The sequence below is a fragment of the Ranitomeya imitator genome, chromosome 4 (genome assembly GCF_032444005.1).
Source record: "Ranitomeya imitator isolate aRanImi1 chromosome 4, aRanImi1.pri, whole genome shotgun sequence".
NCBI lineage: Eukaryota > Metazoa > Chordata > Amphibia > Anura > Dendrobatidae > Ranitomeya > Ranitomeya imitator.
In genome coordinates, this window is record NC_091285.1 from 670,225,420 (window position 1) to 670,280,607 (window position 55,188).

The 55,188-nt window shown below is 47.0% G+C and overlaps 2 protein-coding genes across 7 annotated transcripts; one reads left to right on the forward strand and one right to left on the reverse strand.

Moving 5' to 3' along the window:
* Nucleotides 1-14,539: 14,539 nt before the first annotated feature.
* NACC1 (nucleus accumbens associated 1) lies at nt 14,540-28,605 on the forward strand. 6 transcript variants are annotated; one of them, XM_069767258.1, is made up of 8 exons: nt 14,540-14,869; nt 15,229-15,420; nt 19,099-19,199; nt 22,315-23,214; nt 23,424-23,621; nt 24,663-24,768; nt 24,865-24,962; nt 25,092-26,187. In XM_069767258.1, the coding sequence occupies exons 4-8, from the start codon at nt 22,359-22,361 to the stop codon at nt 25,367-25,369; spliced, it is 1,536 nt and encodes a 511-aa protein (XP_069623359.1). In that variant the 5' UTR covers nt 14,540-14,869; nt 15,229-15,420; nt 19,099-19,199; nt 22,315-22,358; the 3' UTR covers nt 25,370-26,187. The 6 variants fall into 6 exon arrangements, with proteins under 6 accessions (XP_069623359.1, XP_069623358.1, XP_069623357.1 ...); XM_069767257.1 differs by lacking the exon at nt 19,099-19,199 and having other exon boundaries at nt 14,542-14,889; XM_069767256.1 differs by lacking the exon at nt 19,099-19,199 and having other exon boundaries at nt 14,542-14,869.
* Nucleotides 28,606-30,843: 2,238 nt separating this feature from the next.
* STX10 (syntaxin 10) lies at nt 30,844-35,775 on the reverse strand. The gene is made up of 9 exons (XM_069767262.1): nt 35,578-35,775; nt 35,306-35,440; nt 34,931-35,101; nt 34,744-34,837; nt 33,061-33,123; nt 32,874-32,981; nt 32,188-32,294; nt 32,015-32,109; nt 30,844-31,172 (listed from the first exon to the last, which is right to left on the reverse strand). Exons 2-9 carry the CDS (start codon nt 35,338-35,340, stop codon nt 31,090-31,092), a joined length of 756 nt encoding a protein of 251 aa, XP_069623363.1. The 5' UTR covers nt 35,341-35,440; nt 35,578-35,775; the 3' UTR covers nt 30,844-31,089.
* Nucleotides 35,776-55,188: the final 19,413 nt, after the last annotated feature.

The window sequence follows — 55,188 nt, forward strand, 5'->3', positions numbered from 1 at the left end:
GAACAAATTGTACAACAACTTTTGGGGTCCAATTTCTTCTCTTACCCTTGGGAAAATAAAAAATTGGGGGCGAAAAGATCATTTTGTGAAAAAAGATGATTTTTTATTTTTACGGTTCTGCATTATAAACTTCTGTGAAGCACTTGGTGGGTCAAAGTGCTCACCACACATCTAGATAAGTTCCTTAGGGTGTCTACTTTCCAAAATGGTGTCACTTGTGGGGGGTTTCAATGTTTAGGCACATCAGGGGCTCTCCGGAGTCCCATCTCAATTTCAGTCAATTTTGCATTGAAAAGTCAAATGTGCATGACAGCACAGCAAACACGGCTTCTGATCAGCGGTGAAATCATCCCCGCTGGTCAGAGAGCCGCGGTTCCCATGCTGTCAGATGATGAGCCCGTAGCTGTGATCAGAGGTATAAAGTTTACCTCCGGTCATTGGTGTCAGCTGATGGGACTACAGCTCCCATCATCCGACACCTGCTGCCACTAATAACAGCGAGAGTAGGAGTGGCTGATGGGAGTATTCATCATCCGGCGCTCTATATAGTAAGAAAAAACCCTGTTTGGGTTCCCTGTATTTTCTATAACCAGCTAGGCAAAACTCACAGCTGGGGGCTGCAACCCTCAGCAAGGCTGGATACCACGCCATATTTTTTAATTATTTAAAAAACAAAAAAGCAGAGTCCCCCCATTTTTGACAACCAGCTTTGCTAAAGCAGGCATTCTCAGGCTGGTAAGGGGCCATGGATATTAAACACCAGCCTAAAAATAGCAGGCCGCAGCTGCCAGGAAAAGGCACATCTACTTGATGCGCCAATTCTGGCGCTTTGCCTGGCTCTTCCCACTTGTCCTGTAGCGGTGGAAAGTGGGGTTCATATTTGTGGGGTTGATGTCACTAGACAATACAAAGGTGACATCAAGCCCACAGCTTAGTAATAGAAAGGCGTCTATAAGACACATAACCATTACTAATCCTATAGTTACATGGTAAATAAAGACACAGCCAGAATAAAGTCTTTTATTTCAAATAAAATAATTCCACCGAAGCTGTTGTATTCTGTAATAAAATAAAAAAACAATATTCCTCACCTGTCCATCGTTCTGTCCCATGTCGTAATACATGTCTGGGGGATAGTTTTCAACCTGGATGGTGCCAAGATATGACTGTTCAGGCTGAGCACCACTGGTGAATGAGCTTCGGTGACTAGCGGTGACATCATCAAGGTTACCTCCGGTCACTGAGACTGCGTTCCCAGTCAGGCTGAACTGCGGTGACCTCGGTGAGTTCCCTGCTTGCATCGTGAGAAAGTCTCAAGGTGCAAAGGCGAGTTCACCGCAGTTCAAATTCACTGCAGTGAAATTTTCCCGGGGAACTTTCCTCTGCACCATGAGACTTTCCCACAATGCAAGCAGGGAACTCACCGAGGTCACCGCAGTTCAGCCTGACTGGGAACGCAGCCTCAGAGACCTAATTAGATGTGCCTTTTCTGGGTGGCTGCGAGCTGCTATTTATAGGCTTGGGGGGGCAATATCCATGGCCCCATACCAGCCTGTGACTACCAGCCCCCAGCTGTTTGCTTTAGCAATGCTGGTTGCTAAATGTGGGGATCTCACCATTTTTTAAATGTATATAATTAAAAAATATGGCGTAGGCACACCTCTATTATTGATAACCAGCCTTGTTGAAGCTGATAGCTGAGGGTTGAGTTTTGCCTGGCTGATTATCAAAAATATAGTGGAACCAACTTTTTTTTATTATTTATTTACTGCGTGGGCGCTGGCTGATGAATACTCCCATCCGCTGCTCCCACTCACTGTTATTAGCCACAGCAGGTGTCGGATGCTGGAAGCTGTGTTGGGGGAGGATCTGAAGTGACCCTTCACGGTTGACCAAGTGATTTCCAAATTAATCCACAGGGAATTGCCGGCAACTGAGAATGACCAGACAGAGATGTATCTCTGTTTGGGAGGATCAAAGGTAGATCTCTAACCCCCGTTTATTATGTCACCTCTTTTATGATTTTAGCAAGTTATACCTAAACCAATAGTATAAAATCACACTTGCAGCACTTAACTTATAAAATTGCAGGAAAACCGGAAACTACATATATGGCTGTGTCTACAAGGCATAGGAAAAAAACATAACAGCTTGTGCGTCAAGGTCTCGCAGAACAATACACCCCTAGTCTCATATCTTGTCCAGGCTGGAACATCTGGCCCCACACCAACTATGAACTTTTACCTAATTAAGTAACAGAATTTAACTTGTAAACAACAAGATGAAGTCAAAAAGCACAAAATGAAGCCCTTTAGTTTTGATCTTGGTTTAACCCTTCACAATCCCCCCTAGATAAATTTTGTTAGCTATTGTCCAGCATCAGAGGTACTATTCCAAGCTATAAGCTCGAGGGGTACTGGTCTTCACATGACTGGTGCCATGTTACCAGCCATGACTGTTGCGGCTTACCCGTCCCCCCTGTATGCTAGAATTTACGATTAACAATTTTTGATGATGGTGGTGGGGATCTTTTGAAGGTAGCCATGCGCTTGGCTTCAACATCTTTGTCACGGATCCCTTCTCCGTGGTGTCACTTATTTATCACGTGCCTTCTCTCACACGTGACTTGGGGTTGTGCCTGCAAGGGTTAATCTATCTCCCCACTCTCAGTCCAGCATTCAACCTCTGTCCTATGCTGTAATGGGAGCATAAATCACACACCGACCCAGGCCACACACCCGCTCATACACGCTGCCACCACTCATCGAATACACGAGCGATGAGTCCCGGAACTAACAATACTAATAAAAATATGTCTATCACTCATAAGGCTCACACACCTTAGGCTATGGATTCTTTTAGAACATTCAAGGTTCAACTTGTTAAAGTTTTATACTTTAATAACAAAAGGTTCAATGCTTACAATAAGAAAAAGGTATAAAAATATGATAATAAAAAGACATACAACTTATGCAAAACAGTGTCAAAATAAACAGGAGAAACTTACAGAAATTATCTAACTGGTAGTTGCTTTCTGCTCTCTGAGGGTAGGAAGAATGTAGATTGGATCACACCAGCTTCTCAGGCTGCCCCCATCATGTGAACACAATTTTCTGTCTGCAGCCTAAATTTATAACTTTGGTCTGAGGTCAGGTTTCTAGACCGGCCCCCCAGGTTAATATAATTGCGGTCTGGTTGATTGGGCACGGCCGCTCTACTAATGAATATATATTATTTTTCTCTGGAGACACTTGTGAGATGGTTCCCAGGAATAGCTAACCCTCAGACCGCATTTAGCATCTCCCCTCCAAGCACTAGTGGGTGTCAAGTGTTCTTTTCTTCTTGGCCTTAGCTAGACCTCCTGGTGAGATATGGAGACACAATTTCTACTAGTCCCAAGGAAGTACCTATTAACACCTAGGTGTGACTTGCCTTCAGGACAGATGTTAAATTATCACTAGTCACACATATAACCCTAGACACATGTTACTACACACATATAGATATATATACACATATTTCACCACAATCTTCATCAGGTAACTTCGTGAAATCGGTGTAGAGAAGAGCAGGGGTGACAACGCTTTTGGTATCATCATTAGTTGTCCCAGTGCAGAATTTCCTAATGCATACAGAAATACACCGAAGAACAAATTTTAGTATTACATTCATAACAAGGATAAAGGCAGCGATGTGTAACAAACTTTGCAAAATTCCAGCAATCCAGCCCCCAATTCCTTTGAACCAATTGACTGGATTGAGAAAGGAGAAGGTGTCTGCCCACCAACTGTCCTTATTACGGTCATTGTCTTTATCATATTGATCTCTGAGTCTTTGAATGTCCTCTAACTTTATAGTGCTATTAGGATTTATATAATGACAGCAAGCGGGTCCAATAACCTGACACATACCACCCTGTGCTGCTAAGTAATCCAGTACTATAGTTTGTTGATTAGTGACTATGATAAGTTGGTTTTGGACAGCAACAGTAGTATTAAGTATATCCAATATATCCCAAATTTGATCATCTAGTCTGTGGCCCTAACCAATTTATCCCACATTTGTGTAATCATAGGGTAAATGAAATTATTCAAGGACGTTGGGGAATTTAGGCTGTCCCATGCGGTTACCAATGTTATTATAGAAAACGCAAAAAAAACAGAACATTATGTCCCCTTATTTGCTACTAGTCTGTTTGACCAGCGTGCAGTGCGATACGTGGATCCATGTCGGCCTTCCTTCCAGCTTTACTGACGTAGGAGTGATAAGGAGGACCTGATAGGAACCGTCATACAAGGGTTCTAGTCCGTGTTTTCTGACATAGCCTTTTCACGACCACAAAATCACCAGGTTTCAAGTTGTGAGCAGTATCGGTTTCTGCTGAATCTGGAAGGGAAAAAGAAACTAAAACATGGGTGTTAGCAAGATTTTTACTAAGCTGAATAACATATTGAACAGCACGGTCAGTTTCTTTTGATAACAGCTGAGGCTCGAAATTTGCAACTGGGGGCCTAGCACCAAACAATATCTCATATGGGGACAGGCCATGTTTTGCAATAGAGGTAGTACGAATGTGGTACAGTACAATGGGTAGGAGCTCTGGCCATGGAGCCGTAGTCTCCTGCATCATTTTGGTCAATTGTCCCTTCAGTGTGCCGTTCAACCTTTCAACTTTCCCACTGGATTGTGGATGGTATGGAGTATGGAGGGCTACCGTGGATCCAAGCATTGTCAGAACCTCCTGATACACATGAGAAGAAAAGGCCGGGCCTTGGTCACTTTCAACGACTTCTGGAATACCATATCTGCATATAACTTCTATCACCAGTTTCTTTGCTGTGGTTTTTGCAGTCACGTTGGTAACGGAGAATGCTTCCGGCCAACTGGAGAACATGTCGACAACCACCAGACAATATTCATACCTTCCAGACTTAGGCAACATGATGTGGTCCACGTGAAGCCATTGGAAAGGATAGTCAGGCGTAGCAAGATGCTTCGGGGGTACACATTGAAGTTGACCGGGATTGCAGGTCTGACAGATGTTACATGCACGGTTGAGGACTGTAGAAATACCTGGAGCCCAGTAGAATTTTTGTACCAGGGCAAGGGCCTGTTTTTTTCCTCGATGTGTGGGCCCATGTGCCCACGTGGCAATAGCAGGGTACATCCGCTTAGGGAGACACACAAGTTGGTCCTTTTTCCTGAGACCATTGTCCATACGTGCTCCATCAGCTTTCCACTGCTTCACCTCTTCCTTTGGGGACATTCTCTGCATCGTCATTAAGCGTTCTCGTGGGGTCCGGCAGAACACCTCAGTCTAGCGTAGATCATCAGGTTCCTGTAGAGTCAGTGTTTCTTGTACTTGTTTACGCTGAGAGCGTGTGGTCACCATAGCTGGTATGGTCTGTACAACGGGTAGGAGAGCAGCAGCTTTTGCTTGCATATCCGCAAAGGTGTTACCAACAGTCTATGGACTGTTCCTAGGACCGTGCGCCTTGACCTTGATATTGGCCACCTGAGTAGGTAATTTGATTGAGTCCATGAGGGTTTTAACAGCTTCAGCATCCTCCACTGAGTCCCGGCGGTAGTAACAAATCCTCGATTGGCCCATAGAGCTCCAAAATCATGAGCAATACCAGATGCATACTGTGAGTCCATGTATATATTAGCCCGCCTGTCCTTGACCAAAATACATGCAGTAGACAGATCCTGAAGTTCTGCTTCTTGTGCTGACTGTGAGGGTGGGAGCGCAGCTGCGTGCACTACAGTGTCTTCCGTAGTAACAGCGTATCCAGTGTGGAATCTGCCAAAATCATCAGCATATCTTGAACCATCCATGTATAACACCAGATCAGGATGTGGAAGTGGATTTTCGCTGACATTTGACGGAGTAGCTGTCTCTTCAGTCAGAAGTTGGGAATAGTCATGTTGGAGGTAATCCTCATCACTGCCATCCTTCTTGGGGACCGGCAGTAAAGTAGCGGGGTTGATTGTAGTACAGCGATGCAACTTGACATAGTCAGGCAAAAGGAGTGAACACTGCTGCCGTAAATGTCATTATACAGTCAAATGTCTTGGCTGTTGGAGTGTCAGTATTGCCGCAATATCATGTGGGGCAAAAATGTGCGTTTCATGTCCAAGAATTATGTCTGCAGTCTTGTCAAGCAACGAGTGAGTGGTGTGAACTGCCCTCATGCAACTTGGTGATGCCCGGGCCATGGGGTCGAGGAGGGCCGAATAATTGCCCACTGGCCGTTGCCTGTTGCCATGCGACTGTGTAAGTACCCCTGCAGCGTGTCCTTCATTCTCAGACACATACAAATGGAACGGTTGAGTATAGTCCGGGATGCCCAAGGCAGGGGCAGAAGCAATAAGCCACTTTAATTCAGAGAAGGCACGATAAAGGCTTTCCATACAAACCGGTGATCTCTCCTTATAGTTCATTATACAGTCTTTCAGGGCATTGTAGAGAGGTTGCATTATGCGGGATGTGTCCGGTATCCACTGATGACAATAAGTACATAGTCCAAGAAAACGCTGGAGTTCAGTCTCATCTTTCGGAAAAGGAAGGGAGCTGACAGCTATCTTTCTTTCTTCTGTGAGGTGTCTGGCACCCTGAAGGAGACAGTGACCCAAAAATATAACTTGACCAAGGCAGAACTGAAGTTTCGAGGCCGAAACCCGACAGTTCAGATCTGCCAGACACTTGAGGAGTCTAACAGTGGCAGCAATGGCTTCCTGCTCTGTCCGTGCACACAACAAAAGATCATCCACATACTGAAGCAGCGTGATATAGGGGTGATCTAACTGCAGGGGTAAAAGACACTCGCTCATATTTTTTGCAAACTGATTGGGACTGTTTTGGGCCCCTTGTGGCATAACTGTCCACGTCAATTGTCGTCCCTGACAAGTGAATGCAAACAGAAACTGGCAATCTGGGTGTAATGAAATGCTGAAGAAGGCATTGGCGAGGTCGATGAATGTGAACCAAGCAGCATCCTGAGGTATCTGGGACAAAAGAGTATGTGGATTAGGCATTAACTGCCCTAGATCTTGTACCAACCGGTACACAGGGGGTTGGCCGGGTGGGGTCTTTTTCTTAACAGCAAAGAAGGGGTGTTACATGGGGAAACACGGGGTACCAGGGCAGCATTATTGGGTAACGTTTGTATTTGCCCCTTGAGGCCCCGCTCCCAATCATGTTTCAAAGGGTATTGATGGACTTTGGGAAAACACTTTGAGGAACACTTTTACTGGTTCCACAGGTATTTTCCCTATAGCATCTGGCCCTTTTGACCAAAGTTTGGGTGGTATCTCTGAGAGATATGGGGTGAGTCGCTGGTCCACAGGCATTATTGGGGGTGGATCTGGGCCTATTAGGGCCATCATAACCGTGGGAAGGACATGTAGAATGTAACTTAAGAACCATCTGACCATCATCTTGGAATTGTATTCTGGAGCGGAACTGTGATAATAAATCTGCCCCCAGTAAATTTAATAACCAATGATAATTCCTGCTAATGGACACACCAAAAAAGTATCATATGATAGTAATAGGACTATGAGAAATCCAAATGTGTCCAAGTAAGGGGATAAACTATCGTTCTACGTGAAATGTCAGATGAAGCTAATAGGAAAAACACGTATTTAATGAACAAACAACAACCTTTATTAAATGGTATAAAAACAGACAATTTTAAAAATAGCCTACAGTGCTACTAGTGAGCCAAAGAAAAGACAAACAGGCATCACCAATGGATGGGCAGATAAATCACAAAATGTGACAGACTAAATAATACATTCCTCAATGCATAACCATAACGTACCGGGGTATAAAGAAACACTAAACATGACTGATGAGCTGTTAATACAGAGCCCTACTGGACAGAACCAACGGTCCCTAATGCAAGGACTAAATCAGTATATAAGTAACTATAGGGTTAAAGTAAATAGTAAACTACGCTCCTGAAATAACCCATCAGAGCCACGGCTACAAAAAGTCCATAATGGTACAACCCCTGAAATCCTAGATGTCAAACTAAGGTCGTGTAGGTGAGGAAAAGGTTACATAATATGGAACTTACCAACATCCATGTGGTGATGCCACAACCCCATTGTCCAGTAGGGCTCTGTATTAACAGCTCATCAGTCATGTTTAGTGTTTCTTTATACCCTGGTACGTTATGGTTATGCATTGAGGAATGTATTATTTAGTATGTCACATTTTGTGATTTATCTGCCCATCCATTGGTGATGCCTGTTTGTCTTTTCTTTGGCTCACTAGTAGCACTGTAGGCTATTTTTAAAATTGTCTGTTTTTATACCATTTAATAAAGTTTGTTGTTTGTTCATTAAATACGTGTTTTTCCTATTAGCTTCCCCAGTAAATTTACCGGACATGTGGGAGAGATTACGAACTGGGCCGTGACCTCAGGGAAGGGTCCCACGGGAATGGGCTTTGTAAGAGTATGTTTATTGGGTCTGCCATCTACTCCAATTAAAACAAGCTCTTTGTCTGAGAATTGAATAGGGATATCCATAGGTACATCTGATGACTGACTTGATTATGAAATTGGCCGCCCCAGTGTCTACCATGAACTTAACTAGGGTGTCCCCAACAGGAAGCGTGAAAGATGAGCATGCCCCAGGTTTGGTGGAGAACATTGTGATGGCAGACCCTGGTTGGCCACCCCTTCTGTATGGGTGAGTATCAGGATTTTGAGGCTGTCTGTAACTAGAGTATCCCCCAGAGTTCCCAGTATTCAGGTTGCGACTGGAAGGGGGAAAATGAGGGTAGCATCTGTCAGCAGGGGTATGACAATCTCTCTGAAAGTGACCGGGTCGGCCACAGCGCCAGTACTGCAAGCAAGAACTGGTGCGGCGGGGCTGGGGAGCGGTATTCCCAGACATAGGGTCGGAAGGGATATTGGAGTAGGGGACTGAATTTGCGTGCGGTGGGAGGGCAGGAACTGGAGTCTGCTGCGCAGGCCACTGATAAGGAACGAGCTGTGTGCTTGCAGCTGGGGTTGGAGCAGGAATCGCTGCAGCTACTGGTTTAACCTTTGATTTCCCTGCTGATGCAGAGCGGGCTAAATTCTTCTGAAAACTTTTTACTATTTTCAATGCATTATCCGGAGTGGAAGCCTCAATATCAGGTCTGACTGACATTATTGCCTCTTTCAATTCAGATTTGAGGCCGGACATTAAAGCTGCCACAAAAAGGTGTGAATGGGCTTTATTATACAGAGAAAACCCCAAATCTTTAAACACTACCATAAGACTCCCATAAAACTTCTTGGCAGTCTACCCCTTGTCCTGTGTGACATCTGTGAGGGAGGTAGCTTGGTCCGCTAGTCTATCTTGTCCCAAACTTTTAAAGCATTGCAGAAGTCAACACCACTCTCATATGTTCCCCTGTCCAAATTCACATTATACGTTATACCACCCTCAATAATTGGAAAATACCCCTCCCCAGCCTTCACCTGGAGTAAGTGTAACAGATCTTTCCGGGGAGTGGAATAAATCTCTCGATCCGCTGCCATTTGCCTATAGATGGCCATGGGGAAGGTTTCTGGATCGGGTAACTAATTACAAATGGTGTTTATTTGGGATAGGGAAAAGGGGGTATACTTTGGCATGTCGAGTAGTTTTCACATCATCCTCTTCAAACTCTGATATTACTGACTCGGGGGCAGGAGGAGGTGGCAGTAGTATGGGCACAAGAGGCATCTGCTGCGTAAGCGGGGCAGGAGGCTCTGTTACAGTTAGAGATTGTATTGTCTGATGGACTGTTAGTCGGCTATCGAGGACAAATCGGACCTCCTCCAATTTTATGGGGTTTTCCTATATATGCTGCTCTATTGCTGATACTAGGACCATGGTGGCATCCTTCCTGGGATATTGAGATACCGGCAGAGATTAATGGTATGGCCATTGTACGTTGAGGCATCGTACCGGGGGGAACAGAGGATAAATACAGGATTGCGTTCTAGACAACCTCTGTGTTAGGACCTAGGAATGTTGGTAGGATTATATCGTGGTCCCACTGCATGTATTACATATTGACATGGCAGCCGTCCTGCTCTGGTCGCTGCGACCAGTCCTGTTTCTACCTGGCCATACGTTTGTATATACGAATTAGATTCCTTCTATATCATGGGTCCGCCTTTCTGTAAAATTGTTACGGCCAGTCCTCCAGCATGGTGGAGTTGATTATTTGCGGCATTTACTATGGCTTCAACATGCTGCTTCGTAAGATCCCAGGTCCCTATCCTAAAGAGCACATCATCACGGTGGGGTCCAGGAATAACATTAGAATACATTTCCTGGAAATCTTCTATCTCCTCTGTGTATCCTGTCTCTGACCGGGTGACTAAAGTAGGAGGGGGTGGATACTCATAACCACTAGCAATACTAGGCATAGCAGGGACTGGTGCTGGCGGTGGCTGATAAGTGCCGTCAGCTTTTACCAAGGGAAAGGTGGGGGCTACAACTCCGGGTCTTCTTGCTCCACAATTGTAACAGACCTGTCTCCACTGAGAATTAGCAACTCTGCATACATCACAAATCCACCCGGCAGGATCATAGGGTGGGGGCGCACTAAGTTTTGGCAACCCAGGATATATTGGTGCTTTGGGGTTGAGGGGCACGGAGCTTAGTCGGGAGGAGAGGCTTGATTTCCTGGGGAGGGACCATATTATCTAAAAGGGAGACCCCCTGTCCAAGATCATCATTTTTTGTTGTTTGTCTTTCAGGCACATTACCCTCAGTTACTTTATCAATTCCTTCTTGCACCACAAAACATCCAGTCTTTATCATAGTAGTAGACAGCTTTCCTTTTTCAAAGTAACAATAAGGGTATGTGCACACGTTGCAGATTCTCTGCGGATCCGCAGCGTTTTTTGCAGTGCCATGCAGGAAGTAAGCGGATCAATGTATTCCTAGGTGTGCGGAATCCCCGCGATTCCGCAAATTAATGAACATGCTGCGTTTTTTTCTGGAATGCGTTTCCGCTCAGGAAAATAACGCAGCATGTGCACATAAAATGCGGATTGCATTCTATTAAATAGGATACTTAATGTGAGCGTTTTTTCCGCGGTTTTATAGCTGAAAAAACGCAAAAAAAAAACATGACGTGTGCACACAGCCTAAGGGTTTGCCTTGTTTGATCGATCTTGTTTTTGAAGTAGGTGGCAAAGTCCTCAGAAGAGATGAGGAGAGTTGGAGGTTGCAGTGGTGGGCGGAGGAGAGTTGAATGTGCTGAACAGTTGCTTTGGGTTGTAGGATAGTGAGGATACAAGGTTAGTGAAATAGGTCTGTTTAGCAGATGTGAGGGCTAGTTTGAAGGCAAATGTAGCTTGTTTGAAAGCAGTGAAGTCGTCTGGCAGGCGTGTTTTCTTCCAACGCCGCTCCGCGACCCTGGATGCTTGTCAGAGTTTTTTGGTGAGGTTGTTATGCCAGGGTTGCCTATTGATTTGTCGCACTTTGCCATGCATGAGAGGGGCGACTGAGTCTATGACTGATGTGAGGGTGGAGTTATAGAAAGCGGTGGCGCTGTCTGTGTTGTGGAGTGAAGATATGAAGGACAGGGGTAGAAGAGAGTCTGTGAATGTCTAGGTGTGCGAGGTTTCTGCAAGGATGTGGTAATGGCTGGACATTGGGGGCAGGTGAGGAGGACAAGGATGAGAAGGTGAGTAGATGGTAGTCAGAGAGGGGGAAGGGAGAGGTTGTGAGATTAGATAAGGAACAGAGGCGGGTGAAGATGAGGTCTAGTGTGTGTCCGTCTGTGTGGGTGGCTGTGGAGGACCACTGAATAAGTACAAAGGATGAGGTAATGGCCAGGAGCTTGGAGGCCGCTGGCTGGCGGGTGTCAGTAGGGATATTAAAGTCACCCATTATGATGGTGGGGATGTCAGCAGAAAGTGAAGAAGCCAGGTGGAGAATTGGTCAATGAATTGGCTGCAGGTATCACATGATGTAACAATGTACCACAATCCCCGGGAGATCCAGTGCCGACACAGCTAAATCGGCGCCAATACCGGTGGTGTTAAAATTTTACATGGCGGAAGCCTGATAATTGTGAAGGGGGGTTTCTGAGTAGTGGACAAGCCCTATAAATTAATTCTCATCCACTTTGCTGGTGCAGTAAAATGCTGCGGATTTTTCTTTAGGACAATCGACACATATAATCTGCAACGTGTGAATCGAGCCCAAGAGCAGCCTTACCAGGTATCCGCATGGTTGTAACAACCTAAACAATTAATTTACCAGGTTAATTAGTGTGAAAACAATCTGTATAAAAATTAACAAAAACAATGTAGATTTTTATTCATGTATAAAAAAAAAAACTGATAAAAGTTACACAAAAACATTTTGCAGGACTTCAGTCTAATGGCCACATCAGTAGTCTGTGGTGGCCAGACGTCCTCATACCTGCATCTTAGGGGTCACATCAGTAGTCTGTGATGGCCAGACCTTCCCTTATCTGAATCTTAGGGGTCACATCAGTAGTCTGTGACGACCAGACCTCCTCCTACATACGACATCTCGGGGGCCACATCACTAGTTTGTAACTGCCAGACCTCCTCCTACCTGCCGACATCTCGGGGGCCACATCAGTAGTCTTTGTTTGCTGGACCTTCTCCTACCTGCCGACATCTCGGGGGCCACATCAGTAGTCATTGTTTGCTGGACCTTCTCCTACCTGCCAACATCTCGAGAGTCACATCAGTAGTCTGTGTTGGCAGGGCCTCCTCCTACCTGCCGACATCTTGGGGGCCACATCAGTAGTCTGTGTTGGCAGGGCCTCCTCCTACCTGCCGACATCTTGGGGGCCACATCAGTGGTCTATGGTGACCAGACCTCCTCCTACCTGTCAACATCTCGGGAGTCACATCAGTAGTCTGTGTTGGCAGGGCCTCCTCCTACCTGCCGACATCTTGGGGGCCACATCAGTAGTCTGTGTTGGCAGGGCCTCCTCCTACCTGCCGACATCTTGGGGGCCACATCAGTGGTCTATGGTGACCAGACCTCCTCCTACCTGTCGACATCTCGGGAGTCACATCAGTAGTCTGTGTTGGCAGGGCCTCCTCCTACCTGCCGACATCTTGGGGGCCACATCAGTGGTCTATGGTGACCAGACCTCCTCCTACCTGTCGACATCTCGGGAGTCACATCAGTAGTCTTTGTTGGCAGGGCCTCCTCCTACCTGCCGACATCTCGGGAGTCACATCAGTAGTCTTTGTTGGCAGGGCCTCCTCCTACCTGCCGACATCTCGGGTGCCACATCAGTAGTCTTTGTTGGCAGGGCCTCCTCCTACCTGCCGACATCTCGGGGGCCACATCAGTAGTCTTTGTTAGCAGGGCCTCCTCCTACCTGCCAACATCTCGGGGGCCACATCAGTAGTCTTTGTTTGCTGGACCTTCTCCTACCTGCCGACATCTCGGGGGCCACATCAGTAGTCTATGGTGACCAGACCTCCTCTTACCTGCCGACATCTTGGGGGCCACATCAGTAGTCTATGGTGACCAGACCTCCTCTTACCTGCCGACATCTTGGGGGCCACATCAGTAGTCTTTGTTTGCTGGACCTTCTCCTACCTGCCAACATCTTGGGGGCCACATCAGTAGTCTTTGTTTGCTGGACCTCCTCCTACCTGCCGACATCTCGGGGGCCACATCAGTAGTCTGTGTTGGATGGACCTCCTCCTACCTGCCGACATCTCGGGGGCCACATCAGTAGTCTGTGTTGGATGGACCTCCTCCTACCTGCCGACATCTCGGGGGCCACATCAGTAGTCTGTGTTGGCAGGGCCTCCTCCTACCTGCCGACATCTCGGGGGCCACATCAGTAGTCTATGGTGACCAGACCTCCTCTTACCTGCCGACATCTTGGGGGCCACATCAGTAGTCTATGGTGACCAGACCTCCTCTTACCTGCCGACATCTCGGGGGCCACATCAGTAGTCTATGGTGACCAGACCTCCTCTTACCTGCCGACATCTTGGGGGCCACATCAGTAGTCTTTGTTTGCTGGACCTCCTCCTACATATGACATCTTGGGGGCCACATCAGTGGTCTATGGTGACCAGACCTCCTCTTACCTGCCGACATCTTGGGCCCCTTCTGATTATTTGTCCTGGATGCGGGACGCGACCACTAATCAGAAGAGGGAGGAGTACGGTGATAACGGAGCACCAAAGTGGCCCCCGATCCTGCAAACATTCATTGTGTCCCCAAGAAGTGTAATGGCTGTGTGTACAGTGCGACGGAATATGTTGGCGCTATATAACTATTATCATTAAGTGCAGAGCGTCCAGGACCCCCATAATTAAAGGGTCATTCTTCTCCGTCCCTGTACAGGATTTCCTCGTCTCCTCACAAGCAGCCATACACGCTTCTCCACCACAACGGGCAGCAGTCACGTTCCCGGCTCCGCGCCGCCGCCTCTGGTGTCTCTGCAGTCCGCGCCGCCTGGACCCTGCGCTCGGCCATTGACTCGTCACGCCTGTGTTTGCATATTTTCCTTTCTGTCTATTATTGGAAGCTCGATGCTTGATTCGCCTCCCTTGGGCGTCTGCTCCATAGCTCGGCGCTCCTCTAGCCTGCCCTGCCTATTTGCCTCGTCGTCTGCTCGCTGTTCCTCTCCCTCCGCCCCTCGGGAATGCAGTCTGCTCGATGATCTCGGCCATCGCCTCCTCTCCCCTGCAGTGCGGGTCCTGAGCTGGCCTCGGCTCGGCGCTCCATTGTGCCTCCTGGGAGTCTGTCTGGTCGGTTGTATCGGCGCTCGCTCTCTCTCCCCTGCCTATGTGACCCGCAGTCTGGGGCTCCAGCCGCCGTCTCCCGAGCTCCGGACCATCCGTCTCTCCCGGTAACGTGATCCGCGCCGTGGTGCGTCCCGCTGCCGGTATCTTTCTCTTGTTTTCCGGACAAGTGGTCTCCGCCGACCGTGCCCGTCCTGTCCGCAGCCCGTTGGCTTATTGAAGCATCTCGCCTCCATCGTTGGCCCCGCTCTCCCCCGGCCCCGCTCCTGATCCGTCTCCCCCAGTCACTCATGCGTCCTTCCCCCCCCGCGACACATTTTTATTCATTGCTCGTGTCTACAGTTCGCCTCATTCATATCGGCGCTCGATTGCTGTCGCCTGCTCTCTGTCTCCTGCCCCTCCCCCTTCTGTCTGGCTCGCTGTTATCGGCGCTCAGCTAATGATGCCTGTCTATCTCTTCCCATAGTCTGGCTCGCTGTGATCGGCGCTCGTTAGCTTCCCCTGTGGCTCCTCTGTGATCGGCGCTCGCTCGCTCTCCCCTTGCTGGCGATGAATGGCCGCCGCTGCTGCTCCCGGAGCCGCTAAGACCCGAACACCGCGAGCGGGAACCGGGGGGAGCGGACCGCGGTGAGAGCAGGAGGACCGACCGAACACCTGGGTATGTGAGTCTCGTGTTATCATCTGTGTTCTCAGGGATGATCCGGCGCCGCCATCTTTATTTATCCCATTCTCATAGGAGTCCTGTGTAGAAACAGGAGAGAAGTCCACATAAGAGGATTCCGGGGGCGTAAGGCGTGGGGAAGCGTCGCGCAGGGCCGTGAGGCGCGGGGGAAGAGTCGCACAAGGGCGTGAGGCGTGGGGGAAGAGTCCCACGGAGGTGTGAGGCGTGGGGGAAGAGTCGCACGGGGGCGTAAGGCGTGGGGAAGAGTCGCACGGAGGTGTGAGGCGCGGGAGAAGCGTCGCACGGGGGCGTGAGGCGCGGGAGAAGCGTCGCACGGGGGCGTGAGAAGCGTCGCACGGGGGCGTGAGGCATGGGGTAAGCGTCGCACGGAGGCGCGAGGCGCGGGGGAAGAGTCGCACGGGGGCGTGAGGCGCGGGAGAAGCGTCGCACGGGGGCGTGAGGCGCGGGGAATCGTCGCACTGGGGCGTGAGGCGCGGGCGAAGAGTCGCACGGGGGCGTGAGGTGCGGGGTAAGAGTCGCACGGAGGCGTGAGGCGCGGGGGAAGAGTCGCACGGGAGCGTGAGGCGCGGGAGAAGCGTCGCACGGGGGCGTGAGGCGCGGGAGAAGCGTCGCACGGGGGCGTGAGGCGCGGGGTAAGAGTCGCACGGGGGCGTGAGGCGCGGGGTAAGAGTCGCACGGGGGCGTGAGGCGCGGGGTAAGAGTCACACGGGGGCGTGAGGCGCGGGGTAAGAGTCGCACGGGGGCGTGAGGCGCGGGAGAAGCGTCGCACGGGGGCGTGAGGCGCGGGGTAAGAGTCGCACGGGGGCGTGAGGCGCGGGGTAAGAGTCGCACGGGGGCGTGAGGCGCGGGGTAAGAGTCGCACGGGGGCGTGAGGCGCGGGGTAAGAGTCGCACGGGGGCGTGAGGCGCGGGGTAAGAGTCGCACGGGGGCGTGAGGCGCGGGGTAAGAGTCGCACGGGGGCGTGAGGCGCGGGGTAAGAGTCGCACGGGGGCGTGAGGCGCGGGGGAAGCGTCGCACGGGGGCGTGAGGCGCGGGGAATCGTCGCACGGGGGCGTGAGGCGCGGGGAATCGTCGCACGGGGGCGTGAGGCGCGGGGAATCGTCGCACGGGGGCGTGAGGCGCGGGGGAAGAGTCGCACGGCGGCGTGAGGCGCGGGGAATCGTCGCACGGGGGCGTGAGGCGCGGGGGATTCGTCGCACATGGCGCTAACATGTAGAGTAGGCCGCCCCAGACCTCATTATATATAGGGGACCCCTCTACTACATACAGGAGCTTCTCACTAAATTAGATTAACATCAAAATGTTTATTTATTTCAGTTCTTCAATACAAAAAGTGAAACTCATATATTATATAGAGTCATTACAGAGTGATCTATTTCACATGTTTATTTCTGCTAATGTTGATGATTATGGCCTACAGCCAATGAAAACCCAAAAGTCATTATCTCAGTAAATTAGAATACTTTATAACAACAGCTTGAAAAATTATTTTAAAATCCAAAATGTTGTCCTACTGAAATGTATGATCAGTAAATGCACTCAGTACTTGGTCGGGGCTCCTTTTGCATCAATTACTGCATCAATGCGGCGTGGCATGGAGGTGATCAGCCTGTGGCACTGCTGAGGGGTTATGGAAGCCCAGGTTGCTTTGATAGCAGCCTTCAGCTCATCTGCATTGTTGGGTCTGGTGTCTCTCGATAATACTCCATAGATTCTCTATGGGGTTAAGGTCAGGCGAGTTTGCTGCCAATCAAGCACAGTGATACTGTTGTGTGTAAACCAGGTATTGGTACTTTTGGCAGTGTGGACAGGGGCCAAGTCCTGCTGGAGAATGACATTTCCATCTCCAAAAAGCTTGTCGGCAGAGGGAAGCGTGAAGAGCTCTAAAATGTCCTGGTAGACGGCTGCGCTGACTTTGATCTTGATAAAGCACAGTGGACCTACAGGTCCTTCTCAAAAAATTAGCATATAGTGTTAAATTTCATTATTTACCATAATGTAATGATTACAATTAAACTTTCATATATTATAGATTCATTATCCACCAACTGAAATTTGTCAGGTCTTTTATTGTTTTAATACTGATGATTTTGGCATACAACTCCTGATAACCCAAAAAACCTGTCTCAATAAATTAGCATATCAAGAAAAGGTTCTCTAAACGACCTATTACCCTAATCTTCTGAATCAACTAATTAACTCTAAACACATGCAAAAGATACCTGAGGCTTTTATAAACTCCCTGCCTGGTTCATTACTCAAAACCCCCATCATGGGTAAGACTAGCGACCTGACAGATGTCAAGAAGGCCATCATTGACACCCTCAAGCAAGAGGGTAAGACCCAGAAAGAAATTTCTCAACAAATAGGCTGTTCCCAGAGTGCTGTATCAAGGCACCTCAATGGTAAGTCTGTTGGAAGGAAACAATGTGGCAGAAAACGCTGTACAACGAGAAGAGGAGACCGGACCCTGAGGAAGATTGTGGAGAAGGACCGATTCCAGACCTTGGGGAACCTGAGGAAGCAGTGGACAGTCTGGTGTGGAAACATCCAGAGCCACCGTGCACAGGCGTGTGCAGGAAATGGGCTACAGGTGCCGCATTCCCCAGGTAAAGCCACTTTTGAACCATAAACAGCGGCAGAGGCGCCTGACCTGGGCTACAGAGAAGCAGCACTGGACTGCTGCTAAGTGGTCCCAAGTACTTTTTTCTGATGAAAGCAAATTTTGCATGTCATTCGGAAATCAAGGTGCCAGAGTCTGGAGGAAGACTGGGGAGAAGGAAATGCCAAAATGCCTGAAGTCCAGTGTCAAGTACCCACAGTCAGTGATGGTGTGGGGTGCCATGTCAGCTGCTGGTGTTGGTCCACTGTGTTTCATCAAGGGCAGGGTCAATGCAGCTAGCTATCAGGAGATTTTGGAGCACTTCATGCTTCCATCGACTGAAATGCTTTATGGAGATGAAGATTTCATTTTTCAGCACGACCTGGCACCTGCTCACAGTGCCAAAACCACTGGTAAATGGTTTACTGACCATGGCATTACTGTGCTCAATTGGCCTGCCAACTCTCCTGACCTGAACCCCATAGAGAATCTGTGGGATATTGTGAAGAGAAAGTTGAGAGACGCAAGACCCAACACTCTGGATGAGCTTAAGGCCGCTATTGAAGCATCCTGGGCCTCCATAACATCTCAGCAGTGTCACAGGCTGATTGCCTCCATGCCACGCCGCATTGAAGCAGTCATTTCGGCCAAAGGATTCCCGACCAAGTATTGAGTGCATAACTGAACATTATTATTTGTTGGTTTTGTTGTTTGTTATTAAAAAACACTTTTATTTGATTGGATGGGTGAAATATGCTAATTTATTGAGACAGGTTTTTTGGGTTATCAGGAGTTGTATGCCAAAATCATCAGTATTAAAACAATAAAAGACCTGACAAATTTCAGTTGGTGGATAATGAATCTATAATATATGAAAGTTTAATTGTAATCATTACATTATGGTAAATAATGAAATTTAACACTATATGCTAATTTTTTGAGAAGGACCTGTACACCAGCAGATGACATGGCTCCCCAAACATCACTGATTGTGGACACTTCACACTAGACCTCCAGCAGCTTGGATTGTGGCCTCTCCACTCTTCCTCCAGACTCTGGGACCTTGATTTCCAAATGAAATGCAAAATTTACTTTCATCTGAAAACACCTTGTACCACTGACAACAGTCCGGTTCTTTTTCTCCTTGGCCCAGGTAAGACGCTTCAGGCGTTGTCTATGGGTCATGAGCGGCTGACACAAGGAATGTGACACTTGTAGCCCATGTCCTGGATACGTCTGTGTGTGGTGGCTCCTGAGGCAATGACTCCAGCAGCAGTCCACTCCTTGTGACTCTCCCTCAAAGTTTTGAATGGCCTTTTCTTAACAATCCTTTCAAGGCTGCGGTTATCCCGGTTGCTGGTGCACCTTTTTCTACCACACTTTTTCCTTCCACTTCACTTTCCATTAATATTCTTGGATACAGCACTGTGTGAACAGCCGGCTTCTTTAGCAATGATCTTTTGTGGCTTCCCCTCCTTGTGGAGTGTGTTAGTGACGCCTTCTGGACATCTGTCAGGTCAGCAGTCTTCCCCATGATTGTGAAGCTACAGACACAGACTAATGGACCTTTATGAACGCTTAGGAGCCTTTGCAGGTGTTTTTTATTAATTATTCTAATTTACTGAAATAATGGCTTTTGGGTTTTCATTGGCTGTAAGTCATAATCATCAACATTAACAGAAATAAACACGTGAAATAGATCACTCTGTAATGACTATAATATGAGTTTCACTTTTTGTATTGAAGAACTGAAATGAATTCACTTTTTGAAGATATTCTAATTTTGTGAGAAGCACCTCTATATTAATTTTCATGTAAAGGGGCAGATGTGTAATAAGTCATAATGTAGCGAGCTGGTGGCGCTCTGCTGCCTGTGCCGGCGGTGTATGAAGCCATGTCATGGAATTTATGTCACACCTGCTCACATGGCTGATATCTCCTCGCATTCTTGGCGGATCAGTGTCAGTGAGGAGGATGTTTAGGGTCACAGGAGAACATTTTGTTGGTGGCTGAAACACAACAGCAAGTTGAGGACAATGTCACCGAGGACGACTGGCAGCGCTGATCCTGATAGCTCACTGCACCAAACACGATGGGATTAGATACACTGCTGCATCACACATGACCGGCTTAGTTATATAGCTCAGCAGACTGTATTGAACATTATGTGCTTAGATACGTTGCTCTGCTCTTTCCGCGGCTGAGTCCGTGCTTGGAGCACAGCAGCGTGATACTGTGGTGACAGTGGTGAGAACAGCACAGGTCGGGCAGCCTGACAATGTACTACTAGAAGTCACAGCCATGCTCTCGCCAGTCAGGGCTGCGATGCTGACGTGTTGGAGGGAATCCCTCATCTGTGAACTGGGCACCCCCTTGGACTGTTCAGTTCACATTTGGGGGTAGGCACCATTTTTTTGTAGCCCAGAGCTGTGCTTTTAATTACAATTTCCCCACCACTGGTCACACAGTGTTCAGCAGCCTGGGACAGCGGCGGTGATGGGAGCTTGGGTTAGTCAGCGGTGACGGGAGCCTGGGACAGCGGCGGTGACGGGAGCCTGGGACAGCGGCGGTGACGGGAGCCTGGGACAGCGGCGGTGACGGGAGCCTGGGACAGCGGCGGTGACGGGAGCCTGGGACAGCGGCGGTGAGCACAAGGTGGGCAGCCTTACACTGTACCACTAATACCAGGCTCCTGGCTGTTCTCACCGCCGCAGTCCTGCTCTGAGCTGCCGGCCGTCCTCGGAGACACTGTATCACTTTGCAGTCACCAGTGATCTCTCCGCACTGTGATCCTAAACTTCATCCTCCCTTATCATTTCGAAAATCCCCAGAAGGGGAGGAGACATCAGACCATGTGACCAGATCCCGCCCACTTTTACTGCAGTCGTAATGCGAGCTAGCACTAGGTTTTCATGGCAATTGTCAGCAGCTGCTCCCCCTAGTGATCGAAAGTTTAAAATATCAAGACATTTTTATTTATTTTTCAGACATAATGCAATTTAAAAAACTTTTACTTTATGAAAACATTAATAAGTTACATTATGTCTTTATTGGTGTTTTCTTTTATGACATATTCATTTTAAACGATATAATCCTTTATGTGCAGGTCAATAATTAAAGGGGTGTTGCCTTATCATAATAGGTCAACAATATCGGCTTGGCGGGGTCCAGCACCCCCGCTAATCAGCGTTCCTCAGTTCTGGTGGTGGGGAAAGGGGGGTTCAGACCCCCATCAAGTTGCTATTGATGATCTATCTTGAAGATATGTTATCATTATTATCGTAGTGCGACGCCCCTGTAACAGGTAGGGGGCACCTGGTTGTCTGTAGAGTGAAGGATCGCCCACGCAGAGCACGGTGCCCAGAGGAGTGGTGGTCCGTCTGACCTCTGGGGTCCCTGATGTGGCGCTTGTCTAACAAAGGGCAAATTCTGGAGCAGTGGAGATGTCATGTGCCCCTATAGTTCTCCTTCATGGGGGGAGTCTTAAATCTGCCCACGGGAAGAGCACCGAGAAGTGTTGTTCGGAGTCGACACTGAGCTCGTGTCCTGCTGGACTCAATGGATGAGCTCCCCTCGGCTTCTTCTCTAGTGCTGTCCCGGTCAGTGAAATGCCACAGAAGGGACATGTCGATCCCATATTTGAGAGAATGCACAGAATTTTCCTGGCTGGTGGGTGCGCTGCTACCAGGGTGGGGGGGGGGTGCCGCTGGCTGGTGGGGGCGCCGCTGCTTGGCTGGTGGGTGCACCATTGTCAGGATGGTGGGTGCGCCGCTGCTTGGCTGGTGGGTGCACCATTGTCAGGCTGGTTGGTGCGCCGCTGCTTGGCTGGTTGGTGCGCCGCTGCTTGGCTGGTGGGTGCGCCGCTGCTTGGCTGGTGGGTGCACCATTGTCAGGTTGGTGGGTGTGCCGCTGCCAGAGTGGTGGGTGTGCCGCTGCTTGGCTGGTGGGTGTGCCGCTGCCAGGGTGGGGGCACGCTACATCCGCACACAGGCACCATCACTGGGGCAGTAATGTCTTTTATCCATAAACTGCCATACATTTTTTTCATGGGGTCCATCCAGGCCGCCCCTTTAAATGCTAATTGATCACCATTTTCAGGATCTCTGCAAATGGAAATATTTCTTTTGGGGCTGAAAATCTGTACTGAACTAATACGTCTCACAGCTGAGGGTGTGTTACACCTGAATTTATATTTTAGGTTATAGATTAAATATTTCTAACTAATTTTTTTTATTCACTTTTTTTTTTATTATTCCCTTCCCCCGCAGCCTCTCTATCCTCCATCTCTCACTTTCTCCCCTGATCTGTTGTCATGTCTCAGACTCTACAAATGGAGATCCCAAACTTTGGGAATAGTATCCTGGAGTGTCTGAACGAGCAGCGACTGCAGGGCCTGTACTGTGATGTCGCCGTCGTGGTCCGCGGACACCAGTTCAAAGCCCACCGGGCCGTCCTGGCAGCAAGCAGCTCCTACTTCAGAGACCTCTTCCACAGCAGCAAGAACCCGGTGGTGGAGCTTCCCGGCTCGGTCCAACCTCAGTCCTTCCAGCAGATCCTCAGCTTCTGTTACACCGGGCGGCTCAGCATGAACGTAGGAGATCAGTTCCTCCTCATGTACACGGCCGGCTTCCTGCAGATCCAGGAGATCATGGAGAAGGGGACAGAGTTCTTCCTGAAGGTGAGCTCGCCCAGCTGTGACTCCCAAGGTCTACACCCTGAAGAAGCACCAAACTCGGAACCTCCCAGCCCAGCGGCGGCGGCAGTAGCGGCAGCAACCACAGCGGTGGCCTCACTGTCATCGTCATCCTCTTACTCTATGTCCCGGCCGCCACGGGTGAAAACAGAAAGCCAAGAGTCCGATTCAGTGCAGTGCACACCAGTGGCCAAGAGACTCTGGGATGGGGGGCAGAAGGAGGCCGGAGGGGCGAGTAGAAAGGTGCCACGCTTTTCTCAAGGAGCGGTCGGAGGGCAGTCGGGGGCCGTGGCCCCACTGGGGTCAGAGAGGACGAGCCCAGGAACGTCCAGCGCATACACAAGTGACAGCCCGGGGTCTTACCACAACGAGGAGGATGAGGAAGAAGAGGTCACAGAAGACGGCACCGAGGAGCAATACAGGCAGATATGCAACATGTATACAATGTACAGCATGATGAACGTCAACCAAGTCGGTAAGAGTCCGCATGCGCCCCACACATCGTCCCCCACTAATCTGTCCTTTCTGATAGGTTTATACATGGGAGGTTAGTAGTGCGGGAGCGATGTCAGCTCTGGGGTATAATGGTGCCGTGTACAGCCGTCACTGTGTGACATCTGGGGTTATATAGTGCACGTATCTCCCCGCGCTGTGTGATATAATGTGTACCTGTCCTCTTGTCAGTAGAATATTCTTTGAATTCTTCAGCTGAGAAGGTGGAGGCTCTGCCGGACCCCGTCTTCTCAGACTCCAGGAACCGCGTCCGTGTCAAGCAGGACCTGTCCACCCTCCCTGCGGAGCTCATCAGCCAGATCGGTAACCGATGCCACCCAAAACTGTATGAGGAGGGCGACCCGGACGAGAAGATCGAACTGGTGACAGGTACTGACATACGGAGGTCTTCACTGGCTGTGCCAGTCTATAGGGGGTGGACTATGACCTGCTCCCCCAACGATGAGATGGAGCCTGCCTCCGAATCTTCATGATGGGGCAGGTGAGCGAGGGGCGCACAAAGGCAGGGCTGACTGCAGCTGGAGGATCCTCTGGAGGTCTTTGGGACCGATGCATAATTCCTAAAGCAATCTGCTACAGATCGGCTGAGTGTGTGCGGAGCGTCAGAGGAATCGTCAGAACATGTGGGATCAGCGAGGGCATATATATATAGACACGCACACACACACTAGATGGTGGCCCGATTCTAACGCATCGGGTATTCTAGAATATGCATGTCCCCGTAGTATATTGCCCATCCACGTAGTATATTGCCCATCCACGTATGTCACAGGTTAAAAAATAAACATATACTACCTTCTGAGGGCCCCTTGTAGTTCGGTCACATGACCGTGACGTCATGGCAGGTCCTTCTCCCATACATGGCACCGGAACCTGCCGCTTGCATGGAGCGGTCACCGGAGCGTCGCGAAAGGGGAGTATAAAATGATTTTTTATTTTTTGTTAATTATTTTTAACATTAGATGTTTTTACTTTTGATGCTGCTTAGGCAGTATCAATAGTAAAAACTCGGTCACACAGGGTTAATAGCAGCGGTAACGGAGTGAGTTACCCGCGGCATAACGCAGTCCGTTACCGCTGGCATTAACCCTGTGTGAGCGGTGACTGCGGAGAGTATGGAGCGGGCGCCGGGCGCTGACTGCAGGGGAGTAAGGCGGGACTAATCGGACTGTGGCCGTTGCTGATTGGTCGCGGCAGCTATGACAGGCAGCTGGCGAGACTAATCAGCGACTTGGATTCCATGATAGACAGAGGCCGTGACCAATGAATATCCGTGACAGACAGAAACACGGAAGTGACCCTTAGACAATTATATAGTAGATAAGTAATCCTGCGTGCTCCCTGCTCATCGCTCCCTGCTCATCGCTCCCTCATCCCATCGGTTTCTGATCACTTTTCTCCTCCTTTCAGGAACCAACGTGTTCATCACCCGCGCCCAACTCATGAACTGTCACATCAGCGCTGGGACGCGCCACAAGGTGCTGCTGCGCCGGTTGCTGGCATCTTTCTTCGACAGGTAAGAGGACTCCCCCTTGCACATGAGAACTCGCCCCCTCCCTCGGTATCGTAAATCATTAATGACGTGACTTTCCGATCTCCCTCATTACTCCAGGAACACCCTCGCGAACAGCTGCGGCACCGGGATCCGCTCCTCCACCAATGACCCCAGCAGGAAGCCCCTGGACAGCCGGGTCCTGCACGCCGTGAAGTGTAAGCGCTGTCTGTCGGGTCACCCACTCATGTCCTCTGACCTTTTCCTATGCGCCCACATCCCTCCAGGGCGCTGCCGCTCCCGGCCTTATAAACATTTTGACCCTTTTCTCCTTTCTTTTTTGTTAGTCTACTGTCAGAATTTCGCCCCGAACTTCAAGGAGAGCGAGATGAACGCCATCGCAGCGGACATGTGCACGAACGCCCGGCGCGTGGTGCGCAAGAGCTGGATCCCCAAACTGAAGCTGCTGATGGCCGAAGGAGACGCCTACACGGCCTTCATCAACGACACCGGCAAAATGGAGCCTGGCCTGATGGGCGGAGGCGTCCCTGCAGATCACAGCGTGGGCTTCGAGGCCGAGGCGGAGAGGGCATGCCCTGATGGGGCTCTTTTGCACGACCCCTAATCTAACACCCTCCTCCCCCCCCCAAAAAAAATAAAAAATTGTAAACATCCCTCCCCCCCCCCCTTTCAGTGAGGAGGGGAAGGAGGAAGGACAATATAGCACCCAGGAGCCGGGCTGTCGTCTGTACGCCATAGTCGGTGGTGCTACGTCTGACTGTACGCTGCGGTGCGGAGGGACTCGGTCACTATACACTGCTGCATGAGATACTCATCTATACCGCGCCACGCCGCCATTATCAGCCTGCGGGTATACTACGCAGCCTCATTATATAGCGCCTCCATTATCAGTGTATATCGTCCTCATCCAACGCTCGCTGGGGGGGAAACTTGTAAATATTCTGCATCATTTCATGGTGCAGCCGGGGGAAGACCCCCGTAATCTCACTGGCCCTCTGATAACCCAGCTCCTGGGAGAAGAGAGACTTTTTTTTTTTTCTTTTCTTAGTAACTTTGATAAATTTTAATACCCCTCCCCCCACGTGCGCACTGGAAAGGAGAGCGCTGCCTGCACCCGGCGTAACTACAACACTCAGCATGGTGGGAGCTGTAGTCTGGCGGCAGACGGGAGGAGACCGATGCTTTAGACGATTCTGTCCAGAGCGACCACAATCTGATTGGTGGCCACGGACAATTTATTTGCACAGCTACTAATTGCACATTTTATTTTTTTTATTTTAATTATTTTATCGTGTCCCCCGTTTCTGTTTTGTCGTGTATGTTGGGGCGTTACCGTTTTTTTTTTTGGAGGGGGGAAATGAGGTTCCCTTAGATTTATTTTTTTAATTCACTGCATGGTATTAGAAGTTTGTGATTTCTGGGGTGGGGGGGTGGGGGGGTGGGGGGGGTGGGGCGCCTTTTTGGTGCTTGTATTATGGACGGAGTTCTGGTCGGTTCCATGGACAATGTGCATTGACTTTGCTTGTCCCGTTAACGATCTGTGACGTCCATAGTCGCCTCCTCGTAGTCTCGCTAAACACTTGGCCCACAAGATGGCTGCCCCCCTCTATAAAGGACAGGCACTCGGTAAATCAATCCTGATGGAGGTGGTCGCCCCCTGGTGGTAATTTTTCACATTACCAAAAGTGTTTTTGTTTTATTTGTTTTTTTTAATTGGATGCACGTTAACATTAAACTCCTTTGACGTGACGGTAGCACAAGGCGGATTTCTAAGCGACTTTCCTAGAAGTATTGATTTTTACGGTAGACGACTCGCACTAATTGCTATGTAGAGCGGCTTTAATCATGTAGGCGGGAGCGTCGGCTTCCGCGGTCGAGACTGTTTTAGTATTCCACTATGTCAGAGGTGGTCCAGTCGGGCCACTCGGAGGTGATTTTTGTCCGGTTTGGTCACTCGGGTTTTCCCAGTGAGGTGGACAGACATAGAGTAAGGCGCTTCCATTCATGCCAGGCTGGGGCGCTGTGCCCCTAACTAGTACCCGCTCTCCTATAATCACTCATGAGCCCCAGCGGGTAGGACATCGAGTCCCTAGGACACGTATATGCCACCATTTTCCTTTTTTTTTTTAATATTTGCAGTAATATTTATGGGGTTAATTAAAGGGGTTGTCCACACACAATATTGGTGACCTAACCTTTCAGATTGGTTGTGGTCCTACAATTGGGCCCACCGATCAGCAATTTGGAGACCGTATATAGAGCCAGAAGAGCTCGGCTCCGTACCCCCCTCGTTCCCCGGCAGTAGGAGTTGAGATGCAGTACCCTGGAGCGGCCACTACATGGCGTACCGAGCAGCGCTGTTCTGGCTCCATACTTTTTACAGTGCAGCTGCAAATAGCTGATTGGTCTCGGGTGTCAGACCCCCAGCAATCTGAGGTTGTCAGTATGTAAGGTCTGGGCAGCCCCTTGATAGGGACACGTCAAATCATAGGGTCTGACCTGTGCATAATGTTTATTCTCTTGGGATGTATAGGGCTAGTGGCAGTACTAGGCACTGCCTGTTCACAGGAGTGGCGCTACTTTGCCTTGGGTTGAGCCCTGTGCCCATGGTGCTTTTATATAAAATCCTATACGCAAAATTCCATTTGATGCTTCCCGCTGGTAATTAAGCAGTCATGGAGTCCTATGGGAGAGCCAGCGTGTCATTGCACAGCGCCCCCCGCTGGGCGTGCGATTACGTGTTTATTTTGTAAATATGTGTATAGCTTATCCTGTAGGAGGACGGTAATGGCCATAGTTTCTAGGTTCTGGGACAGAGAGGGAACTATATGACACGATCATACGGATAACACTGTAGTTCTGCATTAAGGCTAATACACTGGTGTGAGCGGGAATGCTGGCTACGCTGTAAACCAGATTATTCCTATTCTTGGCAACATCCTTTCCCCCGTGATTCATACCTTCTCCCCTCCTGTTCCCAGCATCATATATTACCCATACATCGTGTGTTCATAGTAAGGAATACGGTCTGTATGGGGGGTACAAGAGGGTATCTTACCAATCCTCAATATGCAGTGACTGATGAATTGAGTACAAGGGCTGCCGACGAGTCTGAACTATATCTTGCCTTTGCGTGCATGATATCGGTGTACATATATATGTGTATATGTATATATAGTGATCCCTCTCTTCCCATGTAGTAGGGCTGTAATGGAATGTAAATATTTGAATTAATATTTTTGCAGGCAATAGGGGGTGGGAATGGAGAGACTGAAAGAAGCAGCCCTCAAAAAAAAAAAAAAAAAAATCCGTTGTGTGTATGTGTATATGCAGACGTGCTTGGCACAATGTATATACCCCTTTATTTTCTTTTTTTTAGGCAGTCTTATTTTTTTTTTTTGGTTTTGTAGGATAATATTCAGAGACCACATTTTCACCATAGTCATTTTTTAAAGGGAGATTTCACTTTTTTAAAGTTGTATTTTATAGGCCCATTTGCTTCTAAGAAAATACAGTGAGCGCAGTACTGAATTTCAGACACTAGATGGTGCTGTTTTTTTTTTTTTTTTCAGAGCTTAGTGCACCATCTAGTGGCTGTCCGTAGGTACTACGTTCAATCTTAAATTTTCCTTCTAGACAGCATGACCCCAACCTATAAAATATAATTTTGATGAAGGATAAAAGTGATTCTTCCCTTGTTAGCTGGCAATATTAATGGCATTTCCACAGACATAGTAACATAGTTAGTAAGGCCGAAAAAAGACATTTGTCCATCCAGTTCAGCCTATATTCCATCATAATAAATACCCAGATCTATAGTAACATAGTTAGTAAGGCCGAAAAAAGACATTTGTCCATCCAGTTCAGACAGACTGGTAAACTTTAGAATGATACACTAGCAGAGAGGAGGGCTGCATACTTTCCACTGTTTTTATTTCCCTGCCCCCCTGGGCTGGTGATTTGTTTTGTTTTGTTTTTTAATTATATTTTTTAACTGTAGAAAATTAAAATTGAAAAAAAATAATTCCATATTTCCTTCTGCCATAATTAACTTCACTAATTGCACACTCTTGATTGTGAATCGCAATGCTTGACAGACGCTCCCCATCCCCTTAGGCCTCGGCGGAGCGGGTGGGGAATTTATTTTTTTTTGCAATTTTTTTTTTCCAGATCGCTCACTTTACATGTCCCCCCCCCTCCCTTCTGCTCTCTTTAAGTGCCAAGATATCGCTGTGTGTTCCCTTAACTGTGAGACAGGAGCATTGCACATTATGGAAAAAAAAAATCTGAAAACATATTAATAAAGGTTTTTAACAAAATAGGAAAAATGTCTGCTCGTCTTATTTCCTGAACCCGGCTGGGTTGTATTTAGTGAAACCACCCCTTTAATTACCAGCTATTATTATTATTTATTGTTATAGCGCCATTTATTCCATGGCGCTTTACATGTGAGGAGGGGTATACATATTATAACTGCATACATTTTCCTTCCTCAGGGCCCCAGTATAGTTTCCGCTCCAGTCATCGCATACCCTAGCGATCACCTATAGCCATTGGGTGGGTGAAATTCTGATTTTTTTTTTTTTTTTGCTGACTGGATCCTTTACAAATGAAAGACAAACAGATGGCTGATTAACGGATCCGCTTACCGTAGACTTCAATGTAAAAGACCCCAGACCCAGGAGAGATCAGTTCTTCAAGAAAACGAATAACAAGTTTTCTGCCAACGGATCCGTTCTAACTGGTCATGTGACCATAGCCTTATACTGAACAGATGATCTAAACGGAAAAACGTGCCCATGCCGCTGTGATTAAAGGACTTTATGAGGTAGAACGGTCACGCTGTAGTTTTGAGTGATATATTCGGGCTATTTTAGCTGTGTCTCAGCGGGGGTGGGGTTAGTAAAGGACTACAAGAAATCCAATGGAGGCGGCCTGCTGATAAAGGATACACTATGCTAGGACACTGAATATACCCACTGAGCCACAGCAGAGGTTTTTCAGTAGAGCTTTGGAGAAATCCTTTTACGTGCCTTAGTATGGGTCATTATAGGTTCATTTACTACATGTGCTATATGTACGGTTTGATACTCACTTTTCGCATCTTCGCGATATGTGGGGTATAATTTCTATTTTCATATTGTCTTTTTACATTTATACTGACGTCGCTGAAAAAAAAACAACAGGTGTCTGTTTTTCCCTTTTTTTTAATGATCACAAATACATTAAGGGTATGTGCACACGTCCGGATTTTTTCCTGACAAAATCCGGAGAATTCTGCCAGAAATCCGCGTGCTTTTTTAGCGTGGAATTTGCGCATTTTTTGCGGATTTTTCCGGAATGTCCATTTTGATAGGAAATCCGCAGAAAATCCGCAAAAAGATAGAGCATGTCCGGATTTTTTGGGGTATGCGTTTTTTTTTTGCGGAAAAAAACGCTAACATATGCACAAAAAATGCGGAATGCATTATAAATGATAGGATGCATAATGTTAGCGTTTTTTTAGCGGATTATAGCGTTTTTATGGCGAAATTCCGCAAAAAAAAAACGCTAAAAATCCGGACGTGTGCACATACCCTAAGAGTTGTTCCCCTTTCTGTCACAATTAATCTTACAAACCTGACAATTGTATTTTCTTTGACAGGGCTAGTAACAGCGATTTGGATTAGCAGCAGTATATATATATATATATATATATATATATATATATATATATTCCACATTCTGCTCTCCTTACAACACCTTTTTGTGAACATTTTAACATTTACAGATGGTTTTATTTTGAATCTGATTTCTCCTGTAACTTGGGCTGGTATGTTAGCCCTGGTTACAGTGGAAATGCAGCCTCCTGGTTGGATAGCAGAGCCAGTCTGATTCTTCCCACTCTTTTCATAAAATATTACAGACCCAGATTTGGAATAGATTCAATGGCGTCATTACAAAGGGTTGATATGTGAAGATAACCTCGGATCAGGAGCCCTATGCGGTCATATGAAGGCGTCTTCTGCTTCGGACCTTCCTCCCCTTTCCATAACTTGTGCTGTTCGTGTAGTGCTCGGCCGAATGGTTGATATCATATTACTTTTTCCCCTGAAGCTTTTTTATTTTAAGGAATTTAATAGACTAATCACAGATATAACCAAACAGAAGAATTTGTCATAAATTGTATTAACGAAGTATAAATCAGCAGGCGATGGTTTGGCACCTTACACAAAGGCACAATCCGTCTTCTTTTTCCAGGGAGGGAAATACATTTCCGCCCCCACTTGTAACTTGCAGTCTCCATGTATACAGCAGCGGGACGCTCCTCCGATCACTTTCCTCTCATGACGGCAACGTGAGCAGCAGTATCAGTACAATAAAGAGAATGACGACCAGGGTGATGATGGCGCACCACTGCCGGCGGTCTGTGAAGGAGAGAAACGCCTGCCGTTACTCCACACTGATAGAACATGTATAGGGCTCAATGTTCTCCCTGTTACCGGCCATTTTAGATGGGTACAAGGGCGAGTGAAATCTTATCCGCACTCTGGCGGCAGAATTTATTTTAATCAAATTTGAGAAAAGACAAATATTTTTTTTGACAATTTCTTCGCTTTACAATTTTCTTTGTCCATCTGTTTTCCCTCATTAAAAATATATATATTTTCAGCTGAGCTTCGAGCCGTGCCAGCACCTCTTCATCCGTCCTCGTCCGGCTTCTTTCAGAGGTCCAAACATGGACACTCGTCTGACCTTCCCTGAACTCTTCCGAGCTTCCGGAGTGCAGAAACATAGAAGCCGAACATACAGCTCTTCATCGGGAGGACTGAGAACAGGCCTAAGCTACAAGTCAGTAGTAACTGCGGACTTGTGAATCCTCACATCGCACACACTGCACGCTGCCAGGATTCTCTGGGGCGGCGCAAGTATGGGATTTACATACATGCGGTCACATACCGACTAGACTGTAACTGGCCTTTATCACTGCAAGGCCGCGAATGTCTAGTTGGAATGTGGTTGGAATGTGGCCGGAATGTTGCAAACCGCATGCTTGCGGTCACATGACCGCTTGCTCCTGGCACTGAAGAATCAACACACTGGATTCACAAGTCTGCAGTCTCAGATGTGTAGATTAAGGCTGGATAACCACTTTAATAGGGGGTCTGTCACTTTAAGTGTTGGGAGCTCACACCTCCCGATACACATGCGAGAAGCACTGAAGGACGCCTTTAAAGCCCTATTATCTACCGCCGTAAGAAAGGCTTACCACTGGTCATGTGCGATACTTTGGCCATTCTCTTGAGAACTGTGTCCATGCGACTTTGAGTATTGTCCATCTCGTAAGAAAACTCATCGAGCATCCTAAGTAAGAGAGGGAAGGAGCGTCAGATATCATTACGACGTGTGTGTACATAATATGAGTGCACGACGGTGACGTACACGGCCTGCTCGTCCAGTTCATCTCCGATCTTCCCCGACATGTTCTTCAGAACCCGGATACTGCCCGATACTAACTCCAGCTCCGCGTCCTGCTCGTCCATAATCAGCTGCAGAGGTAATACATACAGGTCATACACGTGTAATGCCCCATGTCGTCCGCAGGTGGCGCTCACACCGCTGTAGGTGTCATTACGACCCCATGCACTTGGGGAGACGCATGCACGATCGACCATTAGAAAACAAAATGTGCACAATATTTGCTGATTGTGCAGGTGTGGCGGGGGTCATATCCATCAGCATTAGGGCGCAATCAGATGACTGGAAAAATCAAACCGTAATGGACGGACTGGCCGGCGGCTCTCCTGACCCGAGCGTTTCAATGAAGCGTCCTTGTAGGGACATGAGAGCCGCCAGCCAGTCCTGACTGCGCCTTTACTCGCCTACCTCTGAAATTTTAAGTGCTGTGGCTCCGGTGGTCACAGACCAACTTCTCCATCACTCGTGTGACCGCTGCAGACAATCATACGCTGTACATGCCAACATGATCTCTGATGCCAGTGATTGGCTGCAGCGTTCACGAGGCTAATGAATTGACCATTTGGAATTATAGGACATGATAAGGATATTCCCCCGTCCTGGAGACACCGTACTCTTCCCCCACCCCCGGATAATAATGGAGGGCAGACCTGCTGCTGGGCTTGCTGCTCCTCGACGTAGCGCGAGTTTCCAGAGACGATCTCATCGTCCAATCGAGAGAAGCGGTCGGAGGTCAGAGGGGTAGAGACGCCCAACGCCTGAGAGTGAAGAGACCACGGGTGAGAGCACGGCACATTATATAAAGTGATTCCCCCCCCCATAGGGAGACCTCCGTACCTCTCGGTTCTTCCGCTCCGTGAAGGCCTGAGCTCTGGGACTGGAGATGTGATCCCTCATTTCCTAAAATTACACACACGTCACTAACATATGACAGCGGCACAGACTCCACGGCCGCCACAACACGGCGCAGCTTCTATGTCCCGGACTGGAAAGACCGGGTAGGCACCATTTTTTTTTTCTTTTTTACAAGTATCATTGAGCGAAGGATTTCTTTTTTTTTTTTCCCGGAGGGCATGACTTATAATTTTGGATATCATTTACTGCACTGAAAATCGAAAAGAAAATAATCCAAAAAGTGGTGAAACAAAACAGTTCCGCCATTGTTTTTTTTTAGGATTCATTTTTATAGCAAGTAAAAACGTCCAAGTTCCGCAATTCTCCAGATCAGTGCGATTACGGCAATACCAAACTTGAGTAGGTTTTAATTATTTTAGTCTTTTTTTTTTAATTCTTAACATTTCTTTAAAAAAAACAAACAAAAAAAACTTCACAATATTTTTGTGTTGCCGTTTTCTGAGATCTGTCACTTTTTTTTTTTAGTTTTCTGTTGACGGAGCTCTGCGCGGAGTTGTAGTTTTTATTGGCACCATTTTGGTCGCATTTTGGTGCAATTTTCTAGTTTTATTTTTTCTTCTGTACGGGTGAAATCATTTTTAATATGATAAATCAGACGTTTGCCGATGAACCAAAACCTGAATAAGTTTAGATTTTAATTTTATTTTTTTTAATGGGGAAAAGGGTTGAAAAATTGTTATAGTTTAATATTTTTAAATCTTTTTTTGGTTATTGTAGACTGTACATTATCGGCCTTTTGGGAGACTCGAACTTATGATCGTTTCTTCTAAAAACTATAATTTTTCAGTAGGCAGTGAAAATTAGTGTCACCCTTGTGTCGGGGCTTCACAGAAGCCCCAAGATGGGGGCCGTATACAGGTCCCCGGCTGCCACCTAAACCCATCGACACCCTGCGAATAGGCCGATGGCTGCTCGAAATGACGCTCCACTGGGATTATTCCGCTTAAAGGGGTTTTCCACTCTCAGGATAATGCTGTAAAATACCTAAAATAACAAATGGGGGCTAATCACCCGCCCAGGGTCCAGCGGCTGCCCCCCCACCGCTTCTCCGGACTTCACGCTTTGACGTCACATCATCACTGTAGCAAGATCGTGAGCTCAGCGTCTGCGCCGAGGTAGACAACACAAGCGGTCAAGAATAGCGATTGGCTGCAGCGGTGCCGTCACGTCACTACTGCAGCAAAATACTGAGACCAGCAGTTTTGCCTAGGTAGACAGAAGGAGCCACTGAGGTAAGAGATTGGCTGCAGCGGTGATGTCACGTCACTACTGTAGCAAAGTACTAAGACCAGTAGTTGTGACCTCATTGATTGTCTGCAGCAGTGAAGCTAAATCACTGCTGCAGCGGTGGGAACCTGGGGAAGATCTTTTTTATGTTAGGTATTTTACCGTGTTTTCTGAAAGTGGAAAACCCCTTTAAACGCTGCAGTCAGAGACAGACGTGAGAGGAGCAGCCCTGTCTGGCAGGTGCTGGCAGTATGGCACAGTCGGCAGCTAACCTGTGTGGCGCGGACTCTGCTCCTCACCTGGCTTCACCCCCCCTAGCACTCAACACAGGACGCTGCATCGCGGGAAGGGGTTAATACAGAAAAGTTTAGATGTCACCTTTAAAGAACTCCGCGTCTTCTCCACAAAGTCTCTCCTCTCGGTTAGTTCGGCCTCCGATATCTTAAACTTCTTCTGGTTCGATTCGACGATGCCCAAGATACGAGTAAAGGAAAAAAACTCAATGGGGGGGGGGAGGGAGGGAGGGGGGGGGGGGGGGGTAACACGGAACTATGGTGTCAGGATACTGATGGTCTCCTCCAAGTCCTCCAGGTCCCACTCGATGCTTCTCAGGGAGTTTCGGAGTTCGTTGGTCGTCCAATCAAACTCCTCGGCGCTGGTCATGTGATCCTCCTGCAGGAGCTCGCACCATCGCTGGTACAGACCCCGGCTGGTGTTCAGGGCCTTCTGCACCTCCCTGAGGAAGAAGAGGGAATATACGATGGGCCATGTAACCATGACAACAAATACTCAGGAAGCAATGTATCTTTCCATTAGAGCAGTGGGGGGAGGCTCCTGCTGCAGCCAGCGCCATTCTTCTGTGGGGATCAGTAGACAGTGAGATTGCTACGGCTATAGGGGCGATTATCACCGGCACCACGCTCACCGAGCAGATACTCACCCCCGAACGACCGAGAACGGATCCTCCAGAGACATGGCGGACGCTCTCTTCTTCGTTACTGAGGACTATTATTACTTTATGTATCCAGATCTGGGACGTACCCCTCCATAAAGCACTCAGCCCCTAGAAATAGGTCTCACAGGGGGGGAGAGAAGCAAATACGTCAACACACAGCCCCTAGGCAGACGGCTCCTTTAAGATTTAAAGGGGTAGCCTTAAAAATCAAAGTTATAAAGTAAAAACGTCCACTTAAAGCCTAACTACTGACTAACCACACAGAACAAATCATAGAGAGCCCCCAGAGTATTGCAGCCCCCAAAACAGCCGGGTGCACAGTGTCCAATGTAGGCTTATTATGGCAGAGTTTTGGGGGTTTCCTCAGCCCCCTCCCACTGCTGTCGGCTCAGCAGCAGCGCTCCCCTCTCACTTGCCAACCTTCCTTCTTCCCACCCCAGACCCCACACCCCTAGAGGCTCCACTTCCCACGTGTTTCCGCTTCTGCCCGCTACGAATCATGGGAATTGTAGTACTTTCGGTACGCTCTGACGATAACCACGCCCACGTAGCGTGACGCCTATCCTATCACCCCGCCCACATCGCGGGAACGCCTTTCCCAAAACCCCGCCCTCATCGACAACTCGCTTTTCCTATAACCCCGCCCACATTGAGAACCCGCCTCTTCTGTAACCCCGCCCACAGCTATTAGTGGCGGGAAGTCGTCGAGTGACGCAGTTATTTTTGTGTGAAGAAGGTTGTGAGGTAAAATTTTCACCGTCTGTGGAAAATATTTCAGCGTTTGGTTTCTTATTGAAATTTAGAGGAAATAATAGCAGAAAACGTGTCGTTCTTTTCTAAGGGTCATTTTATAACATTTTTACTGATGAAAATCTCATTATGGGCCGATGGTGGCTTTTCTCACGCCTATGGTCAGGGTTTAGCGCCATTTTATTAATCTGTCGCGTGTCTGTAACCCATCTGCTCCAGCCATGGACATGTAGTCTCCTGGGGCGGCGCTCTCGTATCTCTCCGCTGAGCGCCAAGACCATTTTGTAAAAAACCTTTTTTTTTTAGGCCATCCTGAATCCATTCGCGCTGAGAACCATTTTCTTTTTTTTTTTTTTTTCGGTTTCATCCAAAATAACATAATTTTACTGTCAACGTAACTCTACAATGGCGAGTTGTAGTTCATTTTACCCAATAATGTGCTGAAAAACATTTAAAAAATCCAAGTAAAATGGCGTAAAAAACACTGACATTTTTTTCGTATGTTTTTGTGGCGTTTAGTGAACGTTAAGGCTATGTGCACACGTTCAGGATTTCTCGCAGAAAATTCCTGAGAAAAACCCGAAATTTTCTGCAAGAAATCTGCATGCGTTTTTGCCGCGTTTTTGATGCTTTTTTTTTCCAGACATTTCCCAATGCGTTTTGTAGTGGGAAATCCGCAAAAAAAAAACCCGCAAAATTAATGAACATGCTGCGTTTTTTTTACCGCGATGCGTTTTTTTTTCGCGGAAAAAAACGCATCATGTGCACTAAACATGCGGAATTCATTCTAAATGATGGGATGCTTATTGTATGTTGGTTTTTTTTGCGGTTTTATAGCGTTTTTATCGGGGAAAAAAACAGCAACGTGTGCACACAGCCTAAATGATGGGATGCTTATTGTATGCGTTTTTTTTTGCGGTTTTATAGCGTTTTTATCGGGAAAAAAACGCTAAAAAACAGCAACGTGTGCACACAGCCTGAAGATGACTGAAACCTGATTCTCCAGATCAGTGCGACTGCCGATCATCATCATTGGAAAAAAAAATCAAAACTTTGTAAAAATAAAAAAAAACACCTCAACTTACCAGGTAAAACAAAACCAATCAACTGAAAATGTAGAGTTTTTTTTATTTTTTTTTACAAACACTTTAGTTTTTCACTTGATTAGTTTTGTTACACCTGGTAAGTCAGGGTATTTTTTTGGCGGATTATTGGGGGCACCATTTTGGGGCACATACGAGTCTGATCACCTTTTATTTTATATAATATCGGGAGACACATTGGTCATAAAACAACAATTACAGCTTTTTTAAATTTTTTATTTAGGATTTACAGCATTCACCTTTTATATATAATCTAAAATGATTTAATATTTTACTCAATCTTTTACAGACTGCACCATACTAAAAAAAAAATAAAATTATGTTTGCATTGGGGAAATTTTTATCACATTTTCCCCCCCCCCCTCTTCATTTTCACTGTATTATTTAGTCTTTGTTGGACTTTTAAGGTTTGTCCGCACGTTCAGTAGTTTCTGCATCTCTTGGGAGCAAAAATGTACATTTTGCGTGCGTTTTTTTATACAGCACTGAATGCTTTTTTTTAACAAAAGATATTAACAGCAGCTGTCGCTGACACCAAGCCCTAAGTTTAGTAATGAAGAGGTGTTAGACACACACAAATTGCATGGGCTCCCATGTAATTTTCATAACCAGCAGAGGGAAAGCCAAAGGCTGATGTTAATATTCTGGGAAGGCGCCAATAGCCATAAAGGTTCCCAGGCTATTAAAATCAGCTCACAGTTTGTTTACCCAGAAAAAAATTAATGTAGGGTCCCTGTATAAAATCTGACCAGCAAAGGTTAGGCAGACAGCTGCAGGCTGATATTAATAGCTTGGAAAGGGGCCATGGATATTGTCCCCCTCCCAGGCTAAAAGCATCAGCTTATTGTTGCCCCAGAAATGGTGCATCCATAAGATGCTCCGATTCTGGCACTTAGCCTCACTCTTCCCACATTCCCTGGTGCAAGTGGGGTTGATGTCACCTTATAAAGAGGGAAAATAATGGGGGAAAATGTCAACTCACCATTGCAGCACGTTGCTGGATGAAGTAACATCTCCCGGAGCCGTCCTGGACGTCATCAAATAGAAAAGGATGGGGGAATAGAACCTGCAACAATGAAATAAAAAAAGGAAAGTAATATTTTTGTTAAAAAAAAGGCTTTTAGCTAAAACGCGTTGATTGTTCATCCCAGGTTGTGGTGACAAGGATCCATGTCTTTTTTTAATGTACTATTGCACCGAATAAAAGTTTTTCCTTACCTTTTATTTCATCGCTGGAGGTTCTCTTCCCCCACCCTTTTATACTCATGTCATCGCCTAATCCACTGAAGCGAACTTCTCCTATAAATTAATTAAAATAATAACAATATTCCTCACCTGTTTACGAGAAGATAATAATCCATAATGTCCCATGAAGAGCTTGATAACTTTGAGAGCGGTCAAAGTCATCAAAGCGGTGTGACTTAATTCGTGTCTGAGCAAAGGGTCTGAAGACTTATTACCATGTGATATTTCAGTTTTTCCTTTTTAGTAAATTTGCAAAAAATTCTTACATTTCTATATTTTCAGTCAAGATGGGGTATGGAGTGTACACTACTGAGAAAAAAAATTAACTTTTTTTAATTTACCAAATGGCTGCAATGAAACAGAGTGAAAAATTTAAAGGGGTCTGAATACTTTCTGTACCCATTGTAGAACAAAAAAACCTGACCAGCACCTCCATATAGTATGAACAAGTGCCTACTGCAATGAATACTGTACATAACTTGCAAAAAGGAGGAACGCAGCAGCACTCTGTAGAGACCAATATATATGCGAACACAAAATCTATCATAATTGCTGAGAAAACTAATAAAAAGTAAAAAAAAAAAGTGAACGTTCTTAGCGCATAAATTGCCAATTCATGTGAGCCCATCAACCGCGACAAGGTGACACTTCTCTGATGGTTCCTTTCATCTAATAAATGCCTTTCTTGTGCTAAAAAAGTCCACAGTGTGAATGGGCAAACATGCCTCTCCTGGGTTACAAACTTGCACATTAAAGTAAGCTGGTAGGGACCAGAGTTGATTATAAACACCCTTGAGCTGATGGGTGGGGTGCAGAGTCAGAAAGGAGAAGGTAACAACCTCCAATGGATAGCTGCATAGAATAAACCTGACCAGCACCTCCATATAGTATGAACAGTGTTGTGAATTCTGTGGCAGAGCTCCCTCCTGTGGTCACAAGTGGTACTTCGGCTGATTCTCTCTGTAAGCTTCCGTTGGTGGAGGGAAGTGGTACTGCGGCTTCTGAGTTTCCTCCCTCAGGTGATGTGGTGAGGTCGTTAGGTGCTGCTCTACTTAACTCCACCTAGTGCTTTCATCCTGGCTTCCTGTCAATGTTCCAGTATTGGACTTGTTTTCCTCCTGGATCGTTCCTGTGGCCTGCTGCTCTGCATAGCTAAGTTTTCCTTTGCTATTTTGTTTGCTTTTCTTCTGTCCAGCTTATCTATTTGTTTGCTGGAAGCTCTGGGACGCAGAGGGTGTACCTCCGTGCCGTTAGTTCGGTACGGAGGGTCTTTTTGCCCCCTTTGCGTGGTTTTTAGGGTTTTGTGTTGACCGCAAAGTTACCTTTCCTATCCTCGCTCTGTTCAGAAAGTCGGGCCTCACTTTGCTAAATCTATTTCATCTCTATGTTTGTCTTTTCATCTTACTCACAGTCATTATATGTGGGGGGCTGCCTTTTCCTTTGGGGTATTTCTCTGAGGCAAGGTAGGCTTATTTTCTATCTTCAGGCTAGCTAGTTTCTCAGGCTGCCTCTAGTGTTGTTGGATAGGATTAGGGATTGCGGTCAACAGAGTTCCCACGTCTCAGAGCTCGTTCTATGTTTTTGGATTATTGTCAGATCACTGTATGTGCTCTGACCTCTATGTTCACTGTGGTACTGAGTTGCCTAATCATAACAGAACAGATACCTGCTGCAATGAATACATAACTTGCAAAAAGGAGGAACACAGCAGCACTCTGTAGATACCTGTTACAGAACCCCCAGCACCAAGAATATGTTATGCTATATATCTATTATGTATAATAGGTTCAATGTGAAATGCATCAGTCCACAGGCTGCATCCCTGGGCAGAGGGGACAAGATATTCTCCTTCTGACCTCCCCCACCTTTGTAATTCCCACAGTAAATACCAGCAGGCTCCGGCCCCCTGCGGCTATTGTAATGTATGTCTGGCCTGTTTTTTTCTATTGGCCTGCCCTGTGTATCTGTGTTATATATTCTGTGTGTTGTAAATAAAGTGTGTTCTTTTAGACTGGAAATACCTGGAGTAGCAGTCAGCTTTTATATGCTCCCATGTAATCAAGAAATTCTAGCCAGCGTCCTTCATTCAGAATCCAGCAAAAGCAGAGTGGACCTCCTGAAACACGGGGGGTGCTGAAAGAGGTACTACAGCACAGTAGACCCTGTTACACTGGTGGCAGACAGCGGGATGTGATACCCCTTCTACAGGAGGAAAGGAATGAATGGAAGACAACTACCAGAAGTTAAAGAGGACTACACTAAAAGATCTGGTGGAAACCCGAGGGTTAATCGCCAGCAACAAAACAAAAGCGGATTTGATAGCAGCCATCATGGAACACGACAGTGCAGCACCCCCCAATGTGAATGTGGAGGAGACTGAATTCCAGAGGGAGGTAAAGAACAGACTGGCGTTCTATGGCCCAAACCCTGCAGTAGAGATCATACGAGAGGTGATGGCTGATGTGCGTACTGATCTGAAGGAAGAGATGGCCGAGCGGACCAGGATAGAGCAAACCAAGATGGAGATGGCAGAGCGGACCAAAGTAGAGCTGGCCAAGATGGAGATGGCAGAGCGGAGAGAGGAGAGTCAGCGAGCAAGGGGAGCTCTGGCCTCCGCCCAGGTACCTTCAACAGTAAGCCACAAAAAGTTCCAGTATAATGCCTTCTGACAGTTGGGGGAGGCAGAGGAAGACATTGATGGCTTTCTGCAGGACTTTGAGCGGCAGTGTGACTTTCATCAAGTGAAGCCGGAGGAACGGGTTCAAATTCTGGCCAGCAAGCTGACAGGCCGGGCAGCGGACGCCTATCGCATGGTATCTGATGAGTACTGTATGGACTATGAGCGGATCAAAGAAGTGATCTTGGCCCGGTATGCGCTGACACCAGAGGCATACCGCCAAAAGTTCCACGGATTTATAAAACGAGTAACCGATACCCACGCTGAATGGGCCTGTAAATTACGGCGGTCACTGCTACAGTGGGTACAAGGGAGCCAAGCAACCACTAAGGAGGACGTCCTCCAGCTCTTCTTGTTAGAACGATTCTTTAATGGACTAAACCCCGAGACACAGGAATGGCTTCAGGACAGGCGGCCAATGACTCTTGAGGAAGCCGCTCGTCTGGCCGATGAACATCATGACGCCAGGAGGCCTCAGTTGTCCGGATCAAAGATGGTCACGAGGCGTCCGCCCATGGACCTGGAGGGCCCCAAACCACCGAAGATTGTAGGGGGACCAGCTAGAAACCCGGCCTACTACAGTTCCCCAGGGGCGCGATGCCACACCTGCCGTCAGCTGGGCCACCTGCAAAGACAATGTCCCAACCGGACTTAGCATACCCAGTGGCCAAAGGCGGGAACAGCTACCTTCCGCCGGGCAGCTGTACACTGCTACCAAGGTGAAGCTGACCCGGCATTGGGGGCTACAACTAACCAAGGGGTGGAAGACATGGAGGAAGTGCTGCATGAAGTAGACCCCATGCAGGCAGCCCGGGCAGATAATCGGCAACAGCATCGACAGGTTGTGTGGGTTAATGGGAAACGCATGCAGGGACTAAGAGATTCCGGAGCAACTTTGACCCTTGTGAAGCCTCATCTCCTCCGGGACCAAGAGAAGACAGTGGCAGTCCGTGTAGCAGGGGGAGTCATACATCGACTGCCCACTGCCAGGATTCACCTGAACTGGGGAGTTAGGGATGGCCTTGTTGAGGTCGGCTTGATGGAGGATTTGCCTGCAGACGTTTTGCTGGCAAATTACTTGGGGCCCATGTTGTCTGCCTTCTCGGTTGCCCCTCTGGCTGAGACATATCCTGTGACCACCCGGAGACAAGCTCAAGCTGTGGAGGCGGAATCACACTCAGAGGAGGCCCAGGTAAGACATCCCAGCCCTACACGTATTCCCATAGCCAGACACATTTCTTGGGCCACCCCAGATGAATTTAAGAGGGAGTTACTTGAGGATCCTTCATTGGAGGGATATCGTGGGAAGGCACAGGAGGGGAGAGGGGTACTGGAAGGGGAACAGTTTATATGGAAGCAGGGACTCCTCTACCGGATCACAGAGCAGCACCACACAGGGACGAGCCCCACTATAAAACGACAGCTGGTAGTTCCCAAGAAGTATAGGAAGGAGTTACTGCGAATCTCTCATGACATACCCTTGGCTGGGCACTTCGGCGTCAGTCGCACCAGGCATCGTCTGACACAAAACTTCTTTTGGCCGGGGGTAACCTATGATGTTCGTCAATACTGCCAGACCTGTGACAGTTGCCAGTGCATTGGCAAGAGGGGAGATCGATGCAAGGCCAAATTATGCCCCCTCCCCATTGTGGAGGAACCATTTAGCCGAGTAGCGGTCGATCTGATAGGGCCGTTAGCCAAACCCAGTCCATCAGGGAAAAGGTATATATTGACAGTGGTAGATTATGCCACACGGTATCCAGAGGCGGTTGCGTTACCTAACGTACTGGCAGAGACGGTGGCGGCTGCCCTGCTCCAGGTTTTCTCACGGGTTGGATTTCCCTAGGAGATTATCTCAGACCAGGGTACCCAGTTTACAGCAGAGGTGACCAACCAACTGTGGAAGCTGTGCGGCGTAAAGTCCATAAGAAACGCCCCGTACCACCCGCAAACCAATGGGTTGTGTGAATGCTTTAATGGGACGTTAAAACAACTCATTGGGACTTTTTCCAGGACCTACAGGGACTGGGAGAAATTCTTGCCTCACCTCCTGTTTGCCTATCGAGAGGTGCCCCAAGAATCCACGGGGTTCTCCCCATTCCAACTGGTATAAGGGAGACGGGTAAGGGTACCCCTAGACTTAGTGCTAGAACACTGGGAAGGGGAGGGCATCATAGAAGGGGTTCCTATTGTACCCTATGTGCTGGAATTCCGGGACCGCCTACAGGAGCTGACCCAGGCTGTACGAGGGAACATGCAGGTGGCCCAGCGGCACCAGCGCGTATGGTACGATCGGAGGGCCAGAGAGCGCACCTTGGAAATAGGGCAGAAAGTCCTCAACAACTCCTCCGCCTGCTGTCTCTCTCGGGGACCTAAGTCTTCACCCCAGTGTACCTGGTCCCATGTTTTAGACTGAGTCCTCTCCCCTAAGACATCAGGCAAGGGAAGTCCGGCTAAATCCTCTGCTTCAGGTGCACAGATGGCCACTACCTCTTCAGGGCGCTCCCGATAGGGCTTCAGCATATTCACGTGGAACATGCAGATATCCCTGGGGTCGTCACAATCGGCGACATTATAGGTGGTGTCGGCTATTTTCCCCACTACCTGGTAGGGCCCCTGCCATGCAGCTTGGAACTTGTTCTGCCTAGTGGGCTCTAACACGATACGATACGATACGATACACTTTATTGATACCGTGGGAAATTATGGTATCACAGCAGCACAACTTAAATCATAAGAATCATAAAGGAATTACATAGTTGACATGACAGTGGAGTTGACAGAAGAACATTATACATTAAAATAGGACATACACAACAAGTGAACTGAAAGGTAGAGAAATAAGTAGACATTCACCTTGGTGGTTTAACCCTAATGTTATTGATGTACATTCCCATTGCAGTTGGCACAAACGATTTCCTATATTTTTCCTTCTTACACCTCAGAAGGAAAAATATAGGAAATCGTTTGTGCCAACTGTGTGGCATTGACCTGGTCTCTAATCTGAGCTGCTGTTAACCTGCGATTTCTGAGGCTGGTGACTCGGATAAACTTATCCTCAGAAGCAGAGGTGACTCTTGGTCTTCCTTTCCTTGGGCGGTCCTCATGTGATCCAGTTTCTTTGTAGCGCTTGATGGTTTTTGCAACTGCACTTGGGGACACTTTCAAAGTTTTTCCAATTTTTCAGACTAACTGACCTTCATTTCTTAAAGTAATGATGGCCACTCGTTTTTCTTTACTTAGCTGCTTTTTTCTTGCCATAGTACAAATTCTAACAGTCTATTCGGTAGAACTATCAGCTGTGTATCCACCAGACTTCTGCACAACACAACTGACGGTCTCAACCCCATTTATAAGGCAAGAAATCCCACTTATTAAACCTGACAGGGAACACCTGTGAAGTGAAAACCATTCCCGGTGACTACCTCTTGAAGCTCATCAAGAGAATGCCAAGAGTGTGCAAAGCAGTCATCAAAGCAAAAGGTGGCTATTTTGAAGAACCTAGAATTTAAGACATATTTTCAGTTGCTTGACTGTTGTGAATTCTGCTCTTGGGCTCCCTCCGGTGGTTATGAGTGGTAGTGCTGCTGTCTTTGGATCGCAGCATTTATCAGGTGTTTCCACTTTTTGCAATTTGGACTGGGCTATTTAGCCTTGCTTTATCCTTTAGTCAGTGCCAGCTGTCCATTGTTTTTTGGAGGATTCACATCCATACCTGGTCTCTCCTGTTTGCTGTTCTTTTCTAGAAAGATAAGTTCTGGCTTTGTTTTTGCTGTCCACAGGCTGTGGACCTTATAGTTCAGTGCATTTTCATGTTTTGTCTTGTCCAGCTTTGTCTGTGAAGGATTTTTGCAGCCAAGCTGTGTCTCCGGAGATGCAGATTTACCCTCCATGTCTTTAGTCAGATGTGGAGATTTGTATTTTCTGTGGTGGATATTTTCTATTGTTTTAATACTGACCGCATAGTACTCTGTCCTATTCTTTCTTTTTAGCTAGAATGGCCTCCTGTGCTAAATCCTGATTTCAGTCTGCGTATGTCTTTTCCCTCTCCTCTCACAGTCAATATTTGTGGGGGGCTGACTATTCTTTGGGGATTTTCTCTGAGGCAAGATAGTTTTCCCTTTTCTTTCTCTAGGGTTAATTAGTCCTCTGGCTGTGTCGAGATGTCTAGGGAGTGTTAGGTACATGCCACGGCTACTTCTAGTACGGTGCTAACTAAGTTCAGGGTCTGCGGTCAGTACAGGTACCACCTTCTCCAGAGTACGTCTCATGCTGCTCCTAGGCCACCAGATCATAACAGTACAACTGGCCCACAATGAGTTAAACGCATCTCAGAAGAAGGGAAGGAAAGTGCTGAGCCATTTTTTTTTCTGTAGTCTGTTTTGTCTTTCCTTGCCTCTTGACCTCTGGGTGGCTCAGGAGTTAGGCGCTGGCATGGAGGTTCAGGAATTGGTTTCTCGTGTGGACCAACTTGCTGCTAGAGTACAGGGTATTTCCGATTATATCGTTCAGACTCCGGCTTTAGAGCCTACAATTCCTACTCCTGATTTGTTTTTTGGGGACAGGTCCAAATTTTTGAGCTTTAAAAATAACTGTAAACTGTTTTTTTGCTCTGAAACCCCGTTCTTCTGGTGATTCCATTCAGCAGGTTAAAAATGTTATTTCCCTGCTGCGTGGTGATCCTCAGGATTGGGCATTTTCCCTGGAATCTGGGAATCCGGCATTGCTTGATGTAGACACCTTTTTCCAGTCGCTAGGGTTATTGTACGATTAACTTAATTCAGTGGATCATGCAGAGAAGACCTTGTTGGCCCTGTGTCAGGGTCAAGAAGCAGCAGAATCGTATTGCCAGAAATTTAGAAAATGGTCGGTGTTGACTAAATGGAATGAGGATGCCTTGGCGGCAATTTTCAGAAAGGGTCTTTCTGAATCCGTTAAAGATGTTATGGTGGGGTTCCCCACGCCTGCTGGTCTGAGTGATTCTATGTCTCTGGCCATTCAGATTGATCGGCGCTTGCGCGAGCGCAGAGTTGTGCACACTGTGGCGTTGTCCTCCGAGCGGAGCCCTGAGCCTATGCAGTGTGATAAGATTTTGTCTAGAGCTGAACGACAAGGATTTAGGCGTCAAAATAGGTTGTGTTTTTACTGCGGCGATTCTGCTCATGTTATTTCTGATTGCCCTAAGCGTACAAAGAGAATCGCTAGTTCTGTTACCATCAGTACTGTACAACCTAAATTTCTGTTATCTGTGACCTTGATCTGCTCATTATCGTCATTTTCTGTCATGGCGTTTGTGGATTCGTGCGCCGCTCTGAACTTAATGGACTTGGAATTTGCCAGACGTTGTGGTTTTCCCTTGCAGCCTTTGCGGAACCCTATTCATTTAAGGGGGATTGATGCTACACCGTTGGCTATAAATAAACCTCAGTTTTGGACACAGCTGACCATGCGCATGGCGCCAGCCCATCAGGAAGATTGTCGTTTTCTGGTGTTGCATAATTTGCATGATGATATTGTGCTGGGTTTTCCATGGTTACAGGTACATAATCCGGTGTTAGATTGGAAATCTATGTCTGTGACTAGTTGGGGTTGTCAGGGGGTTCATGGTCATGTTCCTTTGATGTCAATTTCCTCTTCCCCCTGTTCTGAAATTCCTGAGTTTTTGTCAGATTTCCAGGATGTATTCGATGAGCCCAAATCCAGTTCCCTTCCACCGCATAGGGACTGTGATTGTGCTATTGACTTGATTCCAGGTTGTAAGTTCCCTAAGGGCCGACTTTTCAACCTGTCTGTGCCATAACATGCCGCCATGCGGAGCTACAGTATATTAAGGAGTCTTTGGAGAAAGGGCATATTCGGCCATCTTCTTCACCATTGGGAGCAGGTTTTTTTTTTGTTGCCAAGAAGGATGGCTCCTTGAGACCCTGTATTGATTATCGCCTCTTGAATAAGATCACGATCAAATTTCAATACCCTTTGCCTTTGCTTACTGATTTGTTTGCTAGGATTAAGGGGGCTAGTTGGTTTACTAAGATTGACCTTCGAGGGGCATATAATCTTATTCGTATTAAGCAGGGTGACGAATGGAAAACTGCATTTAATACGCCCGAAGGCCATTTTGAATACCTTGTGATGCCATTCGGACTCTCTAATGCCCCATCTGTGTTCCAGTCCTTCATGCATGATATCTTTCGGAGTTATCTTGATAAATTCATGGTTGTATATTTGGATGATATTTTGATTTTTTCCGATGATTGGGAGTCTCATGTGAAGCAGGTCAGGATGGTATTTCAGATCCTCCGTAATAATGCTTTATTTGTGAAGGGGTCGAAGTGCCTCTTTGGAGTGCAGAAGGTTTCTTTTTTGGGCTTCATTTTTTCTCCCTCATCTATAGAAATGGATCCAGTTAAGGTTCAGGCCATTCATGATTGGATTCAGCCCACATCTGTGAAGAGCCTTCAGAAATTCTTGGCTTTGCTAATTTTTATCGTCGTTTCAGTGCCAACTTCTCCAGTGTGGTTAAACCTCTGACCGATTTGACGAAGAAAGGCGCTGATGTGACGAATTGGTCCTCCGCGGCTGTTTCTGCCTTTCAGGAGCTTAAACGCCGATTTACTTCTGCCCCTGTGTTGCGTCAGCCGGATGTTTCTCTTCCATTTCAGGTTGAGGTTGACGCGTCTGAGATTGGGGCAGGGGCCGTTTTGTCTCAGAGGAATTCTGATGGTTCCTTGATGAAACCGGGTGCCTTTTCTCGGAAGTTTTCGCCTGCGGAACGCAATTATGATGTCGGCAATCGGGAATTGTTGGCTATGAAGTGGGCATTTGAGGAGTGGCGACATTGGCTTGAGGGGGCCAAGCACCGTATTGTGGTCCTGACCGATCATAAGAATCTGATTTACCTCGAGTCTGCCAAACGACTGAATCCTAGACAGGCTCGATGGTCCCTGTTTTTTTCCCGTTTTGATTTTGTGGTCTCGTATCTTCCGGGTTCTAAGAATGTTAAGGCTGATGCCCTCTCTAGGAGTTTTTTTCCTGATTCCCCTGGGGTTCTTGAGCCGGTCGGCATTCTGAAGGAAGGGGCGATTCTCTCTGCCATCTCCCCTGATTTACGACGGGTTCTTCAGGAATTTCAGGCTAATAAACCTGACCGCTGTCCAGTGGGGATACTGTTTGTTCCTGATAGATGGACTAGTAAAGTGATTTCTGAGGTTCATTGTTCTGTGTTGGCTGGCCATCCTGGGATTTTTGGTACCAGAGATTTGGTTGGTAGGTCCTTTTGGTGGCCTTCTTTGTCGCGGGATGTGCGTTCTTTTGTGCAGTCCTGTGGGATTTGTGCGCGGGCTAAGCCTTGCTGTTCCCGCGCTAGTGGGTTGCTTCTGCCTTTGCCGGTCCCTGAGAGATCTTGGACGCATATTTCTATGGATTTTATTTCAGATCTTCCGGTTTCCCAGAGGATGTCTGTTATCTGGGTGGTTTGTGACCGGTTTTCTAAGATGGTTCATTTGGTACCTTTGCCTAAATTGCCGCCTTCTTCTGATTTGGTTCCGTTGTTTTTTCAGCATGTAGTTCGTTTGCATGGCATTCCGGAGAATATTGTGTCCGATAGAGGTTCCCAGTTTGTCTCTAGGTTTTGGCGGGCCTTTTGTGCTAGGCTGGGCATTGATTTGTCTCTTTCTTCCGCATTTCATCCTCAGACAAATGGCCAAACCGAGCGAACTAATCAGACCTTGGAAACTTATTTGAGATGCTTTGTGTCTGCTTATCAGGATGATTGGGTGACTTTCTTGCCCTTGGCCGAGTTTGCCCTTAATAATCGGGCTAGTTCTGCTACCTTGGTTTCGCCTTTTTTTTTTTTTTGTTATTTTGGTTTTCATCCTCGTTTTTCTTCAGGGCAGGTTGTGCCTTCTGATTGTCCTGGTGTGGATTCTGTGGTTGACAGGCTGCAGCAAATTTGGGCTCATGTGGTGGACAATTTGGTGTTGTCTCAGGAGGAGGCTCAGCGTTTTGCTAACCGTCATCGGTGTGTTGGTTCCCGGCTTCAGGTTGGGGATATGGTCTGGTTGTCTTCCCGTCATGTTCCTATGAAGGTTTCTTCCCCTAAGTTCAAGCCTCGGTTTATTGGTCCTTATAGGATTTCTGAGATTATCAATCCAGTGTCTTTTCGTTTGGTCCTTCCAGCCTCTTTTTCCATCCATAATGTTTTCCATAGATCTTTGTTGCGGAAGTGTGTGGTGCCCGTTGTTCCCTCTGTTGATCCTCCGGCCCCGGTGTTGATTGATGGGGAGTTGGAGTATGTGGTTGAGAAGATTTTGGATTCTCGTTTTTCGAGGCGGAAGCTTCAGTATCCGGTCAAATGGAAGGGTTATGGCCAGGAGGATAATTCTTGGGTTGTTGCCTCCGATGTTCATGCTGACGATTTGGTTCGTGCCTTTCATTTGGCTCGTCCTGATCGGCCTGGGGGCTCTGGTGAGGGTTCGGTGACCCCTCCTCGGGGGGGGGGGGGGGGAAGTACTGTAATGAATTCTGCTCTTGGGCTCCCTCCAGTGGTTATGAGTGGTAGTGCTGCTGTCTTTGGATCGCAGCATTTATCAGGTGTTTCCACTTTTTGCAATTTGGACTGGGCTAGTTAGCCTTGCTTTATCCTTTAGTCAGTGCCAGTTGTCCATTGTTTTTTGGATGATTCACATCCATACCTGGTCTCTCCTGTTTGCTGTTCTTTTCTAGAAAGATAAGTTCTGGCTTTGTTTTTGCTGTCCACAGGCTGTGGACCTTATAGTTCAGTGCATTTTCATGTTTTGTCTTGTCCAGCTTTGTCTGTGAAGGATTTTTGCAGCCAAGCTGTGTCTCTGGGGATGCAGATTTACCCTCCATGTCTTTAGTCAAATGTGGAGATTTGTATTTTCTGTGGTGGATATTTTCTAGTGTTTTAATACTGACTGCATAGTACTCTGTCCTATTCTTTCTTTTTAGCTAGAATGGCCTCCTGTGCTAAATCCTGATTTCAGTCTGCGTATGTCTTTTCCCTCTCTTCTCACAGTCAATATTTGTGGGGGGCTGACTATTCTTTGGGGATTTTCTCTGAGGCAAGATAGTTTTCCCTTTTCTTTCTCTAGGGTTAATTAGTCCTCTGGCTGTGTCGAGATGTCTAGGGAGTGTTAGGTACATGCCACGGCTACTTCTAGTTGCGGTGCTAAGTTCAGGGTCTGCGGTCAGTACAGGTACCACCTTCTCCAGAGTACGTCTCATGCTGCTCCTAGGCCACCAGATCATAACACTTGACACTTTTTTGTTAAGTACACTTTGTTACATACACTATAGTAACACACAGCGCAGGCCCTATTTAACAGTATTTATAGCTCAATCTCAAAAAACGGGGTGACAGGTTCCCTTTAAGTATATAATTCTACATGTGTTAATTCATAGTTTTGATGCCTTCAGTGTGAATGAACAATTTTCATAGTCATCAAAATACAGAAAAATGTTTAAATGAGAAGGTGTGTCCAAACTTTTGCTCTTTACTGTATATGCGAACACAAAATCATAATTGCTGAGTAAACTGTAATAAAATGTGTAGTGCATGTAATAAGAATTGAACGCTGCATGAAAACAGTGTCATGAAAAAAATGTCATAATATCAGAACAGTGTAGATTTTTTGGGGGCCGACGCCAACAGCGCAAAGTGGTGTTAATAGATACATCAGCTCAGGGTGCAGAAAAGCAAACTCTCACACAGCTCCATTGACAAAAAATTTAAAACGTTAGGCGTCTCGGAAAATGACGGCAACAGCTAAATGTATTTGTTTCTTTACACATTTCTGACATTTTTTTTAAAGAACTTAAAGGGAACCCCCCCCCCCCCCCCAGGCGTTTTTAACTAATAGAGCCACCTTGTGCAGCACTAATGCTGCATTCTGTCAAGGTGGCTCTTTTAGTTCGGGTCCCTGCAAACGCTGCAATAATCTCTTTTATAATTTGTCCCTGATACCTTGAAATAGACCTGGGGCATGTCTTTACCCCCGGACAGAAACGCCTCCCAGCCTTCACTCAGGGCCTCTGTGTGCCGGGCGCTGCCTCCTCTTCCTTCATTAGCATCCCCCGCGCCTGCGCTGTAAGTTCGAAGGGCAGCGCAACTCGTAGAATCAAAAGTAGCCCCCTCATAGGGTACAATGCAGCCCCCTCATAGTATATAATGTAGCCCCCTCATAGTATATAATGTAGCCTCCCCATAGAATATAATGTACCCCAAATAGAATGTAATGCAACCAGCCTCATAGAGTATAGTGCAACCCCCTCATAGGGTATAATGCTGCCCCCATAGGGAATAATGCTGCCCCCTTAGGGAATAATGCTGCCCCCCTCATAGGGTATAATGCTGCCTCATCATAGGGTATAATGCTGCCCCCCTCATAGGGAATAATGCTGCCCCCGTCATTGGGTATAATGCTGCCCCCTTTGGGAATACTGCTGCCCCCTCATAGGAAATAATTCTGCCCCATGCTCCCCCCCCTCATAGGGAATAATGCTGTCCCCCTCATAGGGTATAATGTAGCTCCCCCATATGTATAATGCTGCCTCCCCATAGGGAATAATGCTGTCTCAGATTCACTGATATATATATATATATATATAATACAATACTCACCTCTCCTCCTCGCTTCCACCCTGATTCCGGCAGCGGCTCTGCTCTGATGTCAGGAGCTGTGATGCAGTCGGCCTCGCACACAGCAGGTACACAATGAAGTGACGTCATAGCGCAACAACTGTGTGTCAGAGGCGAGGGGAATGATGGGAGAGGGAGCGTCATCTGACTCTGCTCCATCCATGCGTGCTGGGGGGCGGCGCTGGCGACGGGTCCCCCTGGCAATCTTGCCTTGCGCAGGCGTGTACTATGGAGGACAGAGAATGAACTTCAATCCAATATTGCAGCCAGCATGCAGCCAGCGGGTAAGGAAAGGGTGAATCAAACACCCGAAAACCCGCCCCAATGGCTGAAAATTGTTCCCTCCAAATTCAAGTGACAGAGTCCCTTTAAACAACAACCACAAGACGACCAAGGTATCATTTTAATCAGTATAATTGTGCCAACCTGATACTGTCTTGCGGTTACTGTGCACAATTCTGCTGACAGGTTCACTTTAAGAAATATAAAGCGTCTTTTGAGTCTTTTTAAAGGGACACTGTCACCTGAATTTGGAGGGAACAATCTTCAGCCATGGAGGTGGGGTTTTTGGGTGTTTGATTCACCCTTTCCTTACCCGCTGGCTGCATGCTGGCTGCAATATTGGATTGAAGTTCATTCTCTGTCCTCCATAGTACACGCCTGCGCAAGGCAAGATTGCCTTGTGCAGGCATGTACTACGGAGGACAGAGAATGAACTTCAATCCAATATTGCAGCCAGCATGCAGCCAGCGGGTAAGGAAAGGGTGAATCAAACACCTAAAAACCCCGCCTCCATGGCTGAAGATTGTTCCCTCCAAATTCAGGTGACAGTGTCCCTTTAAGGGCTTCTTCAAACACTAATTTTCTAATACTTTCTCGCTAATTTTCTAATACTTTCTCCCTAATTTTCTAATACTTTCTCCTTCCAGAGAAACACCAAGTTTGCGGGTCATTTCTCCATTAAGAGCTGTAAAAGCTGGTTGTACAAAAACATACCTGCTGTCATTACAGTAACTTTGTCACTTACAAAATATCTTGTAAGTGATATTTGAGTAGCTCTTTCCTCCTCCTTTGCATGGCGGGAAGTATTGGGCACTGGTTTCTTGGTGTCTCTGTGATCTTTCTCAGTCACATTTTTGAAAACTTCTGTGTGTAAGGGTATGTGCACACGATCAGGAATTTTTGCTGATTTTCCTGATAAAAACGCTATAAAATCGCATAAATATGCATACATTATGCATCCTATCATTTAGAATGCATTCCGCATTTTTTGTGCACATGTTGCGTTTTTTTCCACACAAAAAAGGCATTCCGGAAAAAGAAGCAGCATGTTCATTATTTTTGTGGATTTTTTGCTGATTTCCCATTAAATTGGAGTGTCCGGGAAAAAACGCAAAAAATCCGCAAAAAATCTGCACAAAAACGCGTAAAAACCGCGCAAAAAGAACGCATGCAGATTTCTGGCAGACATGTCCGTTTTTTGTCAGGAAAATTTCTGCAAGAAATTCTGACGTGTGCACATACCTTAAGCGTTGTAAATGTCTTTTAGATTATAAGGTCTCGTAGGAACATTTTTATCACTGCCTGAGTATGCACTATTTTTGAGCTCACAGCATTTGTTTTCATCTGTCATACACTGACACAAAAATATTTTTTATCTTGAGCTAATGTGAAATGCTCAAATACAGCTGACTTCATAGGAAGCTTCTTAGGCATTGTGTAATATAAATTCACTCTAAAATAATTTTATCCTATACAAAATGAGGTATATTGTAATTACTGCAAGAATAGGGATCGTATAATTTTGGATAGAAATGAAACAAACTTTCATGAATGAATAGTACAGATGATGTCAAATAAAAAGTTTGTAATATATGTTATTAGACCACTTTAGGCCGGAGTCACACATGCGAGAAACACGTCCGTGTCTCGCATGTAAAAAGCAAGCTCTGGCGCCGGAACTTCGGAGCGGCGCGTGCGGCCGCATAGCAACACATGGAGCCGCACACTCCGCTCCCAAGTGCCGGCGCCAGAGCTTGCTTTTCACATGCGAGACACGGACGTGTTTCTCGCATGTGTGACTCCGGCCTTACTCTGAACTTTCAATCTCAGGAGTTTCTTAGGTTACCGCTCAGTAAATGTTTCACTTCATGATGCTTCACAGTCTATGAAGAGGGGAGGTGGGAGAGAGCAAGTTTGTGCTGAATCATACCATAGAAAGAAACTGAAACTGCTAGTAGAGCTAATAACATGAAGCCCATCAGATCAATTAACCTCTCCAAACATGAGCTCAGAGGGAAAGCAAACTAAAGCATGAAGCAAACAGAGGACATACACTGGACTATTGATTTATGTACAGTTTATTAAAAGTTTAGATAAGTTTTAAGAAGTACTTGCCTTAATCCTGTTTTCCTGTTCATGCTAGCAGTTCTTGAGATGAGGGCAGGCCTCCAGGCATTCCTTATCACTGCCTTTTTGTTTTGATATGTAGAGAAGGAGCTTTACTACTGAACATGTACCTAAAGTGCAGCACAGATTTATCTCGGCTTAAAGCAGACACGCTAGATCACGAACAGAACAGACATTTATAGGACATGTCATAACTTTCCTAAATTCTTCTGAAAAATTATTCAGCACATCCTGCATTTAAATTCTGTACCCAATTTCAGTCGGTCCATTTTATACCGACTCCACCAAAATGGTCTCCAACTCCGACCCTGCAGGCCTGACGGCAATCACACAATCCTTGCTTAACATCTCCTATGGGATGAAACCAAAACTTTCTTTCATTTAAAATTTTGTTTCAATCGTTAACAATAAAGAATAGTTGTACTGCATTGTAAGGAAACAAGAATAAAATGAATTTATTATCTACACTGCATTACAGGAAAAGTGAAAAAAAATCTTTATGAATGTGAGACAATGTTTTTTTTAAAAGACATGTTTTAAGCATGCTGAATTACTAAAACTGAAAAAATATATAAGTATGAATGGAAGTATAATAATGTGGTATTGCCTTAAAGGGAACCGGTCAGCAGGATTGTTCTCAGTAACATACAGTGTCAGATCAGCGCTATTATACTGATTACAATGATAGCTTGGTTGATGAAATCCGTCTTGTGGTTGTTGTTTAATCTTGTAGTTTTCAGCTAATCAGATTCCCGTGCTTTGGGAAGGCCTGTGGGGGTGCTTTGCTTACATATTCATCTGTATGGCTTATCACGGGTTGCTGATCCCTAAGTGACCTGCCCCCTATTTTACATACTGGATGTAATGCTTTGAAAAAAATGTCACATTCAGCAGGCAGGCGGCGGTGCCTGCGCTGTAGCATGATCGCATTTATAATATCCATGTAATTTATTGGGTGATATAAATTTATTCAGAAAAAAAAATTTCTCAAATGGCGCCAGCAGCGCCTGCACTGTAGCATCTA

Bases quoted from the DNA above. Each gene is read 5' to 3' on its own strand.
- NACC1 (XM_069767258.1), top strand. From the start codon at position 22,359: ATGTCTCAGACTCTACAAATGGAGATCCCAAACTTTGGGAATAGTATC. The intron at 23,622-24,662 runs GTACTGACATAC...TCCTCCTTTCAG, and splicing joins GAAGATCGAACTGGTGACAG to GAACCAACGTGTTCATCACC. The intron at 24,963-25,091 runs GTAAGCGCTGTC...CTTTTTTGTTAG, and splicing joins GGTCCTGCACGCCGTGAAGT to TCTACTGTCAGAATTTCGCC.
- STX10 (XM_069767262.1), bottom strand. From the start codon at position 35,340: ATGTCTCTGGAGGATCCGTTCTCGGTCGTTCGGGG. The intron at 32,295-32,873 runs GTCTGCCCTCCA...TTACCTCTGCAG, and splicing joins AGCAGCAAGCCCAGCAGCAG to CTGATTATGGACGAGCAGGA. The intron at 31,173-32,014 runs GTAAGCCTTTCT...TCTCCTTCACAG, and splicing joins AGTATCGCACATGACCAGTG to ACCGCCGGCAGTGGTGCGCC.